Source organism: Amblyraja radiata, chromosome 37 (genome assembly GCF_010909765.2).
Source record: "Amblyraja radiata isolate CabotCenter1 chromosome 37, sAmbRad1.1.pri, whole genome shotgun sequence".
In the NCBI taxonomy this organism is placed as follows: domain Eukaryota; kingdom Metazoa; phylum Chordata; class Chondrichthyes; order Rajiformes; family Rajidae; genus Amblyraja; species Amblyraja radiata.
Genome location: NC_045992.1, coordinates 16,406,876 through 16,478,964, shown reverse-complemented (window position 1 = coordinate 16,478,964; position 72,089 = coordinate 16,406,876).

Sequence of the window (72,089 nt, the reverse complement as noted above, 5' to 3'; positions counted from 1 at the left end):
TGGCCCTTTGTTACGTTTAGCTCTCAGGAATTAACAGAGGTCATGAAGGTTCATGATCCATCAATCCCCCCGCAATCCCATGGTGGTCACTGGCTCCGGCTTACACTCAGAGTGCTCTGTATGAAGAAGGTTGACACAAAATGCTGGAGTAACTCTGGGAAGGGCAGCATCATCTCTGGAGAGAAAGAATGGGTGCATGCAGGTAAGCATGCAGGTTCAGCAGGTAGTGAAGAAAGCAAATGGCATGTTGGCCTTTATAACAAGAAGAATCGAATATAATAGCAAAGAGGTCCTTCTGCAGTTGTACAGAGCCCTAGTGAGACCACACCTGGAGTATTGTGTGCAGTTTTGGTCCCCTAATTTGAGGAAGGACATTCTTGCTATTGAGGGAGTGCAGCGTAGGCTTACAAGGTTAATTCCCGGGATGGCGGGACAGTCATATGCTGAGAGAATGGAGCATTTGTGTTTAAGAAGGAACTGCAGATGCTGAAAAATCGAAGGTACACAAAATTGCTGGAGAAACTCAGCGGGTGCAGCAGCATCTATGGAGCGAAGAAAATAGGCAACGTTTCGGGCCGAAACCCGTCTTCAGACTCTGGAGCAGCAGGGTTTGTACACTCTGAAGTTTAGAAGGATGAGAGGATATCTCATTGAAACAAATAAGATTGTTACGGGCTTAGACACGCTAGAGGCAGGAAACATGTTCCCGATGTTGGGGGAGTTCAGAACTGGGGGGGCCACAGTTTAAGAATAAGGAGTAAGCCATTTAGAACGGAGACGAGGAAACACTTTTTCTCACAGAGAGTGGTGAGTCTGTGGAATTCTCTGCCTCAGAGGGCAGTGGATGCAGGTTTTCTGGATGCTTTCCAGAGAGAGCTAGATAGGGCTCTTAAAAATAGCGGAGTCGGGGATATGGGGAGAAGGCAGGAACAGAGTACTGATTGGGGATGATCAGCCATGATCACATTGAATGGCGGTGCTGACTCAAAGGGCCAAATGGCCTACTCCTGCACCTATTGTCTATTGTCTATTTATTTTTTCCTTCATATAACAAAGATCGTTGCGTTATTATTCTTCAGTCCAATTACCATATTTAATTAAACTATCTAAATAAGAGAAAGGAAGTAGGCGGAGACAATAGGATTTGTGGGAGAACTGGGAAGGGGGAGGGGAAGGAGGGAGAAAGCAAGGATTATAAATTGAAATTAGAGAAATCAATGTTCATACCGCTGGGGTGTAAACTACCCAAGTGAAATAGGTGCTGTTCCTCCAATTTGCACTGGGCCTCACTCTAACAATGGAGGAGGCCCAGGACAGAAAGGTCAGATTGGGAATGGGAGTGCTGAGCAACCGGGAGATCAGGTTGGTTAAAATGGACTGAGGAAAGGTGTTTCAGCGAAGGGATTGCTGAGCATGCGCTTGGTCTCGCCGATGTAGAGAAGTTGACACCTAGAACAGAGGATGCAGTAGATGAGGTTGGAGGAGGTGCAAGTGAACCTCTGCCTCACCTGGAAAGACTGTTGGGGTCCTTGGATGGAGTCGATGGGGGAGGTAAAGGGACAAGTGTAGCATTTCCTGCGGTTGCAGGGGAAAGTACCCGGGTAGGGGGTGATTTGGGTGGGAAGACACGAATTGACCAGGGAGTTGTGGAGGGAACGGTCTCTGCGGAAAGCAGAAAGGGGAGGAGATGGGAAGATGTGGCCAGTAATGGGATCCCGTTGGAGGTGGCGAAAATGTCGGAGGATTATGTGTTGGATTCGACGGCTGATGGGGTGGAAGGTGGGGACAAGGGGGACTCTGTCCTTGTTACGAATAAGGGGAGGGGGAGTAAGATCGGAGCTGTGGGATATAGAGGAAACCCTAGTGAGAGCCTTGTCTATAATGGAAGAGGGGAACCCCCCCTTCCCTAAAGAATGAGGACATCTCCGATGCCCTGGTATGGTACACCTCATCCTGGGCGCAGATGCGGCGTAGACGGAGGAATTGGCAGTAGGGGATAGAGTCTTTACAGGAAGCAGGGTGGGAAGAAGTGTAGTCCAGATAGCTATGGGAGTCAGTGGGTTTGTAGTAGATTTCGGTCAGTAGTCTGTTACCTGCGATGGAGATGGTGAGGTGGGAAGAGGCTTTTCACTGAACTTCAGCTCCCGTGGTAATAAATAAACTAAAATAAAACAATCTCCTTTTAACATTGTTTTGCCTTTTGTGGATCTTTGGTATTGACTCCACTTTGACTCATTTCTGTTTCCTGTTTCCAACAGTTTTTATGCTTTACACTTTAGACTTTAAATGCTAGAGATACAGCTTGGAAAGAGGCCCTTCGGCCCACCGAGACCATGCCAACCAGTGATCACCGCACTAGGGACAATTAAAATTTTTACCAAAGCCAATTAACCTACAACCCTGCACGTCTTTGGAGTGTGGGAGGAAACCGGAGCACCCGGTGAAAACCCACGCAGTCGCAGGGAGAACGTACAAACTCCGTACAGACAGCGCCCGTGGTCAGGATCGAACCCGGGTCTCTGCCGCTGTAAGGCACCAACTCTCCCGTCGTGCCACTGTGGTTAAACGCTGGTACGCAGTTCAAAACAGGCTTCCCTCTGACAGCGTTAGTTTTAAATAGATTTTAAAAACTAAATCTTGATGAAAAATGGACAATTAATTCAATATTTCTCACGGCTTCCCGGGTCTTCGGTGAAATGGGGCATTAAAAAAACATCTGCTCACTCAAGTCCTCACTCTCCCTCACATATCTTCAGCGTTGTGTGCAGACATCAACTAGAGGAGAAACAAAGAAGTGCAGATGCTGGTTAATACATAAAAAGACACAAAGTGCTGGAGGAACTCAGCAGGTCACGGGGTGAACGTGCAAACTCCGTACAGAGAGCACCCGTAGTCGGGATCGAACCGTGGTGTCCGGCGCAGCAAGCGCTGTAAGGCATCAACTCTACCGCTGCGCCACCGTGCTGCACTATATCCTCACACCATGTACCAACAACACCCATGGGGATATTTAATATCACGTGCATATTAAAATATTGCAACTATTTTCTGCTGCAATATTTTTCAATTATACATTTTCAATTGTGCATATTTTTATTTACATCATTAATCACTCGACACATATAGGAAATTAGAACAGTGGAGAATTCTCAGGATCTCACAGTTGTACACCACAAACAAGATGAATTGCAATGTCAGGCTGAGGAAATCTCCTTGTCCACAAACAGATAATCTCGTTACGTTTGTGTTCAGAGAAGCAGCATGGAAACAGTCACTTTGGCCCACTGAGTCCACACTGACCTTCCATTGCCCATTCACACTAGTTCTATGTTATCCCACTTTCTCATCCACTCCCTACTCGCGAGGGAGAATTTACAGAGGCCAATTAACCTACAAACCTGCGCGTCTTGGAAACGTGGGAGGAAAGCCGAGTACCCGGAGAAAACCCACGCGGTCACGGAGAGAACGTGTAAACTCTGTACAGACAGCAGCCCCCCTGTGGTCAGGATCGAATTCAAGTCTCTGGTGCCGTGAGGCAGCAGCTCTACCGCTGCGCTTCCATGCCACCCTCCTGGGAGAAAAAACTTTAAACAAATTGGTGGTAAACCTTTATTTTCCTTAACACACAGCAAACAAGGGCAATCCTGGTTCAGTCCGAAGAAGGGTCTCGACCAGAAACATCGCCCATTCCTTCTCTCCAGAGATGCTGCCTGTCTCGCTGAGTTACTCCAGCATTGTGTTCCTTCGCTCCATAGATGCTGCTGCACCCGCTGAGTTTCTCCAGCAATTTTGTGTACCTTCGATCTTCCAGCATCTGCAGTTCCTTTTTGAACATTTTGTGTCTCTCCTTGGTTTAAACCAGCATCTGCAGTTCCTCCCTATAACAAATCCTGGATAGTATTTTACACTCCCAGATATAAATGGTTGGTACATCAAGAGTCACGAGTGTTTTATTGTCATATGTCCCAGATCGGACAATGAAATTCTTGCTTGCTGCAGCATAACAGAATATGTAAACATAGCACATAATGGGAGAAAAAAAGTTCGGAGTGTGTGTATATATACACATGCACACATACTCAATAAATAAGCAGATATAGTGCAATAATAATAATAGTCTGTTGTAGTTCAGAGCTTATTTATGGCCTTGTTTAATAGCCTGATGACTATTACATGTTATACTCATTAAAGAGATGTTATCTATATTCAAATGTAGAACCTAATTTTGGCAATGCATACAGACATAAACGTGAGTTACATTTTCTTTTGTGCTGTGCAGATTTGGATGTGTAGCTCTCATATATGTAGTATGGTTTCGTCAGTAATATCGGTTTGCTAGACTTGTCCTTTCATCTTAAACATTTGCTCCATCTGCAGTCAGTACACCATGGAGGCAGTGGTTATGAAGGAAGGAACTGCTTATGCCAAAGATAGATACACAGTGTTGGAGTAACTCAGCAGGTCAGGCAGCATCTCTGGAGAAAAAGGACGGGTGATGTTTCGGGTCGGGGGTAGACAAAAATGCTGGAGAAACTCAGCGGGTGCAGCAGCATCTATGGACTGACTTTCAGACAGTCCGAAATGTCACCCATTCTTCTTCTCCACAGATGCTGCCTGACCCGCCGAGGTACTCCAGCATTTTGTGTCTATCCATGGAGGCAGTAGATGTGGGATCATCAACACCCTAAAAATATGCTTCAAGAGTGGGATAGACATCAATGTTGGAATTGTCAGCAATATTATTATTTAGTTTAGTTTGTTTTAGTTTATTGTCACGTATACCGAGATACGGTGAAAAGCTGTTCCTTGCGTGCTAACCAGTCAGCGGAAAGACAATCCATGGTTACAATCAAACTGTCCATTGTGTACAGAATCAGCATAAAGGGAATAATGTTTAGTACAAGGTGAGGTCCAGTGAAATCCCAGTAAAGGTTGTCCGAGAATCTCCAATGAGGTAGATGGGAGGTCGGGGCCGCTCTCTAGTTGGTGATAGGATGGTTCAGTTGCCTGATACCAAACTGTCCTTGAATCTGGAGGTGTGCGTTTTCACACTTCTGTACCTCTCGCCTGATGGGATGGGTGATTTCTTCGTAAGATACTCTACGAGAGGTCAGTTCAAGAGTTCAGCAACCGTGAAGAAGAAGGTGTCCTTGGTAATCTGGTCGTACATGCTCTCAAACTTTGTACCTTCTGCCTGACGGGAGAGGGGAGAAGAGAGAATAGCGGGGTGTGAGTAGTCCTTGATTAAAGACGCTGGAGTAACTTGGTGGGTCAGGCAGCATGACCACAGACAATAGACAATAGACAATAGACAATAGACAATAGACAATAGACAATAGACAATAGACAATAGACAATAAGTGCAGGAGTAGGCCATTCGGCCCTTCGAGCCAGCACCACCATTCAATGTGATCATGGCTGATCATCCCCAATCAGTACCCCGTTCCTGCCTTCTCCCCATATCCCCTGACACCGCTATCTTTAAGAGCCCTATCTAGCTCTCTCTTGAAAGTATCCAGAGAACAGGTCTCCACCGCCCTCTGAGGCAGAGTACATCTCTGGAGAAAAGGAATAGGTGACATTTCGAGACCCTTCTTCAGATCCTTCAGCTTAGGTTGACAGGCAAATGCCACACGTGGAGATAAAGTGTCAGGAGTGACCGCTTCACCAATGACCCTTCACTCTCCTGTTGCCCACCAACTTTAAAAGAAATGGGGCAGATTGAAGAGATGCAAATATCCCTTCTCGGCAATAAAGGGAGTGAGAAGCTGTCTCCTTAGATTGTGCTGACAGGTATAACAGTATCCACTGCACTCTGCTCCCAATTCAGTCAATGCAGGCCGCACATCCTAATCGACACTCACTCAACCACCGACCCTCTTCCTCCCTCTATCTCCTTTCTTTCTCTGGATATTTTAAACACATCCCTCCCACCTCTCCCCGCCCCCCTCTCCCCCTCCGAACATGCCTCTCATTAAGTGAACACTGTTCGGCATGTCTAAATATTTATCCACCTTGCTTTATTGTTCAGCTAACAGAGCATTCCCTTTATGTCTTTTCTGCTCAAGGCAAACAAAACAAAACTTCCCAACGTGAGCTTTCACCTGGGAGATGAAAAGAGGCTTTATTTACACTGGAGTGGGAAATAACCCAACTAAAGGACTAGCCCTCGGCTGGTGAAGTTACTATCGTGTGTTAAAACCCCCGTCAACGTTTTCTTACATTGTAAAGCGATTGTGGAAAGGGCCAGAAGAAGAGAGAACACCTAAACTGGTCGTGTAAAGTCCCCCCTATAATCCCGTCACACGGGACGAATATTGAGCGGTCTGTAGAATCTCGATCTGAAACGTCACCCATTCCTTCTCTCCAGAGATGCTGCCTGTCTCGCTGAGTTACTCCAGCATTTTCTGTCTATCTTCGGTTTGAACATTGACTCCTCCAACTTCAAGTAACCCTCGCTTTCCATCCCTCCCCCATCCTAGTTCTCCCGCCAGTCTGACTGGCCTCCTGATTACGTTTTCCAGCGGTTTGTGTCCACCCTCGCTCAGTCCGTCTAGGCCCACGCGATCTCCCGGTTGCCAAATATCCCATTCACACACCGACGCTCCGCCCCCCCATCCTCTCCATCACAACGGCCCAATCCCATCAGGAGGGGATGTGAAACAAACATATCTCTGCTGTCTGAAGGTAGGTCTCAACCCAAAACGTCACCCATTCCTTCTCTCCAGAGATGCTGCCTGTCCCGCTGAGTTACTCCAGCATTTTGTGTCTATCTTTGATACCAGCACCTGCAGTTCCTTCTAGTACATATCACTGCAGTGTATGGTTATGTTCAGTGGGTCAGTTATGAGAAGGGTCTCAACCTGAAACGTCAGCCATTCCTTTTCTCCGGAGATACTGTCTGACCCGCTGAGTTACTCCAGCTTTTTGTGTCCATGCTCTGATGTCCACTGATTTAACTAAAGGATCTGGGGCAGCAGGGTGGCACAGTGGGAGAGTTGCTGCCTCACAGCGTCAGAGACCCAGGTTCAATCCTGACCACGGGTGCTGCCTGTACGGAATTTGTACGTTCTCCCAGTGACCGCGTGGGTTTTTCTCCAGGTATTCCAGTTTCCTCCCACACTCTAACAACATACAGGTTTGTAAGTTAATTGGCTTCTGTGAATTGTAAATTGTCTCTAGCGTGTAGGATAGTGCTAGTGTATGGGTCATTGCTGGTCAGCGGGGACACTGAGGGGTCTGTTTCCACACTGTATCTCCTAAAACCCCTGTCCCACGGTACGACTTCATTCCAAGAGCTCTCCCGAGTTTGCCGTGATTCAAACTCGGAGATTTACGGTAATGGCCACTAGTCGGTACTCGGGGCTCTCGTGTCCATTTTCAACATGTTGAAAAATCTTCGCTAGTCTTCCCGAGCTTATCTGCCGTTAGCGAGTCTTCCCGATTACCTGCCGTTAACGTTAATAGCTGCTAAGGGACGTCCCCGAGCTCCGACGTACCCGCTACGTTCATTCTCCATTTATCAGATGACTTATAGCCCTGTCCCACGGTATGAGTTCATTCCAAGAGCTCTCCCGAGTTTAAAAAAAATCAAACTCGGGGTAAGCACGGAGAATGAATGTAGCGGGTACGTCGGAGCTCGGGGACGTCTCTTAGCGGCTCGTAACGCTAACGGCAGGTACTCGGGAAGACTCGCTAATGGCAGGTAAGCACGGGAAGACTCGTGAAGATTTTTCAACATGTTGAAAAATGTCCACGAGAGCCCCGAGTACCGACGAGCGGCCATTACCGTTAATCTCCGAGTTCGAATCAGAGAACTCGTACCGTGGGACAGGGCTTTAAGTCATCTATAAATCCCACACTTGAACGATTCACGGTGATTCTCTGTTCTCTATGTGCTCCATGCTGTGCCAGACCCGCTGAGTTTAGTTTAAGGACACAACATGAGAACAGGCTAATGGTTCCACCAAGTCCGCGCCGACCAGCAATCACCTGTAAACTGGTTCAATCCTGCACACTAGGGAGAATTTATAGAAACCAAATAACCTACAAACCTGCACGTCTTTGGTGCGTGGGAGGAAACCGGAGCAGTCGGGGAAAAGCCACTTAGTCACGGGGAAAACTCCATACAGACAGCTCCCACAGTCAGGATCGAACCGGGGTCTCTGATGCTGTGAGGTAGCAACTCTACCGCTGCGCCACCGTGCCGCCCCAGATCCTTTAGTTAAATCAGTGGCCTTCAGAGCATGAACACAAAAAGCTGGAGTAACTCAGCGGGTCAGACAGTATCTCCGGAGAAAAGGAATGGCTGACGTTTCGGGTCGGGACGTACTGACCCAGTACTTTGTGCCGATGGTTCACAGTGTACGGTTTAGGTGAAAAAAGTGGTCTCTCTATAGATTTAATTTTAGGTTAATTGGCTTTGGTATATGTGTAAAATTGTCCCTAGAGCAGGATAGTGTGAGTGCGCGGGGATCTCTGGTCGGCGAGGACTCGATGGGCCGAAGGGCCTGTTTCCGCGCGATATCTCCAAACTAAACCAAACGCACATACGTACACATAAAAAACCAAACAATAATAGTGCAATAATAACAATAATTGCAGGAAAGAGTGGGAATGTCTAGGACTAGATGTCACAGCCTCAGAATTAAAGGCCGTTCCTTTAGGATGGAGATGAGGATGAATTTATTTTTACAGAGAGTGGTGAATCTGTGGAAGGCTGTGGAAGCCAAGTCAATGGATAGAGATAGATAGATTCTTGATTAGTACGGGTGTCAGAGGTTATGGGGCGAAGGCAGGAGAATGGGGTTAGGAGGGAGAGATAGATCAGCCATGGAGTAGACTTGATGGGCCAAATGGCCTAATTCAGCTCTTATCACTTATGAGCTTATGAATGGAAGGGTTAAGATAAGTGAATGGTGAAACAGGAGTCCGCTCTCAAGCCTGGCTGTTGTTTGTCAGGGAGAAATTAAGTGTACCTGAGTGGCATGTGTTGAGCAGTAATACTCAGTGGGACTCTGATCTGCACACAAACACTTTAATTTGAATAGACTTACACCTCATTTGGCCTCAGAAGCCCATTGAAGACTCCCAGAGGAAGGCTGGAATCAGTCCCTCTGTGGCTGCTACTGGCAGGGTTTATAACAAGCTTTGTATGAGAAGCCTTGATTAACCTGCTCTGTGAAACAGACGCACTTTAACCCCTCCCGTGCTGAATCCTCTCCCCCACCGCACAAGCACGCACCTCAGCCTTGTTGCAACATGGGGGTGATGAAGGGCTTTCAATACAAGGTACTCAGAATACATACCCATCCACACTGACAGTCCATTCACTTGTATTTCATTCAATCTGTTTAACGAATGTAACCCATTTAGAGGTAGACACGGTGGTGCAGTGTTGGAGTTGCTGCCTTACAGACACGGGTTCGGTCCTGACCATGGGTGCTGTATGTGCGGAGTTTGTACGTTCTCCCCGTGACCTGCGTGGATTTTCTTCGGGTGCTCTGGTTTCCTCCCCCACTCCAAAGACACACAGGTTTGTCGGTTAATTTGGCTTTAATAAAAATTGTGAATTGCCCCTAGTGTGTGTAGGATAGTGTTAGTGTGCGGGGATCGCTGGTCAGCGTGGACTCGGTGGGCCGAAGGGCCTGTTTCCATGCTGTATCTCTAAACTAAAAAAATACTGACACTTCCACACTGATAGTCCATGCACTTGTATTTAATCCAATTTGTTCAGCGTATTTAACCCATTTAGGCACGGCACAGTGGCGCAGCGGTAGAGGCAGGTTCTCTGGATGCTTTCAAGAGAGAGCTAGATAGGGCTCTTAAAAATAGTGGAGTCAGGGGATATGGGGAGAAGGCAGGAATGGGGTACTGATTGGGGATGATCAGCCATGATCACATTGAATGGCGGTGCTGACTCGAAGGGCCAAATGGCCTACTCCTGCACCTATTGTCTATTGTCTATTGTCTATTGTCTAAGCACCTCATATTTTGCTTGAGCAGCTTACAACCCAGTGGTATGAACATTGATTTCCCTATTTTTAAATAACTCCTTGGAGATCTGTGTCACTCATGTTATGTCATACTTTGTAGCTACGCCCAATAACAGAAAGCTTCCTTGCCTTACTCTCTCACTTTTAGAGTAACATGCTAATATGAAGTTACCTATGCTGTTACGTTAATAAAGTCTTTGGATCTTAATGGCTTGTAAGACTTCCGTTATTCCAACAGCAGAAGCACAACACTCCTGCATTCTTTACCCCCCCCCCCCCCTCGCCACTGCCCCAAACTAATCATCCTACTAGTTCAACTATTGACACATCCTTGTATACCTTCCCCAGCCAACAAGTTCAAGTTCAAGTGAGTTTATTGTCATGTGTCCCTGTATAGGACAATGAAATTCTTGCTTTGCTTAAGCACACAGAAAATAGCAGGCATTTACTACAAAACAGATAAATGTGGCCATATACCATGATATAAATATATACACACATGAATAAATAGACTGGTAAAGTGCAAATAACAGAAAGTGGTTATTAATAATCAGAAGGTACACAAAATTGCTGGGGAAACTCAGCGGGCGCAGCAGCATCTATGGAGCGAAGGAAATAGGCGACGTTTCGGGCCGAAACCCTTCATCAGAGTTTTGTCCGAGCCAGGTTTAATAGCCTGATGGCTGTGGGGAAGTAGCTATTCCTGAACCTGGTTGTTGCAGTCTTCAGGCTCCTGTACCTTCTACCAGAAAGTAGCAGGGAGATGAGTGTGTGGCCAGGATGGTGTGGGTCTTTGATGATACTGCCAGCCTTTTTGAGGCAGCGACTGCGATAAATCCCCTCGATGGAAGGAAGGTCAGAGCCGATGATGGACTGGGCAGTGTTTACTACTTTTTGTAGTCTTTTCCTCTCCAGGGCGCTCAAATTGCCGAACCAAGCCACGATGCAACTGGTCAGCATGCTCTCGACTGTGCACCTGTAGAAGTTAGAGAGAGTCTTCCTTGACAATCCGACTCTCCGTAATCTTCTCAGGAAGTAGAGGCGCTGATGAGCTTTTTTGATAATTGCGTTAGTGTTGTCGGACCAGGAAAGATCTTCAGACAATGGGGCCATTATGGACTTAACCCTTCCTGAGGTCATGTTTTCAGCCCTGTTTGGTTCTGGCCTTCTCTATCTTTCAGTCTGAAGAAGGATTCCGACCCAAACCGTCACCTATTCCTTTTCTCCAGACATACTGCCTGACCCGCTGAGTTACTTCAGCATTTTGTGTCTGCCATCGAAGACAACCATACCATGTTGATGCAGAATTCAGTGTAGTTCTCTATTCATCACTCGTTTAATTTGGACTTTAGACTTTAGAGACACAGTGCAGAAACAGGCCCTTCGGCCCACCGAGTTTCTGCCAGCCCGCAATCACCCACATACACTATCCTACCCATTTGGAATTATTTGCAATTTTACCGAAGTCAATTAATCTACATGCCTATACATATTTGGAGTGTGGGAGGAAACCGGAGCACCTGGAGAAAACCCACCCCGTCACGGTGAGAAGGTACAAACTCCGTACAGACAGCACCCGTAGTCAGAATCGAACCCGGGTCACTGGCGCTGTGAGGCGGCAACTCTACCGCTGCACCACCGTGCCGCTTGGATGTTCCTCCAATTTATGTGTGACCTCACTCTGACAGTGGAGGAGGCCCAGGACAGAAAGATCAATGGGGGAGATAGATACAAAAAGCTGGAGTAACTCAGCAGGTCAGTCTGGCCACTACGGGAGTGAGGTGGGGAGCTAAAATCAAGTCTGAAGCAGGACCCCATGGTTAAAGAAGAGTTAACAAAAGAGGAATCCACTGAACAAGAGCTGAGAGTCGGAAGGAAATAAAGTCTTCAATTGGTATAACACGTAATAATATCAACACATCCCAAAGCACTTTACAAACAATTAACTACTATTTCAATGGAGGGAGCACAGCAGCCAATCTTTCCACAGCAAGATTCCACATACAGCAACGAGATAATGACCAAGTCATCTCTTTTATGGTGATGTGGTTGATGAACAGAGATTGGCCCAGGACGCTGGAGAGATCTCACACGTCTCTGCGATAATTCCATGGGGATTTTTTATAAATCTTCCTGAGGGACTTTGGGTTAATGTCCCATCTAAAGGAAAGTGCCTTTGGGGGGGGCACGGTGGCGCAGCGGTAGAGTTGCTGCCTCACAGCGCCAGAGACCTGGGTTCAATCCTGACTACGGGTGCTGTCTGTATGGAGTTTGTACATTCTCCCTGTGACCCGCATGAGTTATCTCCGGGTGCTCCGGCTTCCTCTCACACTCCAAAGACATACAAGTTTGTAGATTAATTGGCTTCAGTAAAAATCGTCAATAGTCTCTAGTGTGTAGGATAGTGCTAGTTTAGTTTAGTTAAAGTTTAGAGAAACAGTGCAAAAACAGGCCGTTTGGCCCACGAGTCTACACAGACCAGCGATCCCCACACATTAACACTATCCTACACACACTCGGGACAATTTACAATTTTACCAAAGCCAATTAACCTACAAACCTGTACGTTTTTGGAGTGTGCAGCCAGAGAGAACACTTGCAGGGAGAGCTTGGTCAGACTAGGACTCTATCACTTGGAGTACAATATGATAAGAGAAGATCTTATAGAGGTGTATAAGATCATGAGAGGAATAGATCAGGTAAATGCAGAGAGTCTGTTGCCCAGAGTAGGGGAATCAAGAACTAGAGGACATAGGTTTAAGGTGAGGGGGGAAAACATTTAATAGGAACCCGAAGGGCAACTATTTTACACAAATGGCAATGGGTATATGGAACACGCTGCATTTAGACTTTCGACTTTAGAGATCCAGCGCGGAAACAGGGCCTTCGGCCCACCGAGTCCATGCTGACCAACGATCACCTGTACACTAGCACTATTCAACACACTGGGGACAATTTTTACTTGTACCAAAGACAATTTTACTTCGGAGTCACGTGAGTGACTACGTGAAGAACCCCGCCAGGATTCATGCGTGTCATATCGCTACACGCATTGCAACGAGTCACAGCAGGGGGAACGACGTTCCCCTTAGCGGCAGCATTTGAAAGCCGGGAACAGCAGGTAAGGAGACTCTGCGTTCCTTCCACTTACCTTACAGGTGGAGACATGGACCAGATCCACGAAGGCTGTGAAAAAGCTGGCGGGGGAGAACCGCGGAGTTGCGGGCAGCCGGCAGCAACAGCCAACGGCACGCCAATCTCCCGAAATGGGAACAGCTGTGCCCGACTTTGCTCCCCGTGGCCGGTGCGGTAGAGCAAAGCAAAAAACTAACAGAGTCGCTGACTCCGATGAGTCCGACTCTGAATAGCCGCGAGCGGCCAGTGCCCGTGCGCATTGGGGCCGGTTGGAACGACTTCAGGTGCAGCCGCGAGCGGCCAGTGCCCGAGAGCATTGGAGCCGGTTGGAGCGGCTGGGTGCGTGGAACAAGAGCAGCCGCGACGGCCAGTGCCCGTGAGCATTGGAGCCGGTTGGAGAGGCTGCAGGAACTGGAGCAGGAGCGACTTCAGGAGCAGCCGCGACGGCCAGTGCCCGTGAGCATTGGAGCCGGTTGGAGAGGCTGCAGGAACTGGAGCAGCCGCGAGTGGCCAGTGCCCGAGAGCATTGGAGCCGGTTGGAGAGGCTGCAGGAACTGGAGCAGCAGCGAGTGGCCAGTGCCCGAGAGCATTGGAGCCAGTTGGAGCGGCTGTTGGAGCAAGTACTCCAAAGTGACAGGCTCCGGGAGATGGAGACTAGTCACAGTGGGCAGCTAGTAAGTCCTACAGCAGTACCTCTTGTAGGGCTGCACAGTGTTTCTCCCTCATCAGAGGGGAGTACAGGGGGTCAATTCTGGGCTGACCCTGAAGAGGGGCGCAGCACATACCCCTAGTGCACATGGGGTGCAAGAAAACCTATTGGATATGGTGTCCCAGTTTATTCAACCCAACCAAACTGGCCAAAATCTGGAACCTAAAATAGCTGCAAGTATCGACTACTTGTCATTCAACCAGCTATAAGGAACAGGCATTATTGGACACCACAGCAAGACACTTACCACCAGGGAACTGCAAAACACTGAATGTTCCCAGTGTCAACCAGTGTATTTGAAAACATGTCGGAGCCTCAATCAGAGCCAGGGACTTGAAACTACAGAAAGTTCTGAAAGTCCTAACGCGGGAATTACGGTTTCGCCCGCACAATAAACAAAAAAGACATGACACAAGATCACCAGGATGCACTGGCTTTATTTTGCAACTACCAATATGAGTAAACAGCATTAGGAAGAAGTGCCATCCAACCGGCTTTAGACCCTAATTTGCAGGCCTATGCAAACCTGGAACCTCCAAACCACCAATATTACTATTTGGAGGCAACTTATCAAAACAGATAAAAGAACTTGACGAAGAGGGTAAAACCCTGGGGCTCATTAAAGCAACGTCTAAAAACTACTTCGGCCAGAAAAAGCACCCCTATGCACCACCAGTCGGCTAAGACAAACTGGTGAAAGCTCAAAGGCCAGGAACACTCAACATCGGTCTTTTTAGGCCATGGCCCAGACTGGCCTTCCTGGGGAATGCGCTAACCCTCAACACCGACCCAACTACAGATCCAGACACCGGCGCCTCAACGTCCACGGAGGATACCGAAAAAGTAACAAACCTACCAATAGTAACCATGGAGGTAGGTGGGTCTGGTTCCTTACGAGGTTGGTGGGAGATTACAATTCTATCTGGATGCATGGAATAAATTAACTACCGACACTTATATTTTCAGAAGTATAGGGTTATACCATAGAATTTATACAAAAACATAATCCTCCAGTTCAGCATGTACCGAACCGAATGTTCACGCTTACAGGCAAAGGAAAATCAAAAGCGCATGCTGAACTACAGTGGCCATATAAAAAAGGAGTAATAGAGGAAACCCAACACGTATCACAGGAATTCGTGTCCAAAATCTTTATCGTAAACAAGATGGTGGTTGCCGCATCATCGTAGATTTGACTACTTTGAATACTTTTGTACTATATATTCATTACTAGATGGAAACCTTTGTTACTGCTAAGCAATTGATTTCATAGGTTACTACATGGCAAGCATCGTTTTAAAAGATGCTTACTATACAGTACCATTAGAGGTGACCACAGATGTTATTTAACACAAAGGATCATCTGGGGTTCACCCTTAACTCAGTTCACATGTCAGTGACTTTGACGAAAGAAAAGGTTACAGCCTTAATGGAGGCTTGCAGCAAAATCATTGACATCACAAAACCATCCATCAGACTGGTAGCAAGAATAATTGGCATAATAGTGGCTGCGTTTCCAGCCACACAAATCGGACCTTTACATTATCAAAAATTACAGAGGGCTAAAATACGAGCACTCAAAAATTATGGTGGTCATTTTGACAGACCAATGAAGCTACCAACAGAGGCCATAATGGAACTAAAATGGTGGAAAGATAACATTAGGCATTGTTCCTATCCAAACATTATCAGCTACCCGTCTATGGAACTACAAACTGATGCCGGTGCACTTGGATGGGGTGTTACCATTTCCACCTCCAGCTGTGGGGGAGATGGAATGCACAGGAGGCATCATTATTACAAACACTGGGCATAAACTACCTGGGAATGTTAAGTGCATTCCATGGCCTTAAGTCATATTGTTCTGGGTTATATCACCAGCATGTTAGACTACAAATTGACAACACCACCGTGGTAGTATATATCAACCATATGGGTGGAAACAAATCGACATTATGTGACAATCTGGCCAACACAATTTAGCAATAGTGTATCCAGAGAGAGATATTTGGATATAGCTACCTACTTACCAGGTAAACTAAATTTAGTGGCAGACAACAGGTCACGCAAATTCAATGAAAACACAATGGATGTTGGATAAAAATGTATTTGCTGAAATTACAGCATGGTATGGAACACCAGATATCGACCTATTTGCATCCAGGCTCACACCAGCTATCGAATTATGTTCATGGGAACCAGAACCTGGGGCAGTGGCAACAGATGCATTTTCGCTGCATTGGGGGATTGTTTATTTATGCATTCCCTCCTTTCTGCCTCATCAGTCGGGTATTTAGGAATATACAGCAAGACTCCGCGTCTGGTATTTTGATAGTACCCGATTGGCCTACTCAACCATGGGTCCCGGTGATACTCGACATGGTATTAGAACCATGCATCACCATCCATCATAGACCTAATTTACTGGTTTATCCTGCAACAAGGGGAAGTTACCCATGTCATAATTATATAAACCTATTAATTTGTAGAGTTTGAAAGCACCTCTACTACACCTGGGACTGACGGACCGAACAGTGGATATTATTTCAGCGCCCACAGACAGTCCACCAAAAAACAGTACTTGGTGTCATCAAGAAATGGGAAGTACTGTCACAACAATAAACATCACCCACAGATCTATGAACATCCCGTCTGTTCTGGAATTCCTGGCAAGCCTCCATTACGATGAGAGGCTCAGTCATAGTGCCATCAACTGCGCCAGAAGTGCTCTGTCAACATACCTGTGGCAAGGAACAGAGCGGCATTCTGTTGGGACACACCCTGGTAACCAAACTCATGAGGGGCATTTTAATGTTAATCCCCCAAGAACCAGGTACTCCCAAATATGGGATGTGAGCATTGTACTGACCATGTTAAGAAACTGGTCTCCAGCTACAGCTCTGTCCCTACAGAAACTGACTATGAAAACAGTCATGCTGATGGCCTTGGTCACGGCTCAAAGGGTCCAGTCACTACAGAAACTAAGGCTGGACAACATGACTATTTCATCTGGAAATTTCACTTTTCACATCAATGAATTAGTCAAACAGAACAGACAGGGGTCAGCAGGCCTAAAAACAGAATTCAGGGCATACCCGACAGATGATCGTCTCTGTATTGTAACACACTTACTATTATATATGGAGTATACTAAGATCATCAGAGGGAAAGAAATGTCACTTTAATCAGCTACAAACAGCCACTCAAAACAGTGACAGTCCAGACCATCTCTAGATGGCTAAAACAGGTCCTAATAAGGCTGGAGTGGACACTAGCATTTTAAATCTCACTCCACCAGGGCTGCAGCTACATCGGCAGCTATGAAGTTGGATGTTCCTATGGACCAAATCCTCAAGACAGCAGGATGGTCAACGGAGAAAACTTTCCAACGATTTTATAACAAACCAGTCATTGAACCTGGAACATTTGCAGAAACAATTTTAAGTTCTGTAATATAATTTACCCCATAAATAGGGGCTACAATTTGGTGTTAATATATTTATCATTGGGTTTTCAATTTCGTATTGATATCTAATGATGATAACACTATTCTCCCCATAATCAAGACAGATGTGATGCATGGACTTGTTTCCACGGCATGAAATCACAGAGCTTTAAAATCTTCACGTAGTCACTCACGTGACTCCGAAGTAATATAGTAAGATTAAACGAGAACTTACCAGTTTGAAGTTTGATCGTTATTTTATGAGGAGTAACGTTGAGGGATTACGTGCCCTCCGCTCCCACCCTTGATCATATACTCAACTGGTATCTCTTCTCTAATCTTACTATGTTTAGTCGTTACAGTTATCTGTGATTTCACACCGCTGCTTTGAAGAATGACACGCATGCGTCCTGGCGGGGTTCTTCACGTAATCCCTCAACGCTACTCCTCATAAAATAACGATCAAACTTCGAACTGGTAAGTTCTTGTTTAATCTTACTATTAACCTGCAACCTGTACGCCTTTGGGGTGTGGGAGCAAACCCTGAGAAAAGCCATGCTGGTCACGGGGAGAACGGACAAACTCTGTACAGATAGCACCCGTTGTCAGGATCGAACCCGGGTCTCTGGCGCTGTAAGGCAGCAACTCTACCGCCGTGCCACCATGCCACCAAGAGGAGATAGTTGAGGCAGGTACCATCACAGCATTTAAAAGACATTTGGACAGGTACATGGGTTCAGAAGAATGTGGGCCAAATGCTGGCAGGCGGGACTAGTGTGGTTGGTCTTCTTGTTTGTTAGGTTGTTAAGGGCTTGGACACGCTAGAGGCGGGAAACATGTTCTCGAAGTTGGGGAAGTCCAGAACCATGGGCCACAGTTTAAGAATAAGGAGTAAGCCATTTAGAACGGAGACGAGGAAACACTTTTTCTCACAGAGTGGAGAGTCTGTGGAATTCTCTGCAGGCCGGTTCTCTGGATGCTTTCAAGAGGGAGCTAGATAGGGCTCTGAAAGTTAGTGGAGTCAGGGGATATGGGGAGAAGGAAGGAACGGGGTACTGATTGGGGACGATCAGCCATGGTCACATTGAATGGCGGTGCTGGCTCGAAGGGCCGAATAGCCTACTCCTGCACCTATTGTCTATTGTCTATTGTCTATTGGTCGGCATGGGCAAGTTGGGCTGAAGGGCCATGTTCCCATGCTGTATGTCTCTAGGCCTCCACGACATGCACATTTTACCTTTGCATGAAGTGACTCCACGCCAATCTCCACATCCTGAACACTTTAGTTTATACCCCCACGGTAAGAATAACAGGAAGGTAATTTTCAATTTCTCCGCTCGCTATGCTTCCATTAAGTCTCCAGGGCTCCAAGCCGTTTTCACAGTCATGTTTTCTAATCTGTGCCCTGAGATTCAGAAGTGGATTTGTTTTTCTGCAACTGAATAAGTGCTTCAGCCACAAAGGATTGGACGGAAATTGACAATGACAGATGTAGAATACAATTTCATAAAACTCCTCCGAGCCTTCCATTTTATAATTCACTGCCACCCCCAGTTGCAGCGCCACCCTCCAAAGTTCCCTTTGTCTTGTACATGTTGTGGATCACTCCCGTTTCTTTGAGGCAGGCTTCAGCGAGGGATAATTGTGCCCCTTGCACAGCCTCGGCAAGGCCAGGAGCATAATCAAGGATGGGTCGCACCCTGGCCACTCTCCCATCAGGCAAAAGGTATAGAAGCGTGAAAAGGCGCACCACCAGATTCAGAGACAGTTTCTTCCCAGCTGTTATCAGGCAACTGAACCATCCTACCACAACCAGAGAGCAGTCCTGAACGACTATCTACCTCATTGGTGACCCTTGGACTGTCTTTGAATGGACTTTGCTGGCCTTACCTTGAACGTTATTCCCTTATCATGAATCTGTACACTATAAATGGCTCGATTGTAATCATGCTAGATGCAGGAAAGGCTAGATGTAGGAAAAATGTTCCCGATGTTGGGGGAGTCCAGAACCAGGGGTCACAGTTTAAGAATAAGGGGTAGGCCTTTTAGAACTGAGATGAGGAAAAGGTAGACAAAAGTGCTGGAGAAACTCAGCGGGTGCAGCAGCATCTATGGAGCGAAGGAAATAGGCAACGTTTCGGGCCGAAACCCTTCTTCAGTCTGATCATCTGAGATGAGGAAAAACTCTTTCACCCAGAGAGTTATGAATCTGTGCTACAGAAGGCAGTGGAGGCCGATTCACTGGATATTTTCATGAGAGAGTTAGATATAGCGCTTAGGACTAAGGGAATCAATGGATATGGGGAGAAAGCAGGAACGGGGTACTGATTTTGGATGATCAGCCATGATCATATTGAATGGCGGTGCTGGCTCGAAGGGCCGAACGGCTTACTCATGCACGTATTGTCTATGTTTCTATGTTTCTATGTATTGTCTTTCCGCTGACCGGTTGGCATGCAACAAGATCTTTTCACTGTACCTCGGTACACGTGACAATAAACTAAACTGAGCTGAGCTCAACTGTACGGGATGGTCGCTGAGGGAATGCCTGGCTCATTTTGGGAACTCGTCAAACAAGATAAAAACCCTTTGTTCGAACCCTGATGAAGATCTGATGACAGATAAGTTGCCTAGCATTTAGATCTGCCTTGAGTATGGGTAGAGACTGTGAAATCAAAGGCTAGCCACGAGGTCGTCAAAGCTTAATACCTTCATTTGAAGATCTTCTGGTGATTGTTCTCAGGTTGTCTCTCTATTGCCCAGGTCAGACCTCAATATGAACTTGCCTGTGAGCTGTCTGTAATCAACCTGGTGAATGTGATCCTGCAGACTCACAGAGACAGGTAAACCAAGGTATTGATCTGGTTAGACAACAATTCTGGAGAAACTCAGCGGGTGCGGCAGCATCTATGGAGCGAAGGAAATAGGCAACGTTTCGGGCCGAAACCCTAAGGTATCTTAACTCAGGTAATCCCACTTTATGCTGTCATTTCTCAAACATAGCCTTCCCACACAAGAAATCAGACGCATTTAATAGCATCTCAAATCACACGGGTGTCACAATTAATGTTTAAGAAGGAACTGCAGATGCTGGAAATATCAAAGGTAGACAAAATTGCTGGAGAAACTCAGCGGGTGATACAGCATCTATACAGAGAAGGAATAGGTGACGTCAGACTGATGTCGGGGTGGGGGCGGGAAGACAAAAGGAAGAGGTGGTGACAGTAGGCTTGTGGGAGAGCTGGGAAGGGGAGCGGAAGGAGGGAGAAAGCAAGGATTATCTAAAATTGGAGAAGTCAATGTTCATACAGCTGGGGTGTAAACTAGCCAAGCGAAATATGAGTTGTTGTTCCTCCAATTTGTGCTGGGCCTCACTCTGGCAATGGAGGAGGCCCGGGACCCAATGTAGGAGGTCTCGACCCGAAACGTTGCCTATTTCCTTCGCTCCATAGATGCTGCTGCACCCGCTGAGGTTCCCCAGCATTTTTGTCTACCTTCGATTTTCCAGCATCTACAGTTCCTTCTTAAACATATTGATCCGGTTGCTGTCCACGGGCACCCTGGGGCATTTCCGGGACCGCTGGGCACCGTGGGGGTGGAATGCATCCTGGACAAGGAGTGTAACGTAGCTGTATAGTAGTTTATTTAATATAGTTGTTTGTTATGGATTATGGTGGTGAGTTCTGTTTTGTTTTATTGTACTGTAAATATCATTTTTAATAATTGAATACATTTTTTGATTAACAAATATCAATTTTAAAAAAAAGATCCACCAGGGCAGGGAAAAGTGCCTGGGAAAGCTTGGTGTGGGGCCTCGCTTTGACCATTACTTTCTAAGAGGTAGGCCAAATCAGTCGAGTGAAGCCCAGTGGCAGGTGAACCACCACAGTCCACAGGGTATCAGCCAGGCCAAGCTCAATCAAGTACGGTCCCACCATCGGACACGAGTCCAGAGCCCAACCAGCCACAGTCAGCGGTAGAGAGGAAGATGGAAGGAAAAAAGCTGAACGGAGCAGTCACTGGCTGTGGCTGAAGAGAAAAGATGCTGTCTGGGCTGCCACTTGACCGTCTAGAGCAGTGATTTCCAACCCAAATGGGCCATGGCAAATCTCAGGGGGGCCACAGAAAAATTTGGAGATTTAGGGGGCCACAGGTTCAATGAAGGGGCCACCTTTTTTCCGCTAATAATGTCAGGGGGAGTCACAGAAAAATTAAAGAGCCCAAGCGGGCCATGAGCTAAGAAAGGTTGGGAACCACTGATCTAGAGGCTAACCATAAGACACACACCCGGGTCTGATCACCCTGCGGTGGGCCTGCCTCCACTGAAGGTGTCTTGTGATAAAAAGCCGAAACACCCAGTGACGTTGAGGTACACAACTGAAGATGTGTCTGATTGGTAGCAAAATCACCTAGTGGTCACCCCCAAGAATACCAGGTGTCAGTTGTAGTGAAGAACCTTAGGGATTGTAACATCCAGTCCTACTAATCAATATCCAGTGATGATGGAAAAATGGCCAACAATATTACCTAGGCAGGATGGAAGATAGAACACAGAACAGTATAATACAAGAACAGGCCCTTCGGCCCACAATGACTGTGCTGAAAATGATGGCCATCCCCTCCTATCTGAAGGTCTCGACCCCAAACATCACCTAGTCCTTTTCTCTAGAGATTCTGTCTGAGCCGCTGAGTTACTGCAGCGTTTTGTGTCTATCTTCCCTCTCTTATCTATCTGCACATAATCCATCCCTCCATATCCATGTGCCTATTCAAAAGCCTCTTAAATTCTTTGCCAGTGAAGGCTAAGTCAGTGGATATTTTTAAGGCAGAGATAGATGGATTCTTGATTAGTACGGGTGTCAGGGGTTATGGGGAAAAGGCATAGATTCGGACAGTCTAAAAATTGGACAGCACTCATAGTCACGATCTAACCCGGGTCTCCGGTGCTGTAAGCGCTGTAGGCAGCAACTCTACCGCTAGGCCACAGAGCCGCCACATAGGTCTAAGTTCAGGCCTGAGAGGTTTAAGTTTGTGTTCATTATTGTCACGTACGTACCAAGGTACAGGCAAAACGTTTAGTTTTGCACACTCACATGTGTGTCATCTTTTTACAGTCCTGGTCTCATTACTTCATGCTGGAGCAGTGAGATTTTACACTCCAGATTTTGTCTTGCCCACTCCCCAATCTGGTAAGAGTTTCAATGGAACCTTTCTCAAGGGAAACAGACACTTAATTGAAAAGGGACACATTTGCCAGGCCATGGGGAAGAAGTGAGGAGCGGGACTAATCTGTCAGAGCTTGAAACTGTTCTTAAACTTTCTTTCAACCTTTAATCAAGTTTAGTTTAGATTAGTTTAGAGATAAAAGCACAGACACAGGCCCTTCCCCACACACTAGCTCTATCCGACACACACTAGGGACAATTTACATTTATACCAAGCTAATGAACCTACAAACCTGTACGTCATTGGAGTGTGGGAGGAAACCGAAGATCTTAGAGAAAACCCACGCAGGTCACGGGGAAAACGTGCAAACTCCGTACAGACAGCACCCATTAACTCAGCATCACAGGGTCACAGTTTAAGGATAAAGGGGAGAACGTGCAAACTCCGTACAGACAGCACCCATTAACTCAGCATCACAGGGTCACAGTTTAAAAATAAAGGGGAAATCTTTTATGACCGAGATGAGAAAAACATTTTTCACACAGAGAGTGGTGAATCTCTGGAATTCTCTGCCACAGAATGTAGTTGAGGCCAGTTCATTGGCTATATTTAAGAGGGAGTTAGATGTGGCCCTTGTGGCTAAAGGGATCAGGGGGTATGGAGAGAAGGCAGGTACAGGATATTGAGTTGGATGATCAGCCATGATCATATTGAATGGCGGAGCAGGCTCGAAGGGCCGAATGGCCTACTCCTGCATCTATTTTCTATGTTTCTATGTTTCTATCAGATGGTAATCTTACTGAAGATGTGTTGTGTTGTCTCCAAAGGCGTACAGGTTTGTAGGTGAATAGGTTGAAATTGTATTTTGTCCCTGGCGTGTAGGATAGCACAAGTGTACGGGGTGATCACGGGTTGGTGTGGGCTCGGTGGGCCGAAGGGCCTGTTTCTGCGCTGCATCCCTCAAGTCTAATGTTTAAGATGTGTCAGACACATGCCGACATAATCATCTGGATCATTAGTAAAATAGACAGACGCAGATTCATTAACAATTTACAATATCTCGAGGTGCAAAGTGCGTCATTAAATGCTCGTGTGAAGAGTATAAATATAATGTCCTATCAGAATGAAAACAAATCAGAGTTTAAGGTCCAATTAGCAGCGATCCTTATTGTCCCAGTGCGGAGAAGCACTCTGACATTATCAAACACCAGTGATTAAAATGACATAAATATACTCATCTTGGCCAGGGCAAGTGAAAGGTAAAATAATTCCCTTAATTAGCACAATGCAACAGAATTCATGCCAATAAAAAGCAATTGCTTAGAATTTGGAATTCACAACTGGAGTACTAAAACAGGGTCATATTCAGTGGCAATGTCAAATTGCATCCTGTGCAAATGTAGTGACATTTTAGTGAAAGGATGTTTAACACAGGGTTAGAGTGGTTTAATACTCCAAACAAGTGCAGCATTTGATGCCACGGGGCCTGTACTCGCTGGAGATTAGAAGGATGAGGGGCCTACCTCAATGAAACTCACCGAATGGTGAAAACCCTGGATAGAGTGGATGTGGAGAGGATGCTTCCACTAGTGGGAGAGTCGAGGACCAGAGGTCATAGACTCAGTATAAAAGAACTAGTTTAAGAAGGAACTGCAGATGCTGCAAAATCGAAGGTACACAAAAATGCTGGAGAAACTCAGCGGGTGCAGTCATTCAGACTGAAGAAGGGTTTTGGCCCGAAACGTTGCCTATTTCCTTTGCTCCATAGATGCTGCTGCACCCGCTGAGTTTCTCCAGCATTTTCGTGTACCTTCAGAATGAAAGAACGTTCCTAGAGGAAGGAGATGAGAAGGAATTTCTTTGGGCATCGACCCCTCCCTCTGCAACTGGATACTGGACTTTCTAACCAACAGACCCCAGTCTGTTAGGTTAGACAAGCACACCTCTTCAACCCTCACCTACCCAGGGCTGTGTGCTGAGCCCCCTCCTCTACTCCCTCTTCACCTATGACTGCACACCTGTACATGGTACTAACACCATCATCAAGTATGCAGATGATACAACGGTGATTGGCCTCATCAGCAACAACGATGAGTCGGCCTACAGGGAGGAGGTCCAGCACTTAGCAGCATGGTGCGCTGACAACAACCTGGCCCTTAACTCCAAGAAGACCAAGGAGCTCATTGTAGACTTCAGGAAGTCCAGGGGCGGCACGCACACCCCCATCCACATTAACGGGACGGAGGTGGAACGTGTTTCTAACTTCAGGTTCCTGGGAGTCAACATCTCCGATGACCTCTCTTGGACCCACAATATCTCAACTCTGGTCAAGAAGGCTCACCAGCGTCTCTTCTTCCTGAGGAGACTGAAGAAGGTCCATCTGTCTCCTCAGATCCTGGTGAACTTCTACCGCTGCACCATCGAGAGCATCCTTAGCAACTGCATCACAGTATGGTATGGCAACTGCTCTGTCTCCGACCGGAAGGCATTGCAGAGGGTGGTGAAAACTGCCCAACGCATCACCGGTTCCTCGCTCCCCTCCATTGAGTCTGTCCAAAGCAAGCGTTGTCTGCGGAGGGCGCTCAGCATCGCCAAGGACTGCTCTCACCCCAACCATGGACTGTTTACCCTCCTACCATCCGGGAGGCGCTACAGGTCTCTCCGTTGCCGAACCAGCAGGTCCAGGAACAGCTTCTTCCCGGCGGCTGTCACTCTACTCAACAACGTACCTCGGTGACTGCCAATCACCCCCCCCCCCCCCCTTATTATTATTTATTCAAATCATTTGCTATGTCGCTCTTCCAGGGAGATGCTAAATGCATTTTGTTGTCTCTGTACTGTACACTGACAATGACAATTAAAATTGAATCTGAATCTGAATCTGAATCTGAATCTGAGATGAGATGAGAAGGAATTTCTTTAGTCAGAGGGTGGTGAATCTGTTAAATTCATTGCCACAGACGGCTGTGGAGGCAAAGTCAATGGATATTTTTAATACAGAGATAGATAGATTATTGATTAGTACGGGCATCAGCTGTCATGGGGAGAAGGCAGGAGAATGGGGTTGAGAGGGAAAGATAGATCAGCCATGATTGAATTGTGGAGTAAACTTGATGGGCCGAATGGCCTAATTCTGCTCCTATCACTTATGAAACAGAACGAGGCCAGACCTGACAAAGCACAATACAACTGTCTACACTTTGCCACAATTCAAAGTAAAATACATGCCTTTTGGATGTCAAATGTTTGGTTTATTTAGGTTGTAGATATAGTGTTGAAACAGGCCTTTTAGGCCACAAAATCTGTGCCGACCGGCACACTAGCACTATCCTACACACTAGGGACAATTTGCAATTTTTACTGAAGCCACTTAACCTACAAATCTACGTCTTTGGAGCATGGGAGGTAACCGGAGCTCCTGGAGAAAATCCACGCAGGTCACGGGGAGAACGTACAAACTCCATACGGTTAGCATCCATAGTCAGGGTGGCACCCGGGTCTCTGGCGCTGAGAGGCAGCAACTCTACCACTGTGCCACCGTGCTGCCTAACAAATGGCATCGGGGGGGGTGTACCATCGATTAGTACAGGCAGCCTGACAAGCTCTCACTTCGACCCTATCAGCCCAGCCGGCTCAGACTGAAAGCCATTTGTTTCACTGCACTGCTGCCGGCTTCCAAGTGTTTGATGTGCACAGAAGGCAGAGCTGGAGACTTGGGCCAGGTCCAAGCCTGAGATCTCTCTCTCCCCACAGGTGGGCAGCTTCCCCGCTGCTTCCTCATGATGTTTCAGAGTCAGCTCACCTTCTGGAACCAGCGCTGTGTTTCAGAAATAAACTTATCTCATTTATGTGACAACTCAGCCTGGGGGCAATGTAGCGACACTAGCTTAGTCTAGTTTTGGCTTCCTTTAGAAATTCAGCGCGGAAACAGGATTCGGGCCTGTTTAGTTTAGTTTAGTTTGGAGATACAGTGCAGAAACAGTCCCTTCGGCCCACCGAGTCCGCGCCGACCAGCGATCCCCATCCACTTGCACTATCCTGCTCACACCAGGGACAAATAAGCCAAGAGTCAAGAGTGTTTTATTGTCATATGTCCCAGATGGGACAATGAAACTCTTGCTTGCTGCAGCACAACACAATATGTGAACATTGGATATAATGGGAAAAAATGTTCAATAAATAGCAAATATAGTGCAAATAACAAATAATAATAATATAGTCTTTTGCAGTTCAGAGCTCAGAGCTTATTCAATGTAGTGTTTAATAATAGCCTGATGGCTGTGGGGAAGTAGCTATTCCTGAACCTGGATGTTACAGTTTTCAGGCTCCTGTACCTTCTTCCTGATGGCGGTGGTGAGATGAGTGTGTGGCCAGGGTGGTGTGGGTCCTTGATGATTTTGGCTGCCTTTGTTACCAAGCCAACAAACCAACAAATTGTACGTCTATTGGAGTGTGGGAGGAAACCGGAGATCCTGGAGAAAACCCACACGGTCACAGGGCGAATGTATGACATTCCGTATAAACAGCAGCAGTAGTCAGGATCAAACCGGTACCTCTGGCGCTGCAAGGCAGCAACTCTACCAATTTACAGCAGCTCCACTTTCTATGTGATCTCTGATACTTTGTTGTTACCGGTACCTATGCACAACAGGATGTTTTGATTTGCGTACAACCCAGTAAAATCCTACAGCAAGTCAAGTCAAGTCACTTTTATTTCTATAGCACATTTAAAAAACAACTCTCGTTGGCCAAAGTGCTTTACATTGGTGGAGGTACTAATGTTATACAACATTGGTTCATAGATTAAATACATACATCACTACATACATATAGCCCACACTCAGAGGACGTCAAGAAAGGCTTGGGAGTAGAGATCAGTTTTAAGTCTCGACTTCAAGGAGTCGATGGAGGGGACAGTTCTGATGGGAAGAGGGATGCTGTTCCACAGTCTAGGAGCTGCAACCGCAAAGGCACGGTCGCCCCTGAGCTTATGCCCAGATTTTCAGTAACCCGAATCGGCCAATCTGAGGGACCTGGAGGTGGTGTGGTGGGTAAGCAGACTTTTGATGACCTCATCTCGGCAGTACTCAAGTGTTTTGGCACCAAGAAAGTTACAGAAGTTCACATCCGTGGACGAAGCACCACCTGTTTTTAAAGTTGATATGTGTAGGAAGGAACTGCAGATGCTGGTCTAAACCGAAGATGGACACAAACATCTGGAGTAAATCAACGGCACAGTTGATATTTCAGCCTGTTGGGTCAATGAAATATAATATTGCCGCGTAACTTAGTGTTGCTGCCTGGTGGGGCATGGAAATTGTAGGTTCCCCCTGTGGAGAGATTTAAACTCAGGTTTATAGATTGTTGCTGTACCATCACTGTACGCAAGGGGCACCACTGAATGGATACTCATCGTATGTTAAGGGCCTGTCCCACGAGCATGCAAGTGCATGCGGCAAGCGCGACCTAACGTGGTCGCTTGAGCCGTACGGCCTCGCGGGGCCGGTCCCACTTCGATCGCCGGAGCCGTATATGGAGTTGTGCGGAGCTGGTCCCGACATCGCGCGGGGCTCCGAAAAACTGACCGTGTTCAAAAATTCCGCACTGCAACAGCCTGCCGGCCCGCAGCCGCATTGAGGCCGTACGCACCGCCTCGACGGGCGTACACAGCGTCTTGACGGTGTACGACTAGCGCGAACTTCCCGCGGACTTTGCTCGAACTTCACGTCAACTCGTACGGGATCACGCGACCTCCACGCGGCCCCCGCTTCCGGTTTGGTCGCGCTCGTTGCATGCAGTTGCATGCTGGTGGGACCGGCCCTGTACGGGGATCACTCGACCTCCGCGCGGCCCCCCGCGCGGTCCCCGCTTCCGGTTTGGTCGCGCTTGCCGCATGCAGTCGCATGCTCGTGGGATAGGCCCTTTACCGCTGGACAAGACAAAGCAAGCATTGGGTTCCATTTGATGAATTAAAAAGCAGAGAGGATATAACACCTAGAACTTTGGTAGGCCACAACAAGAGCACTGTGAACAGCTCTGATTATTTACCAGGATGCCAACAAATTGGAAAGGGAAAACCATGAAGAGTGTAGACTGGTGCTTGAACGCTGCGGGAGATGCCAACTACAGACTATTCTTGCTATTGAGGCAGCGTAGGCTCACAAGGTTAATTCTCGGGAATACTCTGGAATTTAGAAAGATGAGAGGGATTCTTATTGAGACATAAAAGGTTATTAGGGGTTTGGACACGCTAGAGGCAGGAAACATGTTCCCGATGTTGGGGGAGTCCAGAATCAAGGGCCACAGTTTAAGAATAAGGGGTAAGCCATTTAGAACGGAGACAAGGAAACACCTTTTCACACAGAGATTTGGGAGTCTTTGGAATTCTCTGCGAGGCCGGTGGAGGCAGGATCTCTGGATACTTTCAAGAAAGAGCTAAATAAGGCTCTTAAAAATAGCGGAGTCAGGGGATATGGGGAGAAGGCAGGAATGAGGTACTGATTGGGGATGATAAGCCATGATCACATTGAATGGCGGTGCTGGTTTGAAGGGCCGAATGGCCTAATCCTGCACCCATTGTCTATTGTCTATTGAACTGAATAACAGGTAATTCTTCAAGCTTTAAGGTCTCGCCTGCAGCCATAGTGATGCAGCACCAGAGATACGTGTTCCCGACTACAGGTACTGTCTGTACGGAGTTTGCATTTTCTCCCCGTGACCTGCGTGAGTTTTCTCTGGGGGCTCCGGTTTCCTCCCATACTCCAAAGACGTACAGGTATGTAGGTAAATTAGCTTGGTGTATGTGTAAATTGTCCCTCGTGCGTGTAGGATAGTGTTAATGTGCGGGGATCGCTGGTCGGTGCAGGCTCTGGAGACTGAAGGGCCTGTTTCCATGCTTTATCTCTGAACTAATCTAAAAGACCTATATGTGTGATTATGTGTGTATGTGTGAGTATGTATATATACGCATACATTTAACTTTTTTTTCTCGTTTATAATATTGTTTACAGTGTACTATGTTTACATATTCTGTTATGCTGCTGCAAGTAGGAATTTCATTGTTCTATCTGGGACACTCTCTCCCGAAGAAGGTAGTTGAGGCCAGTTCATTGGCTATATTTAAGAGGGAGTTAGATGTGGCCCTTGTGGCTAAAGGGATCAGGGGGTATGGAGAGAAGGCAGGTACAGGATACTGAGTTGGATGATCAGCCATGATCATATTGAATGGCGGTGCAGGCTCGAAGGGCCGAATGGCCTACTCCTGCACCTATTTTCTATGTTTCTATGTTTCTATGTTGACCATTGATGACTATGTACAACGAGAGATGAGAGAGGGGAAATAAAGACACAAAATGCTGGAGTAACTCAACGGGTCAGGCAGCATCTCTGGAGAGCATGGACAGGTGATGTTTCAGGTTGGGACCCTTCTTCAGACTCAGATTCCGAGAGAGAGAGAAAGAGAGAGAGAGAGGTGGTGTCTCTCTCTGTTCCGACGGCTGTGAAGTTTTTAATCAACTTCAAAAGGTTTTCGTCGAAGGATAAGGGACAGTGAGAGTTCGAAGTTTGACGACGTCGGACTGCGGAAACTTTCCCTTTTCAAGGATTTCTCCATTTAGTGAGGAATTCCGGCTCTCTTCTGGAGTGCCGTGGGAGTGGCAGTGGCTGGCGGAGTGCCACTCGTACCTGCAGACCTGGAGTTGGAAAGAGACGGTGTTTAAGTGGTTTCTAGCATCATAACCCTGCTCCCACAAGGTTTTGCCCAGACCAGGTCGCCTGGGCATAAACGAAGAGAAGGTACTTTTTGAATGGGGCAGTTTCTGGAGGCTCAGAAGACCTGGGAAAAGCTTCCCAAAAGCCTCTCTCGGCGGAGAAGTTAAGCGTGGGCCTTTTCCCTTGCTCGCTGGAGAGAACTGCTTCTGCTGCTCTGTTAGGCTGACACTGAGATCGCTTTTAAGCTTAGACTGCTGGTGTCTCTGGTGCTGGTTTGTATTCCAGTCAGGATGGTGGTGGCTCGAGCTCGGAGTTACGCAGCTACGGTTTTGGCAGCTTCTTCGGGGTCACTCGAGGAGGAACCTTAAGTTGACTTGGGGGGGAATCACAAACGGGATCACAGTCCAAACCGGGTACCGGTGGACCAAGGAGGCAATAGAATTATTTCTGCACGATCTTTTTCAGAAGAACGTGATTGCCTCTGCTGTGGTTGGAAGGGGGAATGTGAATTTATTTTAAAGTCACAGCAGGATTTGTCCCTAGCTCTGGAGAAGGGGCTCACAATGGATGGGATCTTTGTACCCGTGGAACCATGGAGACCGGTTCTCCTGCGCTGAATTCCCACGTTCACCCATGATGCACTCCTTCTTCCACACCTAGCAAAGATTGGGGAGGTGCGGTCTAGGTTCATGCAGCCCTGACGTGACCCGCGTCTTAAAGGCATCCAGAGCTTTAAGTGGCGTGTGTTTATGAATGTGGGAACGGGGTCGGGCGTGCAGGGGAGTTTTTTTCGTTGAGGGGATCCCCTACCGCGTGCGTTGGAGTTGGGGGTATGCACGGTGTCATGCGTGCAAGGAGGTTGGACACTTCTGCAGGGATTGTCCTAATCACCAGGCTGCTGCGAGAAATCCCAACGCAGCAACTCAGGAAAGCACGGCTGGCCCATCCGGGGCTGCGGGCTCCACCTCGGTAACCCGGGGCGGCACTCCCCCCCTCCCCCCCGTCCCCCACGTCCTGTTCCTGCGTTCCCTGACCCTGTTGGCCTGAGGGGGATGCATGAATGCCAACAGGTTTTCTCGGCTGCATCATCCGATAGGATTAACTGGAGTAAGTGTTCTGGGCTTTTAGTGCGCCAGTGGCAGGTGGACTCCCTGCCGTAGGAGATGACATTGTGTACGTGGAGCACCACGCACCTCCTCTACCTGGGTGTCTACCTGAGTCCCACTGAGGATGCTTGGCCGACGAACTGGCTGGAGCTGGAGATGAAAGTCTGGGACGTTGGTCAGGCCTGCTTAGAGTTCTTACCTTGAATTGAATTGAATCCTTTATTTGTCATTCAGACCTTTCGGTCTGAACGAAATGTTGTTGCCTGCAGCCATACATGTAATAATAACAAAACACAATAAACACAAATTAACATCCACCACAGTGAGTTCACCAAACACCTCCTCACTGTGATGGAGGCAAACGTCTTAGAATTACTGTGTCTTCCCTCCTCTTCTCCCTCTGCGCCGAGGCGATACCCCACCGGGCGATGGTGAGTCAGTCCCGCGGTTCAAGCTCCGCGGCCCGGGGGTGGTCGAAGCTGCCGCCCTCCAGTCCAGCGGACGCAGCTGTTGCAACGGGTGCTCCGGAAAACAGGCACCAGCCTGTGCCCTGCGAGCTCCCGACGTTGTCATCCACTGGCCCGCGGCCGAGCCCCGGATCCAGGTCGCCGCCGCCAGAACACCGCCTCAGCCGCCGGAGCACCGTCTCCGCCCCGCACCGGGCCGCCCACACGGCAACGTCTCAGCCCCGCACCGGGCTGCCCCCACGGTAGCGCCTTCCAGCCGGGAGCCGGTCCGCCCTCGCCGGAGCGCCTTCCAGCCGGTAGCCAGGCCACCCACACGGCAGCGTCTCAGCCCCGCGCCGTCCGCCCTCACGGGAGCGCCTTCCAGCCGGTAGCCGGGCCGCCCGCACGGGAGTGTCTCAGCCCCGCGCCGTCCGCCCTCTCCGGAGCGCCGAGTCGTGCCTCTGCCCGAACGCCGCCGCAGCTCGAAGACGGCCAGCCTCGCGTTGGTGAGTCCTGGCTGGCTCTACCTCCGGACCCTCGAGGTCGGTCGCAGGTTGGAGGCCGCCAGCTCCGCCATTAGGCTTCAGAGCAGACGGGGGAAGAGAAGGGGGATACGACAAAAAGTCGCATTCCCCCCGAAGGGAGAGACAGAAAGCCCTGTTTCACCCTCCCCCCACACACATAACACCACCTAATAACCAAAAAAATTACTAAACTAGACAAAAAAAACAACACAAAAAAGTAAAAACAGACAGACTGCAGGCGAGCCGCAGCTGTATCACAGCGCCGCTACTTCCAGGGGAGGGTGCTGGTCACAAACAAACTGGTGGCCTCCATGTTGTGGTACCGGCTGGCCACTCTTGTCTTGTCCTCTATCTTTGTAACCACGATACAGAAGAGGCTAGTGGGTTTCTCTTGGGGAGATAGGAAGCACTGGGTTTCCGCAGCGGTCCCGAGTCTCCCGTTAGAGGAGGGCGGCCAGTCCTTGGTATGCGTGCGTGCCCAGGTGTCGGCTTTCCGTCTCAGGACACTGCGGAGGTACGTGTACACGGAGCACCTCCCCCCAGTTGGCGCGCTCTGGTCACGTATTTTTTCTTAAGAGGGGTTTCGCGGCTCCCGGTGGCGGGCATCAGTCGACCCGCCTTACGGGCTTTGCCTAGTTTCTACCGTGATGTGTTAAGCGTGAAGAATCTGGTAATCTTCAGCCAGCGCGTTGCTCCTCGGGGGGAGGGGGGTGTTGTAACTGTGAGGGGGCTGGTCCTCACCCTGTCATGGTTGGTTTCGAGGGGAGGCGTGTGCTCGGAGTGATTCTGATCGAGCTTACCCCCGCTCCGCCGGATTTGCTCATCGGGCCCAGGCTCCGGAATATTTCCCGGGAGCCGGCCCCACACAACACGAGCCGCCTATTTCCGAGATGCCCAGCCGTGGCGTCACGCCAGAGTTCCGTGACGCGACGAGACGTGTACTGTACAGGATGCTCCTGCACATGTTTCACCTCCTCGCCTTCCTCTTCCGTCCCGTCACGCCATGGCGGTCCGTGTTACCACCTGACGGCGGGGACGCTGCCCAGTGGAGGTCTCTCTACAAGGGAGACCTCTCCCTTTACATTGGGGACTTGGGGTGGAGATTGTTGCACAGAGCCGTGACGTGTAATAAACTTTTGAGTCAGTTCACGGGCTCGCCGGCCGCCTGTAACTTCTTCGGCGAGGTAGAGACCGTGTTCCCCGTGTATATGCAGTGTGTGAGGTTGCTGCCCCTGTACCAATATCTGAAGGGGCTGCTCCTCAAGTTCTGGTTGCATTTTAGTCCCACCATCCTGGTGTTTGGGCACAGGGCAGGGAGTGGGGAGGGCCAATCGGGAAGGTGGGACCTCCCTGTCTGTTTGCTCCTGGGCCTGGCCAAGATAGCCATTTGCGGGTCCAGGCAGTGGGCAGTCGATGGTCACGCCAGAGTCTGCTGCCTGCCCCTCTTCCGGGCCCACGTCCGTGCTCACGTGTCCCTGGAGAGGGAACACGCGGTGTCCATGGGGACTCTAGAGGCCATCAGTGAACGCTGGTCACCGCGGGGGGTCAAAAACATTGTGGATAAGGATTGCATCATTGTACTATAATGCCTGCTTGATGCATTGTGACATTTGAACATTGAAGTACCTCTGGTACACTGTAATATGCAATTATTGAATAAAGCCCTTGGAATGGAAAAGGGGGAGGGAGAGACAGAGAGGGGGAGAAAGAGGAGACAGGTGTGTTGGAATAGGCATATCTGGGGGTGACAAAGGCATGATTTAGGGTTTCAGCAGCAGATGAGCAGAGGTCAAGTGGTCATTGTTTATGTTGACACATGATGGATGGCTTCTTGCACCCAAGGTGCATAGAACAGACGCAGCTGTGGGAATCTTCCCCCACCCTGTAGAAGGTCAGTGTCTCTAGGTGTGGTGAACAGCCAAGCAAACGGCAATGATAATAAACTTAGAAAAATGGCATCATTTCAAAACAGTGCTTGCCCTGAATTCTTACAAGAGATTTGCGTGTGATATTCATGGTGGAAGTGAACAGCCTGAAGCTGACTGCACGCACACTCAAACATACATGGAAACACAACGGTGACAAGATGATGCAGCGATGGAGTTGAAGCCTTAGAGCACTTGCAGTGCCAGAGACCTGGGTTCAATCCTGACTACTGGTGCTGTCTGTACAGAGTTTGTAGGTTCTCCCCGTGACCTGCGTGGGTTTTCTCCGAGATCTTTGGTTTCCTCCCACACTCCACCAACATACAGGTTTGTAGGTTAATTGGCTGTGTATAAATGTAAAATTGTCCCTAGGGTGGTGTTAGTGTGCGGGGATCGCTGGTCGGTGCAGACTCGGTGGGCTGAAGGGCCTGTTTCCGCACTGTATCTCTAAACTAGAACTAACCTAAACACAAATGAATACACACAGCCGCACACTCACTCTCACTTGCACACACATGCACACTCACATACACTCACACACTCACATGCACACACATGCACCCACATGCATACACATGCACACTCACACTCACATGCACACACTCACACACACATGCACATGCACACGCACTCACATGCACATGCACACACTCACACACACATGCACGCATATACACACTCACATGCACACACTCACACTCACACACACATGCACACACACTCTCTCTCTCCTGGAGTGCTGTCCTCTTGCCCAAAAATTCATTTTTAAATTAACCTCCTAATAGACCTCATCTGCCCACAGAGAGCCTATTAACTAAAGATCTGTTTTCATCCAGAATTGAGTGTGCAGAAGGGGAGGAGAGCTGTTCTCAAAAGCAAAATGAACTGAGAGCAGGAACACAAAAAGAGCCATAAATGGCAACAAAGGATTTTCATTATCCGTAGTTAATTATCTCGAGAGGCTCACTGCCCCTTTTTGAGGCAAAGAATTAGAAGCCCTTAATTGCTTTCTCGGCCAATCCTTGATTCCAATGATCAGGCTGATTCTATTTAATTTAACTGCCACCGATGAAATAAATTGACTGTCCCACCTGCCTGGAAGCAGGAGAGAAAGTCTCAAAATTGGCAAATTTAGTGCTTGCAAATTAATGAAAATCAACAGCGTTTTCTCACGATTGCAAATGATGCTGGCCCGGAGGTGTGTGTTTACAGGGGGAGGAGTAGCAAAGGCGATACAGGCTGAGCCAAGCTTGTCATAAGGGCAGGGGAGAAAAGTGACCCCATCAAATCGGTGAATGGGCCAGGGGATGGGGCAAGCTTTGCTGATTTCCAATCCATTAGGAAATTTACATTAGCGACGGGGAGAGAGAAGAAAAAAAAACACAGCAAAAACTCCTGTGTTTTGCATGTCAAGGTGGACTGTGTTTAGTAATTAGGAGATTGTTACTTCATCTATGTGTGCTGAGGTGCATTTTGCTGCACGCCCTGACATAATGAATGGGGAAATTGATATGCTTTCCAAAAATACTGCAGCTTAGTAGAGACAGCAAGCAATTTATCAGATGTTTAATGCGTTTGTGCGATTCCTCTTTCTCCTTTTTTTAAGCAGTGTTAATCTGAACTCACTTATATTAGTAGTTAACACCTACGTTGCAATAACAGTAAAAAGCAAAACCACTCAAATCTTTCTCGCGTTTATCGACTAATTTTGCCAGCCATTATTTCCTCACTAATTATTTTAATTTTATGTTGTTTTCACTAATATCTGGGAGATTTTTCGCCGCTGCTCCTAAATGCTGATTTTCCTTAATGACATACAACAGAATACGTTAAATGGGTTGGTAGTGTTTTTTAGTTTAAAGCACCAGGCCCTTTGTCCCACCGAGTCGACACTGGCCAGCGATCCGATCATCGCACATTAACACTACCCTACACACACGAGAGACAATTTTACACTTATAGCAAAAAGCCAATTCATTACAAAGACGTACGGCTTTGGAGTGTGGGAGGAAACCGAAGATCTCGGAGAAAACCCACGCAGGTGCAACTCCGTACAGACAGCACCCGTGGTCAGGATCGAACCCGGGCCTCTGGTGCTGTGAGGCAGCAACTCTACCGCTGCACCACCTATTCTTGGCATGTTTTATACCCTTTATGCTTCATGTTTGTCATATACAGATCCAACCTTTTTGTTTCATGTTCCGCTAAATCTTTATGGAGGTATATTTCATTCCTGACATTCTCTGAGTCAATACTAATTTAACAATTATCTCCTCAGCTTTGCGGATTTTGACATAGATGTTAAAATATTTAAATGTGTGGGAAGGTAGACTGAAGATAGACACAAAAAGCTGGAGTAACTCAGCGGGACAGGCAGCATCTCTGGAGACAAGGAATGGGCGACGTTTCGGGTCGAGACCCTTCTTCAGATTGATGGTCAAGGGGAAAGGGAAAAGAGAGATATAGATGGTGATATAGAGAGATATAGAACAAATGAATGAAAGAAATGCAAAAGAGTGGCGATGATAAATGAAACAGGCCAATGTTGGCGGTGGGCTAGATGAAAATGAGTTACAGACAATGAAACTCAGCAAGATGACCTTGAAGCTAGTGCAATGCCTTGGGTGGGGGAGGGAAGGAGAGAGAGGGCTTGCAAGGGTTACTTCAAGTTAGAGAAATCAATGTTCATACCGCTGGGGTGTAAGCTGCCCAAGCAAGATATGAGGTGCTGTTCCTCCAATTTGCGCTGTGCCTCACTCTGACACTGGAGGAGGCCCAGGACAGAAAGGTCAGTGTGAGAATGGGAAGGGGAATTAAAGTGTTCGGCAACCGGAAGATCAGGTAGGCCAAGGCAGACTGAGCGGAGGTGTTCAGCGAAACGATCGCCCACTCTAGGTTTGATCTCACCGACGTATACGAGTCCACACCTTGAACAATAGATACAGTAGATGTAAACATCACTTTTGAATGGCATCTTGTAAATTCGGATTTACAGCATTAAAAAACCTTGTGCCTGCTTTACCATTCAATAAGGTTCCAGCTATTATCTTACCTCAAAGCCACTTCACAGTACTAACCCCATATCTCAAAATCACCAATATCTTTGTCAATATCTGTCAATAATGAGAAAACAATTAGCTTTCATGCATTGCAGTGGACTGTAATTAAAATGGTTACATTCAAGCGTTGATGTATAGAGACACATGTAGAACATAGAAAGAAAAGTTCCAAACCGAAACATCACCTATCCATGTTCTCCAGAGATGCTGCCTGACCTGCTGAGTTACTCCACAACTTGATGTCCTATTACAAAGAACAGGTTATTCGCCCTTAATGTCTGAACGTGTATGAACATTGAATTCTCTAATTTTAAGTAACTTCACCTCATACTTTTCGGTGCTCCCGTAACGGCAACTTCCCCCGCCGGGATCGCGGTGTTTAAATGACTCGGAGCAGGGTCTAACATGGCCCGGCGCAGCTTAATGGCCGCGGGACTTACCATCGCCCGCCGGGGGCTTTAACATCGGGAGCACCAGTCACCTCGACGTTGCAGTTGGACTGCTGGACCGCGGGAGAAGAACAAAGGGAAGAGATAAGACTTTTGCCTTCCATCACAGTGAGGAGGTTGGAGATTCACTGTGATGGATGTTTGTGTAAATTGTGTTAAGTGTGTGTCTTGTTTTTTTTGTAATGTTAAGACTGTAGAAAATGCAATTTCGTTCAAACCAAGCTGTTTGAATGACAATAAAAGGCATTCTATTCTATTCTACTTCCCTCCCCTTCCTCCACCTTAATTGTTTGACCATTTCCACAGTTCTCCATATTGTTTCTTTTGAGACCACACTTTCCCCAGCCAATAATGGACCTACCTGGCAGAGGACCTACCCCTGCCTGCCTGAGTTCATTTGTGGCTGACCTTGTTTGGTCCTGGTCTTTTCTCGCCTCCAGCTCTACACCTCCCACCCCCCGCCCTCCCACCCCCAATCCCCTGCAAAGACGTACAGGTTTGTAGGTTAATTGCCTTTGGTAAAATTGTAAATTGTCCCTAGTGTGTGTAGGATAGTGTTGGGATCGCTGGTCGGTGCGGACTTGTTGGGCCGAAGAACCTGTTTCCACGTTGTATCTCCAAACTAAACTCAGTGGGTTAGGCAACATCTCTGGAGAAAAAGGATGGATGACATCTAAAGAAGGGTCCCAACCCAAAACATCACCCAGCCTTTTTCTCCACAGATGCTGCCTGTCCCGTTGAGTTACTCCAGAACTTTTTGCTTATCTTTGGTACAAGCCAGCATCTGCAGTTCTTTGTTCTACAGATTGTTCAACATATCCCACAGGCAATACTACACACCAGCATTGTTGCAACTTTTCCTTAGCATTAGGTTGATCTAGTTCCCTTTTTTTTTAACAATTATAATCCACTTTGACTTTTGACCCCAGGAGATCACTTTCCATTTGGACTGAGATAACTCAGAATGAGATAAACTCAATGGGCTTCCCAAGGGAAGGTTCATCACTGCCTTGGGATCATCTGTGTGCCAGCAAACATTGATTTCCTCAACCAATAAATCGTCCCCTGTTAATTGACCATCGTAATCAGAGTAAGATTGCTCAGACAGAATTTGACAAAGGGCTCTTCTGTCTCAGTAATGACAGAGGTGTCATCAGGCAAGTGAGATCTGCTACTTCTCTGCTGTTATCAGACCACTGAACAGCCCTTCCATAATCTAGGATGTCGACACAGTCTTCTGAGCTACCCCATTATGGACCTTGGACATTTGCTCTGGAAAGACAGTTATCTATTTCAAAGGAACATCACCATTTCCTGTTCTCTTCCACCACAGGATTATCCCACATTATATTTGCGATCAGTTGTAGGCAATACATTTTAGGAAGGATTCGGTGACCATAAAGTTAAGAGGAGATTCAATTAAAAGACGCCTGAGGTCGAAAGACCATTAATCAGAATCAGAATCAGAATCAGAATCAGATTTTATTTGCCAAGTATGTTTTGCAACATACGAGGAATTTCACTGGCCAGGTCGTTCATACAATTAATAGCAACAGATCAGTCAAAAACACATTTTAACATCAACGTCCACCACAGTGACTCCTACACATTCCTCACTGTGATGGAAGGCGAATTAAAGTTTAAGTCCTTCCTTTTGTTCTTCCTTGGTTGGGGCCTTGAGCCCTCCCATGACAGGACGGTCTTGACTACCTTAGCCGGCGGTGTTCGGGCCCACCGCATCGAGGCATTCAGCTCATGCATCGTGGAGTTGTCAGCTCCCCCGCGCTGGACGATCAAACCTCGCGTCGGGGCTGGTCAAACCTTCTGTGGCGTTGGAGCTCCGGACTAGCCTCTCCCGAGACTGCGAGCCCTTGATGGTAAGTCCCTAGGCCGCAGTGGGAGCGATCCCGGGCAAGGGATTCACACCGATGGTAAGTCCGCGCCTCTCGGTGGGGCTCACGACAGTCCGAGGAGGCCTCCTGCTCCAGCGATGGTAGGCCGCAGAGCCCGGAGAATGTGATCCGAAAATTGATCACATCTTCGGGAAGGTAGGAACTTGAAAAAAAAATTCCCCTGATCCCCTCCCCCCTCCCCCCACATAAAACAAACAGAAGTACATTAAAACAAGCCATCTCCCCGGCGCCCCTGGTGGTCATCTGGTCAATGCGGAGAGACAAGATCACGGTGGCGCAGTTGTAGAGTTGCTGCCTTACAGCATCAGAGACCCGGGTTCCACCCTGACTATGGGTACTGTCTCTACAGAGTTTGCACGTTCTCCCTGTGACTGCGTGGGTTTTCTCCAGATGCTTCAGTTTCCTCCCGTACCCCAAAGACATGCAGGCTTGTCGATTAATTGGCTTCTGTAAATTGTCCCCAGTGTGTAGGCCAGAACTAGTGTACGGGGTCAGTTTGGACTCTGTGGGCAAAGGACCCTGTTTCAACACTATCTCCAAAGTAAATTAAAATATAACTTTTCTCAACTAACCTTTCTCAGGGAAGACACAAAGTGCTGGAGTAACCCAGCAGGCAGGCAGCGTCCCTGAAGAACATGGATTGGTGACCTTTCGGGTCTGGACCTTTCTTCACACTGTCCTTTTCTCCTTTCTCCTTTCATGTATCTATACACCGTAAATGGCTCAATTGTAATCATTTATAGTCTTTCCGCTGGTTGGTTAGCACGCAACAACAGTTTTTCACTGTATCTCGGTGCATGTGACAATAAACTGCACTGAACAGAACTGAGATGTCCCATCTACGTTAGTCCCACTTACCTCTGTTTAGCCCATATACCGCTGAACCGTTCCTATCCATGTATCTGTACAAATGTCTGATACAAGTGGTTTTAGTACCTGCCTCAACTACCTCCTCTGACAGTTCGCTCCATGCACCCACACCCACTAATGTTTAGGCACAGAGTATTAAGTATAGATGTTGAAACTTCCTCCGCTCAGTCCACCTTAACCTACCTGATCTCCCGGTGGCCCAGCGCTTCAACTCCCCCTCCCAATCCCAATCTGACCTTTCTGTCCTGGGCCTCCTCCATTGTCAGAGTGAGGCCCAGTGCAAATTGGAGGAACAGCACCTCATATTTCGCTTGGGTAGTTTACACCCCAGTGGTATGAACATTGACTTCTCTAACTTCAGATAGCCCTTTCTTTCCCTCTCTCTCCATCCCCTTCCCCTTCCCAGTTCTCCCACCAGTCTTACTGTCTCCGCCTACATTCTATCTTTGTCCCGCCCCCTCCCCTGACATCAGTCTGAAGAAGGGTCTCGACCCGAAACGCCACCCATTCCTTTTCTCCAGAGATGCTGCCTGTCCCACTGTTACCCCAGCATTTTGTGTCTGCCTGTTGAAAGGTCATGTTACATACAGTAAGACATCAACGAGACCACATTTAGAGTATTGTGTTCAGCTTTGGTCACCATGTTATAGGGAAGATGTTGTCATACTGGAAAGAGTACAGAGAAGATTTACGAGGATATTGCCAGGACTAGAGGGTCTGAGGTCCAGGGAGAGGTTGAGCAGGCTAGGAGTTTATTCCTTGGAGCGCAGGAGGATGAGGTGTGATCTTATCGAGGGGTACAGAATCATGAGAGGAATAGATCGAGTAGATGCACAGAGTCTCTGTCCCAGAGTAAGGGAATCGAGGGCCAGAGGACATGGGTGCAAAGTGAAGGGGAAAAGATTTGCCCTTGCAGCCCAACATGTCCCATCTACACTAGTCCCACCTGCACTCCCTCAGCCCATATCCCTCAAAACCTGTCCTATCCATGTACCTGTCCAAATGTTCCTTAAATGTTTTGATAGTACCTGCCTCAACTACCTCCTCTGGTAGCTCGTTCCATATACTCACCACCCTTTGTGTAAAAAAAAGTTACCCTTCAGGTTCCTATTAAATCTTTCCCCCCCTCACCTTAAACTGATCTCATCTGCCTGTGCATGATCTATAATCCCTCTTTTCCCTGCACGCTGTGCCTATCTAAGAGCCTCTTACACACCACTATCGTATCTGTCTCTACCAACCCCCCTGATAGTGTGTTAGTTTAGTATTAGTTTAGCGATGCAGTGCAGAAACAGGCCCTTCGGCCCACTAAGTCCGTGCTGACCAGCGATCCTCACAGACTAACACTATCCTACACACTCTAGGGACAATATGCAATTATACCAAGCTAATTTAACCTGCAAACCTGTACGTCTTTGAAGCGTGGGAGGAAACCGGAGATCCCGGAGAAAACCCACGCAGGTCACGGGGAGAATGTACCCGAGGTTGGGATCGAACCCGGGTCCCTGACGTTGTTATGCAGTAACTCTACCGCTGCGCCACCGTGCCGCCCCTGTGTGCCACTCTCTGTGTAATAAAACTTATCCCATTAAACTTTCCCCCTTTCACCTTAAAAATTAGCACAAAGAATTAGCAGTGGTTTACTCACTGAACTCTGATGCTAAGACACATCCCTGGTTGATCTAAGGCATCTTCACAAATGGTTACATTCCCCTGATCCTCAGTGTCTCCAGCTCGTTCAATAAGTTTCTATTGAAAGTGGGAACAGTTGTGGCTGCTAATCGAAAAGTGCCCAGCTGGGAGGCTGGGATTCCTGTCTCTTTGAGTCAGTGGCTTCCTTGTTACCTGCGATCGATCAGTTCAAAGAGGGAATTCTGAATTCCCAGGGCGTCTCTTCCAGTTAGCGTTTGTTTTCGTAAGATTACTAAAGGAGTAACACAGAGGGCTTTTATTGGGAAGCCTCAGATTAAAGCTCGAGGGCAGAGATGAAACTGGAGGAAGCTGAAACGAGACCTGACCTCTTCATCATAGATAGTTTAGTTTATTGTCACGTGGAGCGAAAAGCATTTTAGTTTTGAAGAAGGGTCTCGACCTGAAACGTCACCCATTCCTTTTCTCCAGAGATGCTGCCTGTCCCACTGAGTTACTCCAGCTTTTTGTGTCTATCTTCGGTTTAAACCAGCATCTGCAGTTCCTTCTTACACAGCATTTTAGTTTAGTTTAGTTTAGTTTATTTTAGTTTAGGTTAGAGATGTAGTGTGGAAACAGGCCCTTCGGCCCATCGAATCTGCACTGACCAGCAATCCCCAGCACATTAACACTCCCCGACACACACTAGGGTATTTATTTTACAATTTTACATATATATATATATACCAAGCCAATTAACCTACAAACCTGTACGTCTTTGGAGTGTGGGAGGAAACCGGAGATCTTGAGAAAACCCACGCAGGTCACGGGGAGAATGTACAAACTCCGTACAGACAGCACCCGTAGTCGGGATGAAACCCGGGCCTGTCGCTGTAAGGCAGTAAGGCAGGAAACCTCTACCACTGTGCCACTGTGTTGCATGCTATCCTGTCAGTGAAAACACTGTACATGATTACAATCAAGCTGTCCACAGTGTACAGATACAGATTAAAGGGAATATCTTTCAGAGCAAGATATAGTCCAGTGAAGTCTGTAAAGATAGATTAAAGGTCTTTAATAAAGTAGATGGGAGGTCAGGAACGATCTCTAGTTGTTAGTAGGATGGTTCTGTTGCCTGATGACAACTGGGAAGATACTGTCCCCTCTTCTTCTTCTTGCGTATGGCGTGCACAGCCTAAAGTTGTAGGACAACTTGTTCTATTTGATCTTATTTGATTGTGCACACCGGGTTGATTGCATTTGTTGAAACAGTGAAACCACGTGAAGGTTGCAATCTCCCACCCCATACTGTCCCTGAAACTGGAGGTGAGCGTTTTCACACTTTTGTACCTCTTACCTGATGGGAGAGGGGAGAAGAGGGAGTGACCTGGATGAGGCTGGTCCTTGATTATGCTGGTGGCCTTGCCGAGGCAGCGTGAGGTGTAGATGGAGTCGATGGAAGGGAGGGTGTTTTATATGTTGGTCTGGGCTACGTCCACAACTCTCTGCAATTCGTTGCGGCCTTGGATGGAGCTGTTCCCCATGCGTGCCGTGATGCATCCCGATAAAATGCTTAGTACGTCGCATCTGTAGATGTTGGTGAGAGTTGTTGGGGTTGCGCTAAACTTCCTCGGCCTTCTAAGGTACTAGAGGCGTTGGTGTGCTTTCTTGGCCACTGCTTCTATATGGCTGGTCCAGGACAAGGTGATATTTACCCCTAAGAACTTGAAGCTTTCAACCCTCTCTACTTGGTAGCTGTCAATGTATAACAGGGTATGTGGTGTAGGGTATAAACCCATTGCATTTGTTGCCCCCCATTAGTTACTGTGGCCAATAGACAGGGTGTGAAATTGGGGGAGCTTGGTCTTGTCTGTCAAGATTTTGCATATAACACAGAACATAGAACATAGAACAGCACAACACAGGAACAGGCCCTTGTACCAAACATGATGCCAAGTTAAACTGATCTCATCTGCCTGTATGTGATCCATACCTCTCTATTTCCTGCCTTTCCATGTGCATATCTATAAGCCTCTTAAACGGCACAATCGTATCTGCCTCCTCCACCATCCCCTGGCATTGTGTTCCAGGCCTTCACCGTTCTATATAAAAAAACCTGCCCCGCAAATCTCTATATAACGAAACATCTTCGTCTTGTTTGTGCCCACAATGTGTCTGTGTGTGCCAATCTAGTTTTCCTATCTTCTTCCAAACGCTAGGCCACAGTCTTCCCATTTTCACACATCCCACTCACATTTTTCCCATGGTGGCGATAAACATACTCCCGTCGCATTTCCACCTATATTTCCAAAGTTATTAATCGTTGAAATTTTTAAAACAGCCCGATTTCTTCAAACTCACCCATTTTGGGAGGAAAAAAATCCGAGTGACGTCACAATGCACTCGCAAGGCAGGACGAGCCACTCCGGGAGAGAGGGGCACTCTAAGTCTCCAAATCCCCACCCTCCCCCTCCCCCCACCATTCCCCTCCCCCTCAAGAAGTCCGCTGTGTATAGATACAGGATAAAGGGAATACTATTTAGAGCAAGATAATGTCCAGACATGTCCGATTAAATTTAAGGCTATCCAGGATTTTGATATCAATGTGCTCAGGGATTTGAGTAGGGTTTAAAAAAGGGTAAAAAAAATCAAACTCGTGGTAAGCACGGAGAATGTACGTAGCGGGTACGTCGGAGCTCGGGGACATCTCTTAGCGGCTCGTAATGCTAACGGCAGGTACTCGGTAAACGCGGTAAGCTCGTGAAGACTCGTGAAGATTTTTCAACATGTTAAAAAATGTCCACGTAAGCCCCGGGTACCTATGAGCGGCTATTAGCATAGTTCAAATCAGGGGAAACTCGGAAGAACTCGTGAATGATCTCGTACAGTGGGACAGCCCCTTAAGGCAGCACCTCTACCGCTGCACCACCGTAACTGCTGGTTTTGAGATGTGGTCTCATTGGGCTCTCTGGGCTGTTCCGAAATGGCTTCGCTCAATGTTACCCGTTGCACCCATTTAGACGAGCTGATTAAATGCTCTGCGGGGGAAAAAATTAGCAAATTGGCTGCTTTTATCTGGAGTTAAATAGAATCCTGATCCAAGCATAAAATCTATTGACAAACCAGTTACGTGTCTATTAGGTTGCAGCAGTAGCAAGCTGACACAGAGTGTACAGCGATCTTCGGTGAAATCTTCCACACTGCTCGGAAGTCAGAGGGACAAAGGTGATCGCTTGCATTGAGATGTTGTGAGCCCCAATCTGAGGCGGAGGGGAGAGTAATGTAAGTTTTATTACTGCTGCCAGCTGATCACTGTTAGGGGGCACTTGCGGAAAAATATCCTCGGTAAAAGAATAAAAAGGAAAAAGTAAAACACAACATGCTGGAGTAACTCAGCGGGACAGGCAGCATCTCTGGAGAGAAGGAATATGTGACGTTCTGGGTCAAGAACCTTCTTCAGACTGTCTGCTCCGTCGCTCAATCTTGGCTGATCTATCTCTCCCTCCCAACCCCATTCTCCTGCCTTCTCCCCATAACTCCTGACACTCACACTTGTCAAGAATCTGTCCATCTCTGTATTAAATATATCCACTGACTTGGCCTCCACGGCTTTCTGTGGCAAAGCATTCCACAGATTCACCACCCTCTGATTAACCTACAAACCTCTACGTCTTTGGAATGTGGAGGAACCCGGAACACCTGGAGAAAACCCACGTGGTCACAGGGAAACCATACAAACTCTGTACGGACCGCACCCGTAGTCAGGATCGAACCCGGGTCTCCGATGCTGTAAGGCAGTAACTCTACCGCTGCGCCACCGTGCCACCTCAAAAAACTTTGTCCAGCTCATCTTAAAGGTATTCCTCAAGTCTTTGTTATTTCTAATCTGGAAAAGGTTCTGAGTGTCTACCCTCTCTATGCTTCCCATAGTTTTAGACACCTCTATCAAGTCTCTCCTCAACCTCTTGCGTTTCAGTGAAAAGGAGATTTTATTGACCAATACTGTGAAATCATTTATTCAGAAGTTAATCAGAAGTTAGACATGGTTATAGTTTGTTACAATGCTTGTGATGTCTCACTGGAGCACCAGGGTTCATTAACTCAGGACAAGCACGGTGGCGCAGCGGTAGGATTGCTGCCTTACAGTGCCAGAGACGCGGTTACAATCCTGATACAGGTGCTGTCTGTACGGAGTTTGTACGTTCTCCCCGTGACCTGTGTGGAATATCTCCAGGCGCTCCAGTTTCCTCCCACCCTCCAAAGACTCCAAGGTTTGTAGGTTAATTGGCTTCGGTAAAGATTGCAGGTTGTCCCTAATGTGTGTTGGATAGTGCTGGTGTACAGGGATCATCGGTCGGTGCGGACTCGGTGGGCCAAATGGCCTATATCCGCGCTGTATCTCTAAACTAAACTAGACTGAAACTACAATGGCTCAAACTCACAATCTTCCATTGAGCACATGACTCACCCAGATGAGGGACATCTTCATTTCACTGCCGGTTAAGGATAATACTTCATGTCGGAAAATACGGAATATCGGAGTCTGGGATTGGCAGGGGGCAGGCTTTATTCTACACGCCCGATTTTGTTTGCAAGGTGGGAGGGAGAAGAATTGACCTTTCACCTTTGACAGCTGACCTGAAATGTAACCCAGGCCGACAGGTTGAAAAGCCTTTCCCTTCCTGATGGTTATAAGGAGTTCCTAAGGGCCTGTCCCACTTGGGCGACCTAATCCGCGAGTTCTGGTGAGTTTGCCCATGACTCATAGAAACATAGAAACATAGAAACATAGAAATTAGGTGCAGGAGTAGGCCATTCGGCCCTTCGAGCCTGCACCGCCATTCAATATGATCATGGCTGATCATCCAACTCAGTATCCCGTACCTGCCTTCTCTCCATACCCTCTGATCCCCTTAGCCACAAGGGCCACATCTAACTCCCTCTTAAATATAGCCAATGAACTGGCCTCGACTACCCTCTGTGGCAGAGAGTTCCAGAGATTCACCACTCTCTGTGTGAAAAAAGTTCTTCTCATCTCGGTTTTAAAGGATTTCCCCCTTATCCTTAAGCTGTGACCCCTTGTCCTGGACTTCCCCAACATCGGGAGCAATCTTCCTGCATCTAGCCTGTCATATTCACAGCATGGTCGACACGAGGTCGTAGGAGGTCTTCGTAACTCTCCTTCATGCTCGAGAGTGGTCTCCACGTACTTGAGGCCTCAACTAGGTCACGGTGTTTTTTTCAATACGTTAAAAAATGTTCGCGAGTAAAAAAAGGTCGCCATGGAAAAAATCGATACTTTTTTTACTCGTAGGTTTAGTCTTAGTAGGTCGTAGTAGGTCGGCATGTTAGTCGTAGGTAATTGAGGGTAGTCAAAGGTAGTCGTAGATAGTCTTCATCATAGTCGAAGGGAAGTCGAAGGAGATCGAAGGAGATCGAAGGAGATCAAAGGAGATCGTCTTCACTCCCCACTATTCAGTGTCCAACTTTCCCAAAGTTAGTCGTAGCTAGACGTAGCTAGTCGAAGCTGGTCTTCAACATAGTCGAAGGAGGTCTTCAACATGTCATTTTTTCAAACTATTCTAAACTCGCCAATTAGGTCGCCCAAGTGGGACAGCCCCTTAAGTGAGTCAGGGTGTGAAAGCTTCATTTCACTCTCCGTCATCATTGCTGTGCACCGCACAAGGAACGAGAGGGAATTGGAAATAACTTCATACTTTACTCAAGAGAGCTCAAGGAAGAGCCTGCGCAGGAAATGGGGACGCTGACTTGGATCCCGAGAGGGCTGGTCCACTGAGGTGAACAATCTAGCATGTTGTCAAGGATAATGGACAGGAAGCACATTTGACCGACTGGCTGGTGCTGTGAATGGGGATAGTTCATGTTTAAAACCTGACACTCATGCGCCTGTAGAAAGCATTTTATCGAGATGCATAGACACAAAAAGGTGGAGTAACTCCGCGAGACAGGCAGCATCTCTGGAGAGAAGGAATGGGTGGCGTGTCGAGTCGAGACCCTTCTTCAGACTAGTAATGAGAGGTATAGGCGATGATGTAGAGAGACACTGGTTTACACTGAAGATAGACACAAAATGCTGGTGTAATTCAACTGGTCAGGCAGCATCTCTGGAGAAAAGGAATAGGTGATATTTCGGATCGAGTTGGGTCTGAAGAAGGGTCCCGACCCGAAACATCACCTATTCCTTTTCTCCAGGGACACTGCCAGACCCGCTGAGTTACTCCAGCACTTTGTGCCTATCCACAATTCTGGTTCCAACTCAATAAGATGTTATTGTTCAATTGTCCGTGCCGACCCACAATCCCTGTTCACTAGCACAATCCTAGACATTGGGGACAATTTTTAAATTGATAATTTTACCATGAACCTACAAACCTGTACGTCTTTGGAGTATGGGAGCAAACCGAAGTTCTCGGAGAAAACCCACGCGGTCATAGGGAGAACGTACAAACTTCATCTAGACAGCACCTGTAGTTAGGGTGGAACCCGGGTCTGTGGCTCTGTGAGGAAGCAACTCTACTGCTGTGGCACAGTGCCGTCCCTGTGTTAGTGCCTCTGTGGTGCCTCCTTGTCTCGAGGAACTGGTTGAAAGATGGGAATACTTACCGCCAGAACTACCTGCTGCTTTACCTGAGGTAAAGTGAAAAGCTTTTGTTTGTGTGTTATCCGAACAAATCTGATAATACTACACATGAGAGAAAGAGAATTTGCAAGAAACACTCAGCTGGCCAGGCAGCATCTGTGGGGAGAGAGAGAGTCAATCTTTCAGTCCCAGATGGGGCGAAACAGTGGTGCAGCAGTAGAGTTGCTGCCACAGAGCGCCAGAGACCTGCGTGAGTTATCTCTGGATGCTCCTGTTTCCTCCCACACTTCAAAAACGTACAGGTTTGCAGGTTAATAGTAAGATTAAACGAGAACTTACCAGTTCGAAGTTTGATCGTTATTTTATGAGGAGTACGTTGAGGGTATACGTGAAGAACCCCGCCAGGACGCATGCGTGTCATTCTTCAAAGCAGCGGTGTGAAATCACAGATAACTGTAATGACTGAACATAGTAAGATTAGAGAAGAAGATACCAGTTGAGTATATGATCAAGGGTGGGAGCGGAGGGCACGTATTCCCTCAACGTACTCCTCATAAAATAACGATCAAACTTCGAACTGGTAAGTTCTCATTTAATCTTACTATTTTACTTCGGAGTCACGTGAGTGACTACGTGAAGATTTCAAAGCTCTGTGATTTCATGCCGTGGAAACGAGTCCATCTGCATCTTCACATCTGCCTTAATGACTGTGGGAGGAATTGTGTTAACATAATTTAGACATGAATCCGACATTGAAATCCATGGTAAATTTATTAACACCAAATTATAGCTCCTATTTATGGGGTGAAATTATATTACAGAACTTAAAATTGTTTCTGCAAACGTTCCAGGTTTAATTACTGGTTTATGATAAAATAGTTGGAATGTTTTTTCCCTTGACCATCCTGCTGTCTTGAGGATTTGGTCCATTGGTATATCCAACTGCATAGCTGCCGATGTAGCTGCAGCCCTGGTGGAATGAGATTTTTGAAAATGTTAGTATCCACCCCAGCTTGTATTAGAACCTGTTTCAGCCATCTTGAGATGGTCTGGACCGTCACTTTTTTGTGTGGTTGCTTGTGGCTGACTAAAAGTGCCATCTCATTGCCTCTGATGATTTTCGTGTTCTCCATATATAACAACAAATGTCTTACTATACAGAGACGATCATCTGTCGGGTAAGACCTAAATTCTATATTGAGGCAATGAGACCCCTGTCTGTTCTGCTTGACTAATTCATAAATATGAAACGTTATATTCCCAGATGAAGAAGTCATGTTGTCCAGTCTTAATTTATGTAACGACTGTACCCTTTGTGCCCTGACCAAAGCCATCAGCATGACTGTTTTCAGTGTCAGTCTTTGTAGGGACAGAGCTGTTGCTGGAGCCCAATTCCTTAGCATAGTCAGGACAATACTCACATCCCATATTTGAGAGTACCTGGTTCTTGGGGGATTGATATTAAAATTTCCCCTCATAAGTTTTGTTACCAGGGGGTGAGTCCCAACAGAATGACGCTCTGTTCCTTGCCATAGATATGTTGACAGGGCACTTCTGGCGCAGTTGATGGCACTATAACTGAGCCCCTCATCATAATGGAGGCCTGCCAGGAATTCCAGAACAGACGGGATGTTCATTGATCTGTAGGTGATGCTGTTTCTGTGACAATACATCTCCCATTTCCTGATATATACCAGATACTGTTTTTTGGTGGACTGTCTGTGGGCCGCCGAAATAATGTTCACTGTTCGGTCCTTCAGTCCAAGCTGTAGTAGAGGTATTTTTAGACTCTACAAATTAATAAGTTCATATAGTTATGACATGAGTGGCTATTCCTTGTTACGGGATGAACCAATAAATCTGGTCTATTCGGGATGGTGATACATGGTTCTAATACCATGTCGAGTATCACAGGGAACCATGGTTGAGTAGGCCAATCGGGTACTACCAAAATACCAGACGCAGAGTCTTGCTGTATTTTCCTTAATACCCGACTGATGAGGCAGAAAGGAGGGAATGCATAAATAAACAATTTCCCCCAATGCAGCGAAAATGCATCTGTCGCCGCTGCCCCAGGGTCTGGTTCCCATGAAACATAGTTTGATAACTGGTGATTAAGTCTGGATGCGAATAGATCGATATCTGGTGTTCCATACCGTGCTGTAATATCAGCAAATACTTTTTTATTCAACATCCATTCGGTGTTTTCATTAAATTTGCGTGACCTGGTGTCTGCCACTAAATATAGTTTACCTGGTAGGTAAGTAGCTGATATCCAAATATTTCTCTGGATACACCATTGCCAAATTGTATCAGCCAGATTGTCACATGATGTCGATTTGTTTCCACCCATGTGGTTGATATGTGCTACCACGGTGGTATTGTCAATCTGTAGTCTAACATGCTGGTGATATAACCCAGAACAGTATGACTTTAGGCCATGGAATGCACCCAACATTTCCAAGTAGTTTATGCCCAGTGTTTGTAATAATGATGCCTCCTGTGCATTCCATCTACCTCCACAGCTGGAGATGGAATTGGTAGCACCTCAACCAAGTGCACTGGCATCAGTTTGTAGCACCATAGAAGGGTTGCTGATAATGATTGGATGGGAACAATGCCGAATGTTATCTTTCCACCATTTTAGTTCCATTATAGCTTCGATTGGTAGCTTCATTGGTCTGTCAAAATGACCAGCATTAATTTTGAGTGCTCGTATTTTTGCCCTCTGTAAATTTTGGTAATGTAAAGGTCCGAATTGTGTGGCTGGAAAAGCAGCCACCATTTTGCCAATTACTTTTGCTACCAATCTGATGGACGGTTTACTGATGTCAATGAGGTTGTTGCAAGCCTCTATTAAGTCTATAGCCTTTCCCTTTGGCAAAGTCACCAACATGTGAACTGAGTCAATGGTGAACCCCAAATAATCCATTGTAGTGGAAGGCGTTAATTTAGATTTAACTGGATGGATAATAAACCCCAGTTTTTTAAATAATTGTTTTGTGGCTGTTACAGTTTGTTTGGCCAATTCCAAAGTTTTGCCCACAATAAGTATGTCATCTAGATATGCCATGACCATGTGTTTTCGTTTCCGCAGAAACGCTAGGGCTGGTTTCAAAATTTTTGTGAACAGCCTGGGGGCTGATGTTAAGCCATTTGGCAGTGCTCTATACTGCCAGTGCTGTCCCATCCAGTTGAATTTTAAGTAACATCTGTGGTCACCTCGTATAGGCACTGAATAGTAAGCATCTTTTAAATCGATGCTGGCCATGAAGTAACCTTTGGAAATCAATTGTTTTGCAGTAACAAAGGTTTCCATTTTGAATTGAATATATTGTACAAATGTATTCAAATTGGTCAAATCTATGATTATGCGACAACCACCATCTTTTTTGTTTTTGGTAAAGATATTGGACACAAATTCCAGCGATTCGTGTTGGGATTTTTCAATTACCCCTTTTGCGTAAAGCCGCTCCAGTTCAGCATGCGTTTCTGATTTTTCTTTACCTGAAAGTACGAACATTCGGTTCGGTACATGCTGAACTGGAGGGCTATATTTGTGTATAAATTCAATGGTATATCCCTGGATACTGCTTAAAATATAAGTGTCGGTAGTTAACATACTCCATGCATCCAGAAAGGAGTGTAATCTCCCCCCAACCTCCATACTCCCTGCAATTTGTAAGGAACCAGACCCACCTACCTCCATGGTTACCAGTGGCAGGTTTACTTCTTTTTGTAAATCCTTCGTGGAGGTTGAGGCGCCGTGTCTGGGTTTGTGGTTGGGTTGGTGTTGGAGGTTTGCGTATCTTCCAAAAAGGCCGGTCTGGGCCATGGCCTAAAAAAGACCGATGTTCGGTGTACCGGGCCTTTGAGCTTTCACCAGTTTGTCTTGTTCTACTGGTGGGAGCATAAGGGTGCTGTTTATGGCCGTAGTAGGTTCTTGATGATGTCGCTTTTATGAGCCCCAGGGTGTTTGCCTCCTCATCAAGTTCCTTGACTTGCTTGGATAGGTTACCTCCAAATAGTAAAATTGGTGGTTTTGTTTTTCCAGGTTTGCACAGACCTGCGAATTTCGGGTTTAGAGCAGGTCGGATGGCACTCTTCCTGATGCTGTTTATTTCATATTGTGTGTTGCAAAGCAGTGCCAGTGCATCCTGTTGATCCTGCGACATCTCCTTTTCATCTACTGTGCAGGCGAAAGCTGTTATTCCCGTTGTTAGGAGCTTTAAGGCAGCATCCCTCCGTGCTGTTTCTTCGCTCCGTCCTCGAGGCCTACCACCGAAAATGGAGCGGCGTTTTCCTGTCGGGACCGGCTGGGACTACAGCTTCGGCGGCGGTGGCGCTGCGCTGGGATACCAACACGGAGCGGGCGATGCCTACCGGGTCGCCGTGCGGTAAGCTCCGGAGCGCTTTGGCCGCCGACTTCCAACATCGCGGAGCTGTGGCTGCGGGCGTCCGGCCGCGGGCGGCGCTGGATTTGGAGCGCCGCAGAGCCAGGGATCGAGTTCGCCGGGGTCGGAGCTCCAGCCGGCGCGGCCTGAGGGCTACGAGTGCCGCAGTCTCCGGTCTCCGGGAAGGGGACAGCCGCTCCAGACTTTTCCAAGCCGCTGAGGAATGTTTCACCCGACGCCGATGTTCCATCTTTACGGCAAGAGGGCCCTGAAAATCATCGGACTGGCTGCACGGCCACAGATGGGCCCTGACCTCGGGATGTTTCACAGAGGAAGAGGACTTAACTTTCTGGTGCCTTTCCCCCGCAGTGGAAATGTTTTGATTCTGCTGTGGGGGGATGTTTGTGTTGAACTCTATAATATGTTGTGTCCATTTTTATTCTTTTTTTTTTTAAACCTTTTTCTATGGTTTGCAATGGAACTTATTATTTAAATTATGTGAAGCACTTTGGGGTCAATGCAAGTTGACTTAAAATGTGCTATATAAATAAAGTTTACTTACTTACTTACTTACTTTAGTACTTTTTGGAGTTTGACATCCATGACTCTTGCTCCGACATGTTTCCATATGCAATTATTTACAACAGGAACATTCAGGGATATACAGTTCCCTGGTGCCAAGTGTCTTGCCGTGGTGTCCATCACAGCCTGTTCCTGTAGCTGCTTAAAGGACATATAATCAATACTGGCAGCTAGTTTTTGTTCCAGGTTTTGGCCAGTCTGGTCTGGCTGTATGAAGTTGGACACCATGTCCAGTAGATTTTCATCTTCCTGCACCCCTTGCACACTTGATTTCTGTTCTGCAAAACCCTCTTCCGGATCAGCCCAGAATTGACCCCCAGTACACCCCACTGACGAGGGAGTTGCACTGTGCAGCCCTACAAGAGGTGCTGCTGTGGGTGTGATATATTGCCCACAGTGACTGGACTCCATCTCCCGGAGCCTGTCACGTTGGAGCATCTGCTCCACAAGCCGCTCCATCTGGCTCCAGCGCTCACGGTCGCTGGCCGCTCGCGGCTGCTCAAAGTCGGACTCATCTGAGTCAACGACTTTGTTGGTTTTTTGTTTTGCCTTGCCACCCGGCCGCAGTGTAGATCTGGCCGGTGCGGGGGCTAAGTCGGGCACAGCTGTTCCCATTACGGGTGATTCATGTGCCGTTGGCCGCTGCTGGCTGCCCGCAACTCCACGGTCCTCCCCTGCCAGCTTTGTCGCAGCCCTCGTTGTTTTCTTGGACGTCCATTGACTCCCCACCTGTAAATCAGTATGGGAATAACAAAAAAGACCGCCTGAGTATCTCTCACCTGCAGGTTCCGGCTTTTAAACTTGCCGCTGCGGGAGAACGTCGTTCCACCCCGCCTGACTGTTTCGCAATGCGTGTAGCGATATGACACGCATGCGTCCTGGCGGGGTTCTTCACGTAGTCACTAACGTGACTCCGAAGTAAAATTGGCTACATAACATTGTAAATTGTCCCTATTGTGTGTAGGATAGTGTTATAGCCCTGTCCCACGGTACAAGTTCATTTCAAGAGCTCTCCCGAGTTAAAAAAAAATCAAACTCGTGGTAAACACGGAGAATGAAAGTAGCGGGTACGTCGGAGCTCAGGGGGACGTCTCTTAGCGGCTCGTAACGCTAAGGGCAGGTACTCGAGAAGACTCGCTAATGGCAGATAAGCTCGGGAAGATTCGTGAAGATTTTTCAACATGTTGAAATGTCCACGAGAGCCCCGAGTACCGACAAGTGGCCATTACCATAAATCTCTGAGTTCGAATCAGGGCAAACTCGGTAGAGCTCCTGGAATGAACTCGTACCGTGGGACAGGGCTTTTAGTGTGTGGGACATTGCTGGTCGGCACGGGCAAGGTGGGTGGAAAGGCCTGTTTCCGCGTTGTATCTCTAAAGTAAACTAAACTAAATTAAACAAAACTGATAGAGGCGCTGCCTCACTGCACCAGGGACCATGGTTCGATACTAAATATAAAGTTACGAGGAAATTCAATTAAAAGACACTAATACTAAACATCATCAGAAACAAATGGTCGTCAAAGTGAATTGGGTGTCTGTGACTACAGGAGCCGAAGACTGAGGAAGACATGGCTGATCTGTTGGTTTTTGAAGGTGAAAGAATTTAAAGAATTAGAAGCTACAAAATGGATTCTGCTGTAGATTTAGAATCAATAAAATGTGTGCTTAACCTTTCTCCTACAACACTAGCGAGAGTACAGCACAATAACATGAATGTTTTTGCTCTACGATATAAACGATCAGAAAGATCGGTCAGAAAGTTCCGACAACTCGTTCCTACCCTTTACTCTACAGATTATAATGCACAAAAAAATAAATCAACAAGGTCAAAAAACAAGAGTGCTTGAATCTGCAAAAAAAAAAAAAAGCCCCTTCAGCATAACCATATATGGGCTAACCTTCCCTCTATTGGAAGAACCTGTCAACCCTCTGATTTTAACCATGTATGGACAAGGCAAGAGGCCGTACAATGCTCTGTAAGATAATAAATTGTGGAATTGCTGATTATTAGGGTATAAATATATCTGATTGAACATTACCTCTGTGTGTGGAGAAAGAGAGATTCTGTAGACTGAATTTTACATACTGCGAGAGTTGACTCCCACACCCGCCTGGCGAAATAAAGACGTTGCTGTATTACTTACCTTTGTGTTGTTATCTGTTTCAAGCAAATTGAACTTTAACAAAGGTAGCACAAGTCAAGTCAAGAGTGTTTTATCATCTTATGTGCCATCAGGTGACCATGAAATTCTTACTTGCAACAGCGCAATAGATAAGTAAATATGAAGATATACACAAAATACTGGAGTAACTCAGTGGGTCAGGCAGCATCACTGGAGAGAAGGAATGGGTGACGTTTCGGATCAAGACCCTTATTCAGACTAAGAGTCAGGGAAGAGGGAAACACAGAGATAAGGAAGGGTAATGTGTGACAACAAGACATCAAAGAGATAAAGTTCAAGGGAAGTGTAGAAAACATCTTTGTTAGCTTGGAGAAGGTGACATCCAAGCAAACAGAGATCAAATGTCAGGGACAATCAGACTGGGCAGAGAACTGGGACGGGGGAGGGATGGAGAGAGAGGGAAAGCAAGGGTTAAGAAGTTAGAGAAGTCAATATTCATACTGCTGGGGTGTACGCTGGGGTGGGCAGCTAAATGGAATGTGTTAAAAATGGTTTGTGTTACAATGGAATACTTTGTAACTGTCAGCGCCCTTTGTGTGGCCACTCTTTGCATACCTTGCGTATGTAAAATGAAACATATCACTGTGGCTTGCCACATGTAACAATAAAGTATCATTCACTCATTCATTCATTCATTTTCAGAGGGATGGGAGGGGCAGTGATGAGAATCCAACACAAGACGCCATTGGGGGGTTACCACACTTTGGGGGGGGGGGGGGCTGATATCTCCTTCGGTTCCAGGTGTAGTTTGTTGCGAGCAGCATCTCCTTTTAGTAATTTGAATCCAAACCCGCTGACAGTACGTTTTTCTTGAACGTTACAGTAAAGTTCTGCATCAGTGTCTGGATCTAAGGGAGGTTAGCTGAGATATTGAGCTTTTCTAACCTCTGTCCACAGCCATTAAACTCTGAGCCAGCTGAGTCCACTGCCGAAACGTGACCATTTGCTGCCACGTCTCGGTGCCAAACAGAGAAAGCAACATTTTCCTAATTCTTTTTTTTTCAACTGCTGGAGGATTAACATTAATCGGATTTTTTAATGAAGTTTTATTCACAAACTGTTCACGACAACGAGTCTGACAAACATTTTGAATACAGGCCTAGCCACAACGGTGGTCTCGATTGACTAACTGGGCACAGCCCAGAAAACGTGCGAAATCCCGACCCCTCCCAGAGTCACGTGTTTGAGGAACCCAACCTCAGGGTTCGACTACATGCGTGCTCCAGCAGGTGCCGCTGCAATATATATATTATTGTTCGGGGAGTCCAGAACCAGGGGCCACTTTTTCTCACAGAGAGTGGTGAGTCTGTGGAATTCTCTGCCTCAGAGGGCGGTGGAGGCAGGTTCTCTGGATGCTTTCAAGAGAGAGCTAGATAGGGCTCTTAAAAATAGCGGAGTCGGGGGATATGGGGAGAAGGCAGGAACGGGGTACTGATTGGGGATGATCAGCCGTGATCACATTGAATGGCGGTGCTGGCTCGGAGGACCAAATGGCCACCTCCTGCACCTATTGTTTATGGTCTAGTGTCTATAAAATATGGCACCCAGGCTCGGCATCTCTCTGCGTGTTAGTCCCAGACGTGGATCTGCAATCATTCGCTATTTTTGCTTTACTCTTTTAAACCTCTTCTCCTCTACAATGTGGATGGCCTGATATTAATCGTGCATAGTCTTTCCGCTGACTGGATAGCACACACCAAAACCTTCCATATACCTCCGTACACGTGACAATAAACTAAACTAAACTAAACAAAAAATAAACTTCATGCACAGTTCAAATTTTATTGTAAAGGGGTTGTCCCACTGCGGCGACCTAATTGGCGAGTTTAGAATAGTTAAGGAGAGTTTGAAAGAGTGTCATGTTTAAGACATTCTTTGACTATGTTGAAGACTAGCTTCGGGAAAATTGGACACCGAATAGTGGAGAGTGAAGACGACCTACTTCAATCCCCTTTGACCTCCCTTCGACCTCCCTTCGACTATGTTGAAGATTATCTACGACTACCTTCGACTACCCTCGATTACCTACGAATAACATGCCAACCTACCATGACCTACTTCGACTAAACCTACGAGTAAAAAAAGTATCGTTTTTTCCCATGGCGATCTTTTTTTACTTGTGGGCATTTTTCAGCATGTTGAAAAATATGCCGCGACCTAGCTGAGGCCTCGAGTACGCGGAGCCCACTCTCGAGCATGAAGGAGAGTTACGAAGACCTCCTAGGACATCGTGTCGACCGTGCTGCGAGTATCAGTCGAGGGCAAACTCGCCAGAACTCGCGTTTTAGGTCGCCGCTGTGGGACAGCCCCTTTAGCCATTTGCTTAACACAGTATTTTGTCCCCTGAGTTAGGGTGATCATGTCGAGGTGTCTTTTCCCCAATGGATAGCGGTATATGGGTAGGAAAGGTTGAAAGAGTTACAAGTCAACTGTGACGAACTAAGACTAGCTTGGTGAGGCTTTGGTCAGCCTGGACACTTTTGGTCAAAAGGTTCATAAGTTCATTAATTCTAGGAGCAGAATTAGGCCATTGTGTCTACTCCACCGTTCAATCACAGCTGATCTATCTTTCCCTCTCAAACACATTCTTCTGGTTTCTCCCAGTAACATAGAAACATATAAACATAGAAAATAGGTGCAGGAGTAGGCCATTCGGCCCTTCGAGCCTGCAGCCATTCAATATGATCATGGCTGATCATCCCCAATCAGTATCATGTACCTGCCTTCTCTCCATAACCCCTGATCCCTTTAGCCACAAGAGCCACATCTAACTCCCTCTTAAATATAGCCAATGAACTGGCGTCAACTACCTTCTGTGGCAGAGAATTCCACAGATTCACCACTCTCTGTGTGAAAAATGTTTTTCTCATCTCAGTCCTAAAAGATTTCCCCTTTATCCTTAAACTGTGACCCCTTGTTCTGGACTTCCCCAACATCGGGAACAAACTTCCTGCATCTAGCCTGTCCAACCCCTTAAGAATTTTGTAAGTTTCTATAAGTTCCCCCCTCAATCTTCTAAATTCTAGCGAGTACAAGCCGAGTCTATCCAGTCTTTCTTCATATGAAAGTCCTGACATCCCAGGAATCAGTCTGATGATCATTCTCTGTACTCCCTCTATGGCAAGAATGTCCTTCCTCAGATTAGGAGACCAAAACTGTAGGCAAACATGCGTACTAATCCAGAATCTATTCATCTCCACCTTATAAATATATATTGACTTGGCCTTCACAGCCGCCTGTGGCAATGAATTCCACAGATTCACCACCCTCTGACTAAAGAAATTCCTCCTCATCTCCTTTCAAAAGGTACGTCCTTTTATTCTGAGGCTGTGGTCTCCAGTCCTAGACTATCACGGTGGAGCAGCAGTAGAGTTGCTGATTTCCAGTGCCTGCAGCGCCGGAGACCCGGGTCCGATCCCAATTGCGGGTGTTGTCTGTCCGGAGTTTGTATGTTTTCCCCGTGACGTGCGTGGGTTTTCTCCGAGATCTTCGGTTTCCTCGAACACTCCAAAAAAGTACAGCTTTGTAGGTTAATTGGCTTGGTAAATGTACAAATTATCCCGAGTGTGTGTAGGATAGTGTTAATGTGCGGGGGATTGCTGGTTGGCATGGACCCGATGGGCTCCTGGAGAAAACCCACGCAGGTCACAGGGAGAACGTCCAAACTCCGTACAGACAGCACCCGTAGTCAGGATCGAACCCGGAACTCCGGCGCTGTAAGGCAGCAACTCTACCGCTGGGCCATCGCGCTGCCCCTTAAATAAATGAACTGCTTTCTACAGTATATGATTGGTTTTGGTATGGTGAATTTTTACTGAAATTATACAAATGAAATAAAGAGGGATTGACTAAAATAATGTACGTGGGCATTTGATAAATTCAATCATAAGTGTGCCTTTACTTATTGAAGTGCCCTCCAATGGGGGGCGGCACGGTGGCGCAGCAGTAGAGTTACTGCCTTACAGCGCCGGAGACCTGGGTTCGATCCTGACTACTGGTGCTGTCTGTATGGAATTTGTCATTTCTCCCTGTGACTGCATGGAACCCTTTTACGGAGAGGGTGGTGGGTGTATGGAACGAGCCGAGATACCGGCCTGCAAAATCGGCCTTGAAAGTCAGCTATGGTCAAACAAAAGTTGTCCGGAGTTCTAGAGGCCCGGCCGAAGCGTGCAATTCCGACCCGCTGATCGGCCGCAGAAGTCCCGATGAGGTTGAGATCGGCTGCCTCACCCAGTCTAGGTGCCACATTTTCGGGGGGATGCCAGTGGGGGGGAGGGGGTGGGAATTTCAAGTGCGCTCTCATGATTTTGTCCGGATGAAAGTAGGTGCCAGACTACCAGTTACCGGCAAATCGCTGATGGACCTGTCGTAAAGGATCAAGTCATTCAAATTGTGCACTTTGTTCTGCCACTGCTGATACTGTCACGAATCAAATTGTTGCACACCAATTCATCAGAATTCAGCTCCTCAAATGATCGCAGGTCCAGTCAATCCAGTCAGAGCATCTGTTCACTGAAGAAAACCATTGCACGAACCTGTCAACTCAATCAGACTTCAGCCTTCACTGCACGCAAATCACACCTTGTCTTGTGATCCATTGCTCTTTAAATAGTCACCATTTTCAAATGATCAAATGTTATATTCTCCTCCATCAACCTGTTACTTTAAATCGGCACAATCCAAGAATCGCACACTTCCAACCACCAAGCATGTCTGAAGAAAGGTCTTGATCCAAAACGTTGCTCTTGACATGGTGTGCATTGTGGGCAGAGGGCCTGTTCTTGTACGGTACTGTTCCTTGTTCTATGTTCAATGTTCGGGGCATGGATGCAGTATCGTGGAAGCAGAACTCCGAGCACAGATTCTGCGTATGTAGAAGGGTCTGAAGAAGGTTCTCGACCTTGAAACGTCACCTATTCCTTTTTTCCGGAGATGCTGCCTTACCCGCTGAGTTACTCTACCATTCTATGCCAATCTTTGGTTTAAACCAGCATCTGCAGTTCCTTCCGAAACATTAGGAAGTTTGCACGTTTTTCCCATGACCTGCATGGGGTTTTCTCCTGGTGCTCCCGAAGTTTCCTCCCACACTCCAAAGACGTGCGGGTTGGTCGGTTAATTAGCTTGGTGAAAATTGTAGATTGTCTCTAGTGTGTGTTGGGTAGTAGTAATGTACGGGGTGATCGCTGGTTGGCACTGACTCGGTGGGCCGAAGGGCCTGTATCTCTAAAGTTCCACTCCAAACCATTCCACTTTCAAACCGCATTACGAAACTATGAAAAAGGATGCTGCCTAGCTCGCTGAGGTGTTTGACCACTTTGTGTCCGTTCTTTAACAAAACTTAAGCCATTATAAACAGCGTTCTGCATCGTGTGTTTAAATCATCGCACATAACTTCACCACACTTAAAACTCGCTCACCGAAAACAGCTACTTTTCAAACTGTTGAGCTTCACATGAATCTACCTCAATCTGACATTTCAAATATTTATAATTCAAACCCTCACGTCCCCATCCTTGTCAAATTTCAAAGCATCGCACCTTAAACTGACACACGTCACATCGCCACACATCAATCCCAATGCAAATTGCTATCGTTCAGACTTCAACATGTCATCTTTCCAAGGATCTTTCAGTCACCACTGCACACCAAACTGTTGCTCTTCATACGATTAGTGCAGGGTGCAGAGAAGATTTCCGAGGACGTTGCCAGGACTTGAGGGCCTGAGCTATAGGGAGAGGTTGAGCAGGCTAGGAGTTTATTCCTTGCAAGCGCTGGAGGATGAGGGGTGACCTTGTAGAGGTGTGCATCAGATCATGATGGGAATAGGTAGGGCAAAAGTATTTTACGCAGAGTCTTTTTGGGCAGCACGGTGTCGCAGCGGTAGAGTTGCTGCCTTACAGCGCTTACAGAAAGCCAGAGTCCCGGGTTCGATACCGACTACGGGTGCTGCCTGCACGGAGTTTGTACATTCTCCCCGTGACCGCGTGGGTTTTCTCCGAGATCTTCGGTTTCCTCTCACACTCCAAAGACGTAAAGGTTCGCAGGTTAATTGACTTGGTATAAATGTACATTGTCCCTAGTGTATGTAGGGTAGTGTTAATAGCGGAGTCAAGGGATATGGGGAGAAAGCAGGAACGGGGTACTGATTGTGGATGATCAGCCATGATCACAGTGAACGGCGAGGCTGGCTTGAAGGGCCAAATGGCCTGCTCCTGCACCTATTGTCTATTGTCTATTGTCTATTGGATTGCTGGTCGGTGCAGACTCACGCAGCATCGTCAAGGACTGCTCTCACCCCAGCCACAGTCTGTTTACCCTCCTCCCATCCGGGAGGCGCTACAGGTCTCTCCGTTGCCGGACCAGCAGGCTCAGGAACAGCTTCATCTCTGTGGCTGTTACACTACTTAACTGCACCTCGGTGATTGCCAGTCACCCACTCCTTCACCCAGAAAAATTGCACTACCGCCACTGTATGTACATGTATATATATTACTGTTCCATTATTCTATGTTCGCTCTTCTGGGTGAGATGCTAACTGCATTTCGTTGTCTCTGTACTGTACACTGCACAATGACAATAAAGATTGAATCTGAATCTGAATCTGAATCTGACTCAGTTGGCCAAAGGACCTGTTTCCACGCTGTATCTCTAAACTAAACTAAACTAAATTAATCAAAACTAAACAGGACAGTGGAATCAAGAACCAGAGGATATATGTTTAAGGTGAGAGGCGAAAGATTTAATTTTGGTTGGTGGGTATATGGAATGAGCATGTCTGGAGATTATGGATAGGTGATGTTATGAGTCTGGGCCCTTCTTCAGTCAGTCTAAAGAAGGGTCCAGACCCGAAACATCATCCATCCTTTTTCTCCAGAGCCGTTGCGTTACTCCAGCAATTTGTGTCTATCTTTGGTATAAACCAGCATCTGCAGTTGTTTGCATCTATCATTAGGCAGATCTGGCCCAACCCCTTCCCCTTCCCCTCACCTCTTGCTACTAGTTAACTCCCAATGTGTCCCATCAGTCTGAAGAAGAATCCTGACCCAAAACATCGTCTGTAAGTTCATAAATTGTAGCAGCAGTAGCAGACCATTCGGCCCATCAAATCTACTCTGTCATTCAAACATGGCTGATGTATCTGTCCCTCTCATCCCCATTCTCCTGCCTTCTCCCCATAACCCTTGACACCCGTAGTAATCAAGAACCTATCGATATCCACCGTAAAAATATTGTCTGTCCATTTCCCTCCACAGATGCTGTCTGACCTCCTGAGCCTGTATTTTGGCTCAAGATTTCAGCATCTGCAGAATCTTTGGTCTCCAGTCATAAATTTCTGTCTTATACTTTATTTCTTGGGTGGAAAAGTTGGCAAATCCGAATAAAAACACATTTGTTTATAACCTTGGTTTGAACCAGCATCTGCAGTTATAACCATCAAACCAATCTCAAATCTTCACCTGTAATTCTAGCGTGCTGTTTCAATGCAGAGGAACACACGGATGCTGTCTGTACGGAGTTTGCACGCTCTCCCCGTGACCTGCGTGGGCTTTGACCGGGTGCTCCGGTTTCCTCCCACACTCCAAAGACGTACATGTTTGTAGGTTAATTGGCTTCGGTAAATATTGTAAATTGTCCCTGGTGTATGTAGGGCAGCGTTAGTGTAACTGTTCAAGGATTGACAGCTGAAGGTTCAGAGATACAGCACGGAAACAGGGCTTCGGTCCACTGAGTCCGCTCCGACCAGCTGGTTGGCGCAGACTCAGTGGGCCGAAGGGCCTGTTTCCGCGCTGTATCACTGAACCTTCAGCAGTCAATCCTTGAACAGTCACACAAGAAAAGTTCACATTCAAAGCATCGCATTTCAAATCAACACTTCTCAAGCCATCAAACAAAATCTGTGCACTTGAAACTGTCAAAGCATTTCAATTCACCACCGATACAACCATCAACATTCAAATTACCACAACTTAAATCAAACCATTTTAAACTCTCATTCTCACAAATCAAACCTTACCAGATTAAAACTTTGAACTTGGCAACATCATGCAACTGCGAAGCTTTATACAAAAAATGTTGCAGTTTAAAATCCATACCTTAAGTTCATAAATTCATGTGATGTGAGCAGAATTAGGCAATTCGGCTCATCAGGGCTACTCTGCCATTTAATCGTGGCTGATCTATCTCTCCCTCCTAACCCCATGTTCCGCCTTCTCCCCATAACACCTGACATCCGCACTAATCAAGAATCTATCTATCTCTGCCTTAAAAATATCCATTGACTTGGCCTCCACCGCCTTCTGTGGCAAAGAATTCCACAGATTCACCACCCTCTGACTAAAGAAATTCCTCCTCTTCTCTTTCTTAGAGGAACATCCTTTAAATCTCAGGCTGTGCCGTCCGGTTCTAGACTCCCCCACTAGAAATATCCTCTCCACATTCACTCTATCCAGGCCTTTCATCAATCGCAAGGGGACTTCCGCACTTAGAAAGCTTAGGAAGTTTGCCATGTCCCCAATAACTCTCACCAACTTCTACAGATGCGCCGCAGAAAGCATATTATTGGGATGGTTTGACCATCAGACCATCACGTAAACCAACCTCCCTTCCATTGACTCCATTTACATTTCACGTTGCCTCGGCACTGTGGACGGCTCCATTACAATCAGTTATTGTCTTTCCGCTGACTGGTTAGCACGCAACAAAAGGCTTTTACTGTACCACGGTACACGTGACAATATACTGACCACAATCGCAAACTATTGAGTGTAGAAGTTGAGAGGTTATACTACATTTTTATGAGATATTAGCAAGGCCACATTTAGAGAATTGTGGTCAGTTTGGTCACCCTGTTATATGAAAGATGTTAAGATGGAAATGAGAGAGAAGATTTATACAAATGTTCACGAAATGTGAAAATTAAGCATATTCAAGGATAATCATACAGTCCTGCTAAATTACTCCAGCTTTCTGTGTCTATCTTCACTGTAATCCCATTGGCTTTTTGAGCGACTTCATTAATTGGCCCTGCTATAGGAAAGGTGTCGTTAAGCCAGAAAGGGTGCAGTAAACATCATCACAAGGGCAGGCTGGCCCGCAATGCAATATTCCACCTTTCCACCAATTCCAATATTGGTGGCCAATGGTAGGTGGGGGGGAGGGGATTTCTGGAGTGCTAGTATGGGTGTTGTGGGCTGAAGGGACTGGTTTCCAGAGGGCTAGTATGGACATTGTGGGCCGAATGGATTCTTGGGCTGGCAGCACAGTCACTCAAGCCTGTTGTGCTGGCAGCTCACCTATTCACGACTGGTGGGCTGGCAGTTGACTCATGGCTATTCCTTGAAATTCCATTTCAAGCAGGGTGCAATGCCACCAAATTCAAGTGCAGTTCTTACTACATCAAGCAGGGTGCAAGGCCACCAAATTCAAGTGCAGTTTCATACCATTTCAAGCAGGGTGTAAGGCCACTAAAGAGAGCGAGTCGTGACCTCTCCCTCCTCCATCTTGCAGAGATTGAGCCACGTCCACAAGGGTGTGATTGACAGGAGAGAAAATCTCAACATTTTTTAAACATTAATAACTCTTTTATTTTTCATCGATGGGAAAAATCCTCGGCACCTGATGAGCGGAGGTTGACTCTGAGTAAGATGGCCAAAAATCACAGCCGTACATGGTAGCGTTTTTTCTAAAATTTTAATTATATAGAAGGCAAATCATTTAATGATATAGAAGGCAAGGCAACTTTAATTAGGCAAGGCAACTTTAATTAGGCAACACAGCTTTAGTATTCCCAAACCAAAGGCAACACAGCTTTAGCATTTCCAATCCTAAGGCAACACAGCTTAAGCATTTCCAAACCAAAGGCAACACAGCTTTAGCATTTCCAAACTATATTTTCAAACCACATTAAGGGCACTGACAGGTCAGTAAAACCACTCACAATTTAGTAGACATGTGTTCAGTGTTATTCACAGCTCAGACTGAGAGACGTGACCCTCTCGCTCCCCCATCTTGCAGAGACTGACTTTTATAGTCCCTCCAGAAGGGGCATGGCCTTCAGGAGAGAGAATCTTAACATTTTTTAAACACTAATAACTCTTCTATTTTTCATCGATGTGTTTATCTTAGGTTTAGAGGGATATTGGTCAAGTGTGAGCAGGTGGCACTAGTGTAGATGGGACATGTTGTTTGGTGTGGGCAAGTTGGGCCAAGGGCATATTTTACAGAGACGTGTGCTTGTGGAATGCATTGCCAGGGGTGGTGGTGGAGGAAGATACAAAAGTGGTGTTTACAAGGCTTTCCGTTGGGCACATGGGGATCGGGGGAATGGAGGGATATTTTTCACTAGGATGAGTGTAGCTTGCATCATGGAGGCACAGAGAGGGTAGACAGCCAGAAGCTTTTCCTCAGGGTGGAAATGCCCAACACTAGAGGGCGCAGTTGTAGGGTGAGAAGGGGAAGATGGAGGTGTGCGGGGCAAGTTTTTTACACAGAGAGTGGTGGAAACCTGGAACACACTGCCATGAGTGGCAGTGAAGGCAGATACGATAGTGGTGTTTAAGAGGCTTTTAGATAGGCACATGGCAATGTAGGGAATAGAGGGATATGGATCACGTGCAGGCAGATAAGATAACTTGGCATCGAGTTTGGCATAAACATTGTAGGCTGAAGGGCTGTAGTGTAGTTTTCTATGTTCGATAATCTATAGACAATAAATGGACAATAAATAGGGCGGTAGAGGTAGAGCTACTATTTTACAGCACCTGAGACCCGAGTTTGATCCTGACTAAGGATGCTGTCTGTATGGATTTTGTACGTTTTCCCTGCGTGGATTTTCTCAGAGAGTTTCGATTTCCTCCTACACTCCAAAGACGTACAGGTTTGTAGGTTAATTGGCTTGGTATAAAATGTAAACAATTATTTCAAACTTTGGATTTTATTCATTTGACGTCAGACAAACTCAGCTAAAACTCATCATAATTCAAACCATTCTTCTCATGTCACTTGAATCCATTTTGTTGCAATTCAAACTGTTGCACTTTACAATATTATCCTTCAGTCTCTAATAAAACCACAATAGTTTAAATTAATATCTAATTTACACACATTTGATCGTCAGTTTTGTTCCTAGTTTTTCCAAAACTTCCAAAGCTCCACATGTCAAACTATGTTATTCCAAATTCTCACAATTCAAAAACTCATATTCAATGCAGTCACTGTTTCTTATGTTATTGTTTTGTGGCGTCGTGTGGCACAGCTGGTAGAGCTGCTGCCTCACAGCGCCAGAGACCTGGGTTTGATTCTGTCTATGGGTGTTGTTCGTGCAGAGTTTGCACGTTCTCCCTGTGACTGCGTGGGTTTCCTCCGGGTGCTCCGGTTTCCTCCAACATCCCAAAGACATGCGGATTTGTAGGTTAATTGGTCCTCTGTAAATTGCCCCTAAGTGCGTAGGGAGTGGAAGCGAAAGTGGGATCACATGGAACTAGTGTGAAAAGGTGATCGATGATCAGCATGGACTCGGTGGGCCGAAGGACCTGTTTCCATGCTGTATCGCTTAAGTATCTAAACTATGTAAAAGAATCTCAAATTTTGTATTTCAAACAAACTCATTTTACTCTTGAAAGTGTGAAACTTCAACCAACAACATTTTAAATTGACAAGCAACAAATGTTAGCAATTAAAACAACCACATTTCCTGAGAACAGACTCTAAGTAATCTCACCGCACACACTTCAAAGCATCTCACTTCATATCATTACCTCTCCTGCATTCTCAATGGAAACAATTACACATCTGTCTCAGTTGAAACCATTGCAATTCATGATGAATTCAAAACAAAAATCGCATGAAATATTGTCAGATCAAACTGACAATATTTAATGCAGTCATTCTTTCTTATTTTATTGTTTTGTGGCATAACAAAACTTTAGTAAATGCATCAATTCCAACTGCCACTTATTGTGCAGTTTTATATAAACTATAATACTTCTCCACTCCATGCCAATTGCATGTTTCACCCAATCTTAACTCAGGTAATCCCACTTTATGCTGCCATTTCTCAAAGATAGCCTTCCCACACAAGAAATCAGACGCACTTAACAGCATCTCAAATCACACCAGCGTCACAATTAATGTTTAGGAAGGAACTGCAGATGCTGGAAATATCAAAGGTAGACAAAAATGCTGGAGAAACTCAGTGGGTGAGGCAGCATCTATACAGAGAAGGAATAGGCGACGTTTCGGGCCGAGACCCTTCTTCAGACTGATGTCGGGGTGGGGGTGGGAAGACAAAAGGAAGAGGTGGTGACAGTAGGCTTGTGGGAGAGCTGGGAAGGGGAGCGGAGGGAGGGAGAAAGCAAGGATTATCTGAAATTGGAGAAGTCAATGTTAATACAGCTGGGGTGTAAACTAGCCAAGCGAAATACGAGGTGTTGTCCCTTCAATTTGTGCTGGGCCTCACTCTGGCAATGGAGGAGGCCCAGGACCCAATGTAGGAGGCCTCGACTCAAAACGTCGCCTATTCCTTCTCTCCATAGATGCTGCCTCACTCGCTGAGTTTCTCCAGCATTTTGTCTACCTTCGATTTTCCCAGCATCTGCAGTTCTTTCTTAAACAGTGTTTAGTTTAGTTTGATCTAGAGATATAGCGTGGAAACAGGCCCTTCAGCCCACCGCGTCCACCCCGGCCAGCGATCCCTGCACATTAACACTATCCAACACACATCAGGAACAATTTTTCATTCGTACAATTAACCTACAAACCTGTACGTCTTTGGATGTGGGAGATCTCGGAGAAAACCCACACGGTCATGGGAAGAACGTACATACTCCGTACAGATAGCACCCGTAGTCGGGATCAACCCCGGGTCTCTGGCACTGTAAGTGTTGCAAGACAGCAACTAAATGTTATTCGAACCACGTGTGACTGAACTAGTCCATGTGAAATATAACAGTAAAAGGAAGTACCTTTAGAAAGGAGATGAGGAGGAGTTTCTTCAGTCAGAGGGTTGTGAATCTATGGAATACATTGCCACAGATGGCAGACAGCCAAGTCAATGGGTATTTTTAAAGCGGAGATTGATAAGTTGTTGATTATGATTAGTAAGGATGTCAAAGGTCACGGGGAGAAGGCAGGAGAATGGGGTTGAGAAGGGATAACGGATCAACCATGGCAGAGCAGACTCGATGGGCCAAATGGCCTAATTGTGCTCCAATGTCTTATGTTCTTGGCATGAATCGAGACAGAACTATGTAATTGTGTATAGAGTGATGGTTTGATTTGAGTGTGTGCGCATTGCAATAGTCGAAAGTGAAATTACATTGACTGTTCTGGCGGAAATGAACGTTACAGAATGTGAACGACAATATGAAGGTATATGATTATATGAGGTGTAATGGTATGAGGAGATTGAGTGACATGTGAATATTTCACTGCATGATGTATAACAGTTTTGACTAAGTTCTTGAGAGGAATCTATTTGAATTGAGATGCTAGAATGTGTCATTGGTTGAGCCTGTGTGAAGTGTGATGGTTTTAACTAACAGTTATAATAGTTTTACATGTGCTGTAATGTATGATTTCAATACACTATGAATTATGATGTTTTCAAATACAACTGGAACGGAATGGTGGTGCAGCGGTAGAGTTGCTGCCTTACAGCACTTGCAGCACCTGAGACCCGGGTTCGATCCCAACTACGGGTGCTGTCTGTACAGTGTTTGTACGTTCTCCCCGTGATCACGTGGGTTTTCCCCGAGATCTTCGGTTTCCTCCCACACTCCAATACAAGTTTGTGGGTTAATTGGCTCGATATAAGTGTAAATTGTCCCTGGTGTGTGTAGGATAGTATTAATGTGCAGGGATCGCTGGTCGCTGCGGATTTGATGGGTTGAAGGGCCTGTTTCCGTTCTGTATCTCAAAACTAAACTAAACTGCATGTGGAGTGCCAACTCAAAGTGTTGCTGTATAGTGTGCAATGGTTTTAATTCCGATTAGATGCAAGCTGATGATTTAACTTGATTGGACTCTCTACAACCCAGCAAACTAAATACCACAGTAAGCTCCGAACTATAGATACTTCGAACTATAGTCTGTTTTTGTCTTTGCACTATTATTGTTTGTTTTTTACATATACATATAAAATTAAGGCGTCGAAAGGTTGAGAAGCCATAATTGATCAGCCATGATCGAATGGCAGAGCAGACTTGATGGGCTGAATGGCCTAATGTATATATGTTTTATATAACATATTTACATATACATATCTCCATTACATATATACGTTATGAGTATATATTATGTTATATATATATTAAACACATTTAATAAAAACAGCTATATATACACACACACTCGCATATAGACAGTGTAAATACGTGTGTATGTGCGTGTGTGCTTGTGTGTACGTGTGTGTGTGTGCGTGTATGTACGGGTGTGTGTGCGTGTGTATGTGCGTGCGTGTATGTGTGTGTGTATGTGTGTGTGTGTGTGTGTGTGTGTGCATGTATGCGTGTGTGCGTGTGTGTGTGTGTGTGTGTGTGTGTGTGTGTGTGTGTGTGGTGTATGTGTGTGTGTGTGTGTGTGTGTGTGTGTGTGTGTGTGTGTGTGTGTGTGTGTGTGTGTGTACGTGTGTGTGTGTGCGTGTGCGTGTGCGTGTGTGTGTGTGTGTGTGTGTGTGTGTGTGTGTGTGTGTGTGTGTGTGTGCGCGCAGGTATATATGTGTGTGTGCATGTGTGCATATTGGGTACATGGGTTTTCTCTGGGTGCTCCGGTTCCCTCCCACACCCCAAAGACATGCAGGTTTGTAGGCTAAGTGGGTTGTGTAAATTGTCCCTGGTGTGTCGGAGAGTATAGGGTGAGTGATCACTGGTCGGTGGGCCAAAGGGTCTATTCCAACATTGTAATTTTTAAAGTCTAAAGTCTAAAGATAGTTTAAACTGGTGCCAAAATGCAGGGAATGTAAGGATATGGATTGTCTGCGGGCAGAGGATTAGTTTAATGTGGCACCATGTGTGCCACAGACAGAAAGGTCTGTTCCTGTACTAGTTGTGCAGTCGTTGAGGCTGGTGCTATCACAACGTTTAAGAAACATTTGGATAGGACAGGTTTTGAGGGATATGGGCCAAATGCAGGCAGATGGGACAAGTGTAGATGGGACATGTTGGTCGGTATGAGCAAGTTGGGCCGAAGGGCCTGTTTCCACATTGTATGACTATATCGCTCCATGACTCCACTGTTCTGTTCTACATTCTATATTCTGCAGCAAATGCGTCAGTTTAAATTGAGATTTTATAAAGTGCAAAATATTGAAATAAGATTGCAGGGTGTACTGTAGTTCGAATGAAGATCTATGAAAATTCAAAGTGAACAAATCTGTATGAACGTAATTCTTACCTAGATCTATGCAGTGCAACTGTTCAAACCATCTACACTTCACGCTGCCTCGGCAAGGCCAGCAGCATAATCAAGGACCAGTCAATCCCTCTTCTCCCCGCTCCCATCAGGCAAGAGGAACAGAAGTTTGAAAATGCACACCTCCGGATTCGGGGACAGTTTCCTCCCAGCTATTAACAGGCAACTGAACCGTCCTCTCACCAACTAGAGTGTGGTCCTGACCTACCATCTACCTCATTGGAGACCTGTGAACTATCTTTAAGGGCCTGTCCCACGAGCATGCGACCTGCATGCGGCAAGCGCAACCTAACCAGAAGCGGGGGCCGCGCGGAGGTCGAGTGAGTGACGTGAAGTTCGAGCGAAGTCCGCGGGAAGTTCACGCGTGATGTACGGCGTCGAGGCGGCTGCGGGCCGGCAGGCCATTGCCGCGCGGAATTTTTGAACACGGTCAGTTTTTTGGAGCCCCGCGCGATGTCGGGACCAGCTCCGCACAACTCCATACGGCTCCGGTGATCGAAGTAGGACCGGCCCCGCGAGGCCGTACGGCTCAAGCGACCACGTTAGGTTGCGCTTGCCACATGGAATCGTATGCTGGTGGGACAGGCCCTTTACTCAACGTTTATTGGGCATCAATGTTTTATCAAGCACTTAATACAAGATAAATAATCTTCTAATAACCAAGATACAGGACAGAACACCACAGGAGATCCTTCTTCCCTGTGGCTATCAAACTGAACAACCCCTCCCCCTTCTGGCATGGGGTAGACTGAGAATGACTACCCTCCCTTTTTCACTGTACCTCAGTAAACAGTTTAATTTATTGTCATGTGTACTGAGGTACAGTGAAAAACTATTG